Source organism: Leptodactylus fuscus, chromosome 3 (genome assembly GCF_031893055.1).
Source record: "Leptodactylus fuscus isolate aLepFus1 chromosome 3, aLepFus1.hap2, whole genome shotgun sequence".
In the NCBI taxonomy this organism is placed as follows: Eukaryota; Metazoa; Chordata; class Amphibia; order Anura; family Leptodactylidae; genus Leptodactylus; species Leptodactylus fuscus.
Genome location: NC_134267.1, coordinates 189,947,847 through 190,005,867, shown reverse-complemented (window position 1 = coordinate 190,005,867; position 58,021 = coordinate 189,947,847). Strand labels below are relative to the sequence as shown.

The 58,021-nt window shown below is 41.9% G+C and overlaps 3 protein-coding genes across 3 annotated transcripts; all 3 read left to right on the top strand.

Annotated features, from left to right (window-relative positions):
• The first annotated feature begins 986 nt into the window (after positions 1 to 986).
• Positions 987 to 12,762, top strand: LOC142198548 (protein spinster homolog 1-like). The gene is made up of 14 exons (XM_075269581.1): positions 987 to 1,075; positions 2,900 to 2,995; positions 8,427 to 8,683; positions 8,885 to 8,950; positions 9,254 to 9,390; positions 9,518 to 9,669; positions 9,757 to 9,826; positions 9,997 to 10,142; positions 10,232 to 10,384; positions 10,547 to 10,736; positions 10,901 to 10,966; positions 11,177 to 11,275; positions 12,020 to 12,191; positions 12,737 to 12,762. The coding sequence occupies exons 1-14, from the start codon at positions 987 to 989 to the stop codon at positions 12,760 to 12,762; spliced, it is 1,719 nt and encodes a 572-aa protein (XP_075125682.1).
• Positions 12,763 to 33,489: 20,727 nt separating this feature from the next.
• Positions 33,490 to 37,319, top strand: LOC142198547 (protein spinster homolog 1-like). The gene is made up of 12 exons (XM_075269579.1): positions 33,490 to 33,631; positions 33,832 to 33,897; positions 34,200 to 34,336; positions 34,470 to 34,621; positions 34,709 to 34,778; positions 34,949 to 35,094; positions 35,184 to 35,336; positions 35,499 to 35,688; positions 35,853 to 35,918; positions 36,129 to 36,227; positions 36,973 to 37,144; positions 37,231 to 37,319. The coding sequence occupies exons 1-12, from the start codon at positions 33,490 to 33,492 to the stop codon at positions 37,317 to 37,319; spliced, it is 1,482 nt and encodes a 493-aa protein (XP_075125680.1).
• Positions 37,320 to 45,779: 8,460 nt separating this feature from the next.
• On the top strand, positions 45,780 to 57,036 carry LOC142198546 (protein spinster homolog 1-like). Its single transcript, XM_075269578.1, has 13 exons — positions 45,780 to 45,928; positions 53,092 to 53,348; positions 53,550 to 53,615; positions 53,919 to 54,055; positions 54,183 to 54,334; positions 54,422 to 54,491; positions 54,666 to 54,811; positions 54,901 to 55,053; positions 55,216 to 55,405; positions 55,570 to 55,635; positions 55,846 to 55,944; positions 56,690 to 56,861; positions 56,948 to 57,036. The coding sequence occupies exons 1-13, from the start codon at positions 45,780 to 45,782 to the stop codon at positions 57,034 to 57,036; spliced, it is 1,746 nt and encodes a 581-aa protein (XP_075125679.1).
• The last annotated feature ends 985 nt before the right edge of the window (positions 57,037 to 58,021 follow it).

Below are 58,021 nucleotides of genomic sequence, written 5' to 3'. Positions count from 1 at the left end.
TGTACCCAACTTGAATCAGCGGAGACAGAAACTCCAAAAACTGGTAAATGGGTATCCTGGCCATAAACAACTTTTAGAGCGTTCATCTTTGATACAAGCCGGGCACAACATGTTACACACTGAAATTACGTATTCTTGCAAAAATTGTCATTTTCACCTTCCATCATTAGCTGCATATTCATTTCTGGAAAATTAATCAATGCAACACTGAAGAGTTAAAAATGATCACTGTATTCCTGGATAAATTCCTTCAGGGATGTAGTTTCCAAAATGGGGTCACGTGTCAGGGAATTCCAGTTTACTGGCATGTCAGGGTTCTGTAAAAGTGTAAAAAATCTAAGTCTGTGCTCCAAAAAGCAAGATGACGCTCCTTCCCTTCTGTGCCCAAAGAGCCATTTATACCCACATATAACATTAAGTACGTTACCCAGGGTACACCAGTGTAATACATGTGGGCTTAAACTCCATTATGGCCACACAGCAGAGCATAGTAGCGAATGCACGCTATGTGGCTTTTGGAGCACAGATTTAGATGTTTGGTATCAGGTTGCCATGTCACGTTTGCAGAGCCTCTAAAATACCAGTAAAGTAAAATCCCCTAGAGAATGAGCCCATTTCAAAAACTGCACCCCTCAAAGAACTTATCAAAGGGTGTAGTGGGTATTAGTATCCCAGACATGACTGCACAACAGATAGTGAAGATAGTGAGGTGGGGAGGTGGGAATAGACAAGCTGTGCGCAGGGTCGGCATTAGGGGGGGGGGGGGGGGCAAACCGGGCAATTGCCCAGGGCCCCATCTCCTAAGGGGCTCCGGGATCTGCAGCACCAGACGTTTGGTCTGGTGACCTGAATTGGGGCAGCCTTAGTAAGTGTGTTGGTGTGCATAGCATCTACGCCAGTGTAGGAAGCTATAAAGTCCCTGTACCACCACCATTATGGAGAGTGCCGCCCAGTGTGCCATTCAGGGGAAGGATAAATTAGCCAAGATGGGAATAAGAGTGATCCGGCATGATCCAGATGATGGCAAAATCATAACGGTGAAGATGTTGGCTTTGAAGTTGACTGCTTTCATGAGGTATTTTTTTTATAATGTCCAGTTTAAAAACAAAATTGTTAATACCTTCCAAGTATGGACATGTAAATGGCGGTTTGTAGCCAAACTAAGGTGTGCTCCGGATGGTAAGGTAAAGCTGCCTCCGGCCCGTTTTAAGTTGGGTAAGGCAAATGGGGAATTTTTTTTTAATGGGATGCCACACTTCTGTAGGGCCTGTGGCGTTTACGGACACTTAAAAACTTCTTGTAGAGATGTAGCAGAGCTGAGTGTGTGCTGAGCTCTGCTACACACGAGATGTGTGTGACAGGAGGAGTAGCTGGAGGGATGGTTGGGAGTAGTGCAGATACACCAGAGATGTAGCAGAGCTGACCGATGTTAGCAGTCTGATGCAGCAGAGCTGAGTGTGTTAGTCTGCTGCATCAGACTGCTATATCTGCCAGCTCTGCTACATCGGGCCGTGTGCTCAGCTCAACTCCAGAGTAGTTCAGTTGAGTGTGTAGAATCGGATTAACCCCTTTCCCCCCACCGTTGTCCACTTACCTGCAGCTCCCAGCTCCTCTTCTTGGTCCGGTGCGGTCCTCTGTCCGGTCTTCAGAGCGCCCTGCCCCCCTCTCCCCTGACTAGTATTATAGAGAAGGCGGGGCTTAGTACCCACCCACACTCTCCTAAGCCCGCCTTCTCTATAATACTAGTTGGGGAGAGGGGTGGGGCTTATGAGAGTGTGGGGGTGGGATCTGGGAGGGGAGACATGAGTGATGCCCTGCCTACTAAGCCCCGCCTACTCCCTGCATCTCTACAATACTAGTCTAGGGAGGCGGTGCGCAGTGCGCTCTGAAGAGGACAGAGGACCCCGCCTCCCTAGACTAGTATTGTAGAGATGCAGGGAGTAGGCGGGGCTTAGTGCGGCTGCAGAGTGTGGGCGGGGAGACATCAGAAGACTCTGAAGACAAGTGGACAGAGGACTGGACCAAGAAGAGCTGGGAGCTGCAGCTATGCAGGTAAGTGGACAACGGTGGTGGTGGGGGGGGGGTTAATCACTACACAGCTTGGGGTCCAACAAGTTTTGGACTACATGCTGTGTAGTGAATAGGATTGTTTTTAAAATCCAATCTCCGAATGATTGGAAATTGGATTTTAAAAACGATCCTGAAATGTCAAGATCGGCTCAACCCTAAGTGCTGGCGATGTAGCAGTGTCCAATGTAGCAGAGCTGGACCTGCTACACACTCAGCGCTACTGCATCGGATTGCTACATCGTTACAGCTGAGTGTGTAGCAGGTTCAGCTCTGTTTCATCTCGGCATAGGAATGCATGGACCAGCGTTGATTGACCGAATGCCGTACTTCTGTATGGCATTCGGTCAATCAACGCTGGTCAATGCATTCCTAGGGAAAAAGTCAGCTCGTGCATATCGCAAGCTGACAGGGATCCCGACGAGATGGAGCCCCAAAGAGTTGTGTGAGTAACATTTCCCCCCTAAATAAAGATAATCCCTAGCTTACCCTGCCTGTAGATCTGTCCCTGTCTCACAGTCACATACTTCACAGTCCCAAATTAGTCGAATGGTAAATCCACCATTCGTCTAAATTGGATGTTATCTGTTTCCGGCCGCCAATTCCTTTTTCCAATTTTTTTCACTGCCTACGTTGTCGTAGTTCCTGTCCCACCTCCCCTGCGCTGTTATTGGTGCAAAAAACACGCCAGGGAAGGTGGGAGGGGATACAAATTTTTACTTTTAAATGAAGCATTATTGAAGGTCAAAGATAGGAGTAGGGATGAGTTATTATTGACAGAATATAAAAAAGATATGGATGAGACTAAGATTACATTCTCAACGCCTTATAGCCCGGAGTTCAACAAGATTAAGGGTATAATTAAGAAAAATCTCCCGATCCTAGAGCTTGATAGCATTACAAATGAGATTCTTAAGGAAGGAGTGAGGTATGTTCCACGTAGGGGTACAACTTTAGGCAATTTATTGTCGCCAAGCCATATCTTGAAAGAAACGGAAGAAGTAATTATACCTCCTAAAATGAAAGGATCATTTAAATGTGGGTCACCTAAATGCAAAGCATGCAGGTTCACCTCTGACATCTCAGAATTGCAGAGTTGTGTGTCAAAGTGGAAAGTACATTATACATCAACATGTTAATTGCAATGCTAACTTTGTGATCTATTGCGTGCAAGGGATCTGAAGGTACGGATACAGGAGCATGTTAGGGACATTTCTAAGTCCCCAACTGATAATATTTCTGGTGCTGCGAGGCATTTCGCTCAAATACACAGTGGTTCGGTAAAATCATTGCAATTCTGGGGTGTGGAGGAGGTGAAGTTGCACCCGAGGGGGGGCGATAGGAAAAAAACTGCTTCTTAAACGTGAGGCTTTATGGATATTGAGATTTAACGCTAGATATCCAGATGGTCTTCACATCAAATCAGACCTAGCGTTAATCTACTGAAAAGTAAAATTTTCTGAGCCTCATTCTCTGGAATTGATCCTGTATTCTGGCTTTATAATGGTCCGAGGTTAAATCATTGGAATGGTTGTAAGATGTGAACTCATGTTATATCTTCACGAAGCATAAGTATAGTTTAGGAGTGTTTAGTATACAGTAAGATACGTTATACTGGTAGGGAGGATATACTAACTGGTTTGGTTGCATATTTAAAGTAATCTACTAAGTGCAGCGATTGAGAATGGTTTTTGTTAGTAGTGGTTTCTTATTGGTCCCTGCAAGTCATGTGATCATGGAAGAGCGATGTATGGGGTATCTGCCCATTGAGAAATATTATACGAGCCGCTAGAATGGAATGAATCCGATTGGATAAAGCACGCTACGCTTGTTAGGCAGCTGTGGAAGTAATGATAGAATGATAGAATGATAGAATGATAATGATAGTGATGATATGTGGAAGTAATGATAGAATGTATATTGGACTTAATAGCGTTAAGGTATTGTATTTAGAACACACAATTTACCTAATAACCACTAATGATTACTCTAGGAGGTTTTTAAGTTTAGCCGGATCGGTATGGACGTAATAAAATAGGAGATGTTGGTATAGATCTCACCACCTACCAAAGGAACTGCCACATGTTATAATGATAGCTGCATATGTCTCCCACCTCTGCAAAAAAACGTTTTTTGCCTGTTATATCTACATGCTGTGACCCCCTCCTCGTGTCCTCCAACCACGGTCGGGCTGTATTATTAACATCACTTCACACAGAGAACTAAATGATCCTGCAGTGTGTCTGTTTCTTTCTTTTTAGTTGCTATGATTCCTAGGATTTTTCTATCTGCAATGAGCTTGTATGTGTTTTTCTCTCTTGTTATATACTACTGTAACATCTATGAAACTGTATCACTGAAATTTCCCCATTGTGGGACTATTAAAGGATTATCTTATCTTATTCAGCATACTATTAACGCAGGAGAGTTTTTGAACTAAGCTTATCAGGGAAAAGGGAGTATGTGAATAGCACCCTATATTAGAAGTTGTTATATAGATAAAAAGTTATGCAAAAAATGGGAATTTTTGGGAATGTAGGCTTGATTAAGGTTTAGATGTTTTTTGATTTAGTGGGTAACAATTATGTAGGGTTTTACTTGTATTACCCCAATAAAAGGTCGGCTGTTGTTGGTCCTATTTGAAGGTGAGTAGACGTTAGGAAGTGGGTAGAGAGAATTAATGCTAAGTGTTGTCAGGTGCCCCAGGTCTAATGATAGTGGTATATATTGTAGGAATGCCTAGGTATAGTTGTACATCCAATATGCTTTGAAAAAGGGATCGAGCTAACATCCCGAAACGCGTCAGCTATGAGCGACTTTTTTAATCACGTTTTGCTGTTTTTCTGACTTTTTTCTACACTTTGTATCTGTCTGTGTGTATCGTTTTAAACAAACTGGCGGAATAAAAGTTAAGTCTTAAAAATACGAAAGGACTCCGGAGCACAGACCGTATTTTTCCTATTGAGAATTTTTACTGTGTTTGCGGCCTTGTATTCGATTGTAATCGAATATTCCGAACGGCCTGATATTCGATCAAATCTGTATTCGATCGAACGGCGTTCGCTTATCTCTAGTGGTAAGATCTAAGGACAAAGGGGGGAAAGATTTCCCTGACATAAGCAGATTCCTTTTAATCAAATACTTTTGTTATGTTTTTAATGGGCTTTTTAAGAATCACTTCTGGTCATATTTTATACGCTATAATACTGGTGCTTTTATGAGGAAGCTGGGTTGGTTTAGAACTGTTCTTAACTTGCCTTATGCTTTTAACCTCCCACCACACTATATGATCTTAGAAAAGATAGTGAGTCTTTTTAGCCTGAACACTAGGAGCGCCGACGAGCTAAAACAGAGTGGTAGGCTAATAACTAGCCTTAGACAGATGGGAACCATGCTACCTGTTAGGAATTTTAATGAAACGCAAACCAAGCAGATATGGAAAATGGCTAACTGTTTCCCTCATTCTAACCAGCAGATGGACCTGGCCTGGAGCTGTGTACATGAATGCCTTCCATGCCGGGCCTTCCAACATAGAAGAGGGTATGCAACAACCGCCATCTGCCCGAGGGAGGGCTGCCAGGCTGACGAAACTGTACTGCACATATTGTGGGACTGTGACTTTGCTAAAGGACTATGGAGAAAAATACTCCCTCTACTAACGAAGATGGCGGATATAACGGACTTGTCATTTGAAGTGGTTTTATTTGGACTTTTCAACTGCACATCGCAATCCCAGAAGGCCATGGCATGGAAGACTATGAACTGCGTAAAAACTGCACTTTGGAAGGCCAGGAACATCTTGCTTTTTAAGAAAGATGTTTTATCCACTGCTGATGTTTTATGCTTATGTTTTAGTGAAATGTATTTATATTACCTACTTGACAAAAAAAGGAATTCCCCCCTAATAAAGAAGTGGTATGTCAGGGAACTCCAATATATAAGCCACCATGTACCCATTTTATACTGTAATGCTTGATGTTTTTATGTAAAATGTATGAGTTGACTTGTTTTTATTGGTACTTGTAAATCAATGTGCGTTTAATAAATAAAATGTTACCCTTTGAGGTAGACGTCAACTTTGTTTATTTGTGTATTCTGATTCTTGACCTCTGGCTTTCCCTATTGACTACTCTTTTGGCTATCGATTTTGACACTGTATTGCTCGACTGTTACTGGACCCTCGGCTAGCTGACCTCCCTTTGTTGTTATTTGCCTTGTTTGCGTTTTGTGTTTCACGTACATAGGAAGGGATCGTCTCCAAGTTGCCGCCTATTACATAGGATAGGACTAGGCAAGCAGGAAGGGACAGTGGAGGGCTTCAGCTTAGGGCTCACTGTCTCTTGTGCCCCTTCCCAGGGTTTCCAGCAGCTACTGGGGAATTGCTCCTATTGCAATTCCCATACATACAACCTGTGCTTTTTATTAGTACTATTTTGGGTACATGTGATGTATTGATCATTTTTAGAGCACATTTTGTAAGGTTAGATGGCAAAAAATCATTATTTCTGGAGGGTTTCCCCCCCCCCCCCCCCCCGATGTTCACTGTGTAGGTTAAATAATGTTTCGGTTTTATTGTACACATTGTTGCGGAAGCAGACATACCAAATATGTATTGTTTTTGTATTAATTTTTAGGTTTTTGTTTTATATAACTCATTTGATAAAGGGAATTTGGGGGCTTTATTTATTTATTTCACAGACTTTATTAAATTTTTTTGTACCTTTTTTAAAATATTTTTTTAAAAATTTTCCCTTAAGGACACCTGAGTCAGCGATCAGAGCATCGCTGTTTCACTACTATAGTCTGCAATTCAGGTGTATTACAGTCTATGGCAAAAGTCTGCATAGGCTGATTGTCTGCAAGATCAACCAGGCATATCTCGGGGCTACTCGCAGCCTGGGGTCACTGGCCAGACCCCAGGTTGCAGAAGATACAAATGAACACCCCTCGATTTTGCCCAGGGGGACATTAGACATTGTGGAACCCCTTAGATGCTATGATCATGTTTGACCGCGGCATCAAAGGGGTTAAAACCCCTGATCGGAACTTAGTTCTGACCAGAGGTTATGGAGTCGGGTGTTAGCTGTCAGATACAGCTAACACCCACTCCCAATGCTGCCCACGGGTGAGTGGCTGCTGATATGCAATAACAAACTTTCCCTGTTATGATGGCTACATGATCGGAACCTAAATCTATCAGGTCCTGATCATGTCTCTGTGGACACCAGCAGCTATTAGCACTGTCTTCACACAGCCCCAATCCCCAACTTAGTAGGGTCTGTTTATAAATATTGGTGCTGCAAAAAACCCAGCAAGCGCCGACATTTACATACAGTGGACGGTCGGGAGGAGGTTAAACCCATCCGCTTCAACTCTGTTATGGCTTCACAAGGTGTCGATTATCAATCTCAACGGATGTGTCCTGTGATCACAGAGATGTAAGCACTAGATTACAGGATCACACATCTATGTGTGCACAGCGCCAAGGGGTTCACTATTACTAATGTATATATTTATGAACAGGTGCCAATGTATCATTTTAATTTTAACTTCTTTTTTTTTAAGGCCACTTCTAATGAAGAGACAGGTTACACAAGTGGAGCCATGGCATCAATATGCAATGGTTCCATAGAATTAGCCTATTAAGAATTGTCATTCTATTTTGTAACTGCTCTGTTATAAATAGAGAATTGATAAAAAAAATAAAAATAAAAAAAAAGTATTGATGACATCACAACGGCTTAGAACCCGGCTGATGATGTCACAATCAGCTCCTGCCTGTAAAACAGGAGAAGGACCTGACCACATTCTCTTTTCTCTTGTGTATCGTGAATGCTAGTTGTGTTGCAAAACTCTGCTAGAAAGCTACACGCGCGAGAATTCGAACGCCCTTTACTGGAGAACACGGTAAGTTTCAACCTATACTATTGATACGTCACAGTAATCAGAAGACAGTGATGGGATTGGGGGGATCCAAATGCTGAACAACTAAAAGTTTTAGGGTATCTAGCTGGGGTGGGGATACTGGAACCAGTAGTCCAATAGTGACTAAATGGCCACAGATTTCTGAGCGCTGCTGTGTGGTCATCTCCTGCAGCTCAGGGCCATGATGTGAATAATAGCACAGGTACAAATATATCATAAGGTAGTGAAATTCATAGGACCTGGTAGCTTCAGGAATCCTTTGGGAAGACAGCTCCATCAAAAACTGTAACATAAAGCAACGCCTTCTGATTTTCTGATAGCCCAGGTTATGTCGTGGTTCTGCTCTGGACTATCAGAATCTGCATTATGTGAAATAAACTAGATTAATAGGAATGAAATGTCATCTAATCTTTTTCCATGTTGTGTCTCTCTAGTATTTATAGACTCAGGCCTGTAAATATGGCGTCTCTCCATGATGGCGAACCAACAACTCCATTACTGATGGAGAATGTGGATGAGGAAAAACAAATAGGCACTCATTCACATGAAATGGATGAAGAAAAAGGCTATTGCTCTGAACCGCAGGACACTCATGCGCTGACTGGAGTCTCCTACATGCGCTCCGTCATCACCGTAGCGATTATGTCCTTCGTAAGCCTTATACATTACATTGAACGCTTCAGCGCCTCAGGTATGTGGGGGAGGGGTAAACGGTATTATTTCTGGTGGTGAGATTTATCAGGCCCATAGCAATGTGGTGTCTAGAATAGGTCACCCCTGGCCTGGGATTCTTACCAAATGTAATGATCTTTGTGCCTGTTTACTGTGCCCACCTATTAGCACAGATCAGTCATAGTGTATAATGATTGTCCTCTCTCTTTCCATGTGACAGGGGTGCTACCGGACCTTCAAAAAGCCTTCAATATGAGCGACAGTGTATCCGGCTTGTTACATACAGGTATATTTTACCATAGAATTATATTCTGTAAATCCCCTGGAAACCGCCATTGTCAGGACTAAACCAATATTCCAGAGTTGTCGGTCAATCTATTCACGGAATTCTTATGACATCACAGAAGAATAAGAATGTGAATATGGATCCCTATTGGTGTAGTTCAGAAAATGGCTGCCTGAAAATCTTTCTTGTTATCTGGACAGGAGGGATTAAATACAGGAGTTAATGTACTAACAATGTCCTTAAGCAATAACTTGTTCCGCTGACACATTGTCCTGATACTTCTTCTCCTTCTCTCCCCTTTAGTATTCATCGCCAGCTATATGCTGTTTGGTCCGGTCTTTGGCTATATGGGCGACCGCTGGAATAGGAAATACATAATGTGCGCAGGAACCTTATTCTGGTCCATTATGACCCTGAGCATCTCATTCGTTCCCAATCAGGTAAAGATATAAATCTCAGCTACTATATCTCTCTATGACCAGGTACACTTGCCATGCAGGCAAAAAAATAAAAAAATTCACAAAAACTTACAAATTTTTTTTCTGTCCCATTTTCATTTTTTTACAGTATTTCCTGCTCCTCCTGGCAATGAGAGCATTGGTAGGGGTCGGAGAGGCAAGTTTCTCCACCGTTGCCCCCTCCGTTATTGCTGACCTCTTTGTGGCAGACCAGCGTAGTCGCATGTTTTCAATTTTCTACCTGACTATACCTGTAGGCTGGTGAGTATCCTGTGTAAATATACAGACTTTGTGGAGAACTTATGACCAGATGATCTAGAAATTATAACGACTTCATTTCTCTTACAGTGGCCTCGGATATATTATCGGCTCCAAAGTAGTCAGTGCAGCAGGTGGTGACTGGCACTGGGCCTTCCGGGTAAGTAAAAGACTATAATCTATTTCCTAAACTTGTCCCTGGTTACTTCCACTATGTGATGATCCCACTATGTATATCATCTATCTATCTATCTATCTATCTATCTATCTATCTATCTATCTATCTATCTATCTATGTAACATACAATGTCTTCTTCCTCCACCACGCAGGTTACCCCTGGTCTGGGCGTCATTGCTGTCCTGCTACTACTTATCTTTGTGAAAGAACCGCCAAGAGGAGCCGCAGACGGGAAGAACAAAAACAAATCCGTCAGCTCCAATAACTGGATTTCGGATGTGAAGAAACTATTCAAAAAGTAGGTGTTTTCTGTGTAGTGGATGTCGGCAGCGATCCTCCGTGTGTTTTTTATGATTATTAAATCCTTCTTTTTTTCCCTCTCTACAGTCGTAGTTTCTTGTTTTCCACTCTCGGATGTGCGACTGTAGCGTTTGTAGCCGGCGCCATAGGTCTCTGGGCTCCTTCTTTTCTGACACGTGCACGAAGCCTCTTACTAGAGAAGGAGCCTTGTCAGACTGGAACGTGCACCTATAATGACAGGTATGCATTTCTTCTTCCGGCGCTGTGGAATGACTTCTGTTTAGTGTCTTCCTTGAAGATACATTAGATGAAGCTTTCATCATACTGCGCCTTATTAAACAAGGTTGTCTTGCAATTTCTTGAACCTTCTTTACTAACCTCTATAAACACTTCTCTTTGCAGTCTGATATTTGGCGTGCTTACAGTCATCTCCGGCATCCTTGGAGTTCTAGCAGGGGTGGAGATCAGCAAAAAATATAGAAAAACCAATCCCCGTGCAGACCCGTTGGTCTGTGCGTGTGGCCTGCTATGCTCCGCCCCTTTCCTGTTCTTGGCCCTGGTTCTGGCAGACATTAGTCTTGTGGCCACTTATGTAAGTACCTGAGCTATAGATTGTTGTCATCCACTTATTGGATTCTGGATCTATTTATTCCTTTGTACAGTATACTGGCTGTGGACAGGTGTAGTTTTGTACTTACACGTTCCAGCACTTGTATTGTGGCCTATATTAATTCCCCAAATGTTTCACTTCTGCAGGTCTTCATATTCATTGGAGAGACATTCCTCACATTCAACTGGGCCCTTGTGGCAGAAATCCTCCTGGTGAGTTCTAACAAGCCATGAAATGATATTTTAGCCGTTCTTCTGTCTTCCCTCCGTTACCCATCAGATGCTCCTTCCCGGTAGATTGGGAGGTTTAATTTTTATGTTTTTAATATTTTGTCATTATACTATGTGGTCACTTTGTACAATGGCTCTTGTTTTGGTTTCAATGATTCCCTTCGGCCTACTCACAATATTCTTTTATTTCAGTCAGTGGTTCCTCCTACAAGAAGAGCTACAGCAGGGGCTGTGCAAGTTACTGTGGCCCACCTGCTGGGCGATGTCGGGAGCCCCTACCTCATTGGATTTGTAAGTAGTTGTTACATATTATTTCCTGAATGTTGTATATACACATCACTATTACCTCACTGGTTCCCTGTGTAAGTATGAGGCCCAGGTTAGAGAAATGCAGCTTTTTTTGTTGCAGATTTTGCCGCTTTTTTTTGCCAAAGCCAAGACTGGCAATGAAAGGAATTGCAAAAATATAGAAAGTAATTGTACTTTGTACTTTTGCTCAATCCACTCCTGGCTTTGTGTTTCTGTAATGTGCGCCTTATCCTAAAGCTGAATTTTTCTACCTCCCTCCATGTATACAGTGAGCACTCACAAAGTACATATATAGTACATGTACAGCATTGAAACAACAGTATACACACAGCACCTGTACAGCCCACATACAACACCCACACAGAATATACACACATAGAAATTATTGTTGAAACAAACTAGTTGTAACTTGCAAGTCTGACAGTAGAACACCAAAGACAAAACCTTCTGGTGCTATATATTAGATTATCTGCTCCAGGTGGATGCCGCACGTCTCCAGCTCCAGCCATTGTGTAATACTGGGGCTGCTCATAGTCTGTAGGATGGAAGCTCCTCCTCTATATACGGTGCAGCGCTTCTGCTACCACATGTTTGTCTGGCCACCAGAGTTCCTAACAAGCACATAGCAGTTACTGTTGGAAAAATCCTTTATGCTTTTTTGTATTTTTGCTCTTTACTAACTATACATGTATTATTAATCAAATATGTATCACCTCTCATCCTCAGATATCTGACCTAATCCATGGAGCAGCGGCGGAAACAACTCTATCAAGGTACCGCAGCCTGAAATACGCCCTCCTGACATGTGCATTCATGGAAGCTATTGGAGGAGCCTTCTTTTTGGTCAACGCCCACTTTATTGAGAGGGACCGCAAGGAGGCAGAAACGGAGTCTGAAGGTGAGTACAGAATATCTCCATTGTCCTCTCAATTCTCCTGCAGAATTACAATAGAGCCCTGCCTTGGATTCTCATTGGTTCTATAGTCACAAATGTGAAATCCAGCATCTTTGTAATATCTGCAGAGCAGTCTGTGTCTTGCAAGATTTGCATGGCTCACTTCTGCTATGAATAACACACTGCCTCTGTGATAATGTTAATCCTCTTCTCTTCATCCCTTAGACTAGCTCCACCATCATGGCTGCCACTAGAGGTGAAAACTCTCCTGCAAGACATGAAGGCCACCATATGAGGATTTGATCTGCGACATGGGCAAGCACGGTGGCTCAGTGCTTACTGCTTGCTTGCAGAGCTGGAGTCCTGGGTGGGTGAGAATCCATCCAAGGGCAATACCTGCAGTGAGTTTGTATGTTCTCCCCGTGCTTGCGTGGGTTTTCTCCGGGTACTCCGGTTTCCTCCCACAAAAACTTGACTGACGTTAATAAAGAAGTCAGTCAAAAAAAAATAAAAATAGTGTTCCTGAGTCTTTCTATAATTCTTTACAGAACTTAATAGATCAAAGGATGAATAGACAATTTATTATAAGGGTTTTCCTGGATTACAATAACCTGGCTGCTTTCTTTCAGAAATGGCACCACACCTGTCTATAGGAAGGGATGTGGGACAGCAGGTCACTTTCATTGATTGGAAGGGGCTGAGCTGCAATACCACACACATACTGTGAACAGGTGTAACGCTAGAAGCTTAAGGTGTGGTCTTTGACTTTTAGAACGGGACCCCATGTGACGGAAATGCCGCAGCAAATTCACGGCGTTTTACAGTAATGGCAAAGTGAAAGGGATTCTAGCGAATCCCATTCCCACTTTGCGATAAAAACCGTGGTGCGGACGTACCACAATTTCAAAAACCGGCGTGGTTTTGGAAATCACAGCATGTCAATTATACCTACAGACTTCATTATGGTAACTAGAAAATACCATAAAACAGGCTTAAGTGGGTTCCCAGTGATCAGACTTACATTTTATTCAGGGTATCTGACAACATACTTCCCCACCTTGAGTGAAGTTAATATAGATGTCAGTGAATAAAGTAGCATTGTATCAGAAACTCTGGGTCGTGGCCCTTTCCAGCTGAAATAGCTGCTGTTGTTGCGGTATCTCCTGCACTATGAGCGGCACTACCTCTGGACTGCCATACGTTCAGTCGTAGTTCCCGATGCGGCTCCTCACAAGGCTCAGCTAGGCACACCTAGGTATACTGCCCATATACACAGATGGAGCAGAGCGCCAACAACAACTAGCAGACGAAGTCGCGGACAGAAGCTAGTCTCATATAAGGCTGAATAGGGAAAACAATGCTTGGCAGAAGGATTGTGTGTACAGAGCCTACCTGAAGGCAAGGCCCTGCAACCTTGTACTATAAAGTTGTAGACAATCCCTGCACTACTGTGTGCTGCCTCTATAGGGCGCTACATTACATAGTCCTCTCCACTACAAGCAGTGCTTCTCTAAGTAGACTAACAGGTAAAAGTGTATGTTTTTTTTTTCTCTGGGATTCATACTTAATCCAACAAAATAAATGTTGCACACCTAATGAACTAACACTGGTGTGGTCGGGGGGGTTTATATTCTTTATTCACCTTATCTGTAATCATAAGGGACATGCATCAATATGGAGAGTAGGACCTCCCTTCTTCTTGCTATCTGAGGTGCACTACAATAAGTGTCCTTACATACTATCTAGTAGTTATACATTAGCATCAAGTTCTCAGTCATTCCTAACATCAGTGACTGTATCAACATATACTGAACAATACAATATGAGAATATAACAACAACATGGCTGCAGCAATTAATCACTGTACCTGTAATCATAAGGGACATGCATCAATATGGAGAGCAGGACCTCCCTTCTTCTTGCTATCTGAGGTGCACTACAATAAGTGTCCCACCAGAAACACACCTCTGAGATACATGGTCCCACTCTAGTGTCAGATTACAGGACCTGTAAACTGCTAGTCTGACACTAGGTAATATCCAAATTTTTGTGTGGTGGATCTTTCTGTATATATCTCACATTCTTCCCTACTAAATTAATGTCGTCCTCGACATTCCGCATTTCCGCAATTATGTGGATTGTCTTAAGGTACTTTAGTAATTGAGAACAATCAATTGGTGGTGATATCTCCAATAGAGGTCAATGCCTCATTGTGACATATGTTCCTATAAAATGTCACAAGTTACTTCTAGGTCCGTTGCTAGCTAAGAGACCTAGAAGAGCCAATGTTAGCACTGGTTCTAAGTAGTATTGGACCACCATGCATAACAATGCTACTACAATATCTGAACCTCATTTTATGAGGTGGAGATTGGTCAGGTCTAATTTTTGCATTAAATACGACCACATGACCATGTAACCTCACAGTTTCTATCGCTAAACAACTAGAAACATTTCCAAATAAACAAACTAATTGTAAACGTAACAGTGCAATTGCTTTGAAGGTAAATAGTCTTTATATCTGCTCACAGTTCTCCAGAAAATATGCTGGTGGTAGGTACCATTCAGGTTGTTTCTCTTGGCCAATGGTTTTCACTACCTGTTTAGCATGAAAACTTCTTGGTACCCTACTTGGTTCTCCCATGGTATCATAAGTAAGTGTAACCGGCCTTCGCCTTTCTCTCGCAACAGAAGATCTTTTCAAAGTCTGTTGTCCTGAAGTTTCTGTTTCTTCATCTGTTTCTGGGTCTGTTGATTCAGATTTCTCCATCCATACTTCTTCCTCTGGAGTTGTTGCAGATTCCTCTGATGACTTTTCTGACTCTGACAGTAGACCTTCAGGTGATGCCAAGATCTCTGATGAATTTTGTGGTTCAAATTCTGCTGCGTCAGGATTAAGTTTACTGCCTTGTGCTGTATAGTTATCTGTTGTAGGTGAACTTAATGAACACATTTCATCTTCTTCATCAACACTATCAGTTTCATATCCTACATGTGATGTTGGTTTTGGTCGCTTTGCTTTGGAGGATCTCTCTTGGCCTAACAATTCAGCAGTCTGCTGTACATCTGGAAGATAGTCACAAGATAATAACAGATTACGGTGCAAAATCCTTGATCTGTTGCCACCTGACTCTGGTTTTACCTCATACACTGGACTGTTTTCGTGTTTTCTTCTCACGACAACATAAATCTTATCTTCCCAATAGGAGCGAAGTTTTCCTGGTCCTCCTTTCTCATGTAAGTTCTTCACTAGAACTCGACTTCCTGGAGTAAGTTCAGCACCATGACTTTTTTGATCATAGTATTCCTTGCTTTTACATGCTGACTTCTTTGCTGTTTCTGAAGCTATTTTATAAGCTTCTGCCATTCTCTTTTTCCAGACTGTAACATAATCCGCGTAAGTTTTGTATTTCTCTGATACTGGAGTGTCAAACATTATGTCAATTGGAAGTCTTGGTGATCGACCATACAATAGGTAGAAAGGTGAATACCCTGTTGCTTCACTTCTAGTACAATTGTAAGCGTGGACAACTTTTGACAAAGAATTCTTCCAGTCTTGCTTTTCTTCCTCTGTAAGAGTTCTCAACATTGACAACAACGTACGATTAAAACGTTCAACCTGTCCATTACCCTCTGGGTGATATGGAGTTGTATGAGAATTCTGAATTCTGCAGTATTTCCCAAGTCTTGCAAATAACTGATTTTCAAATTCTCTTCCCAGATCATGGTGTAATTTTGTTGGAAAGCCAAACTTTAGAGCAAAATCATTAAATATCTTGTCTGCTGCAGTCTTACCAGACTTGTTTGTGGTAGCATATGCCTGTGCAAACCTTGTAAAATGATCCATTACAACAAGGATGTACTCATATCCTCCTTTGCATTTTTCCAGATGCAGAAAATCAATCGATACCATTTCAAAAGGATAGGTGGAGACAATGTTGTTCAATGGTGCTCTGGTTGGTTTATTGGGACGTTTGTCTTTTAGACACTTGCATTCTCTGGTGACATAATGCTCAATATCCTTCTGCATATATGGCCAGAAAAAGCGTTCTCTAACAAGATTGACAGTTCTTTCTACTCCTAAGTGTCCCATTTGCTCATGGAGTTCTTTGAATACTGTCCTATGGTAGACTTTTGGCAGGACTAATTGTAAGTTATGGCTAGTCTTCCTATAAAGAATACCATCTGAATTGAGGTATAACTTAGACCATTCTCTGAATAAGGCAGTTACAGCTGGTGGTTCTGTTTGTCTCTCCTTCTTAGCCGGAAATCTGTTTTGATGTTTGTAGTGTAGCAGTCTCCCAATGATCTTGTCTTCTTCTTGTGCTTTTCTGATAGTTTCTTTTGGGAGCTGGTTAACGCTTGCTCTGAGGCTTTGTTCAGCTTCTCCAGCTGTACTTTCTACAGTTACAGGGCACCACCATGGCATATGTTCCTCCTCTTGTATCTGAACTGCTTGGACAGTGCTACCAATAGCTTCCATGCTGATTTCTTGGGAACATTCCTTCATATACTGGTCAGGATCTAGTGGCATTCTTGACAATCCATCAGCGTCTGCATTTGCTTTCCCTGGGCGGTATTTAATGCTAAAATTGAAGTCTGCAAGTTCTGACACCCATCTATGGCCAGTTGCATTTAATTTCGCTGTAGTGAGAACATAGGTAAGTGGATTGTTGTCTGTATATACAACAAATGATGGACTATAGTACAAGTAGTCTCTAAAACGGTCACATATTGCCCATTTCATTGCCAAAAACTCAAGTTTCCCCGAGTGCAAATGGTAGTTTTTCTCTGCTGCAGTAAGAGTTCTTGAGCCATAACCAATAACTCTCAACTTGCCATTTTGCCTTTGATATAGGACAGCACCAAGTCCTTCCTGAGACGCATCACAGTGCAGTATGAATGGGATGTTGAAGTCTGGATATCCCATCACTGGTGGCTTAACTAACAAATCAATCAGTCTCTCCAGGATTTCTTGATGATGGGCAGTCCAATTGATGGGCTGATGTGCAGGAAGTTGACTTTTTCCCTTCTGTTTGGATCTATCTCTCTTTGCTTTCTTTTGTGTGGGTGATGGTGAACAAGGCCCTACCGACAGTAGATCATACAGTGGAGCGGCAATCCGGGAGAAATTTTGAATATATGTCCGGTAGTAAGACAGAAAACCTAGTATTTTTCTAAGCTCTCCCACTGTAGATGGAGGTTTGTTTTTCAAAGCCATTACTGGAGCAATTTCTGCTGGATCCATAGTATAGCCATCAGCAGAGACACTCTTACCTAGGAACCGGACTTGTCTTTTGAACAGCTCACATTTCTTCGGTGTTAGCTTGATTCCATGCTGTTGGTAGCGCTGAAGCACAGTCCGTACATGTTCCACATGTTCAGTGAAAGACTTACTGTGAACCAGGTTGTCATCAAGATATGGTTGACAGATACTGTCTCTCAGTCCTTCCAAGCATTCTTCCATGCTTCTCTGAAATTCTGCTGGAGCTGAGCTGAGCCCAAAAGGAATACGGATCCATTCATATAATCCCCAAGGTGTTATAAAGGCTGTCAAAGGCCTACTGGATTCTTCCATAAATCCTTGGTGATAGGCTTTCCCTTGATCAAGCACAGAAAACCATGAACTTCCTGACAAACTATTCAGCATATCTTGGATTCTCGGTATAGGATGACGGTCAGGAACTGACTTCTGGTTTAGTTCTCTATAATCACAGCAGAGTCTCAGGCTACCATCTCGTTTTCTTACACATACTATAGGAGAAGAGTAGGATGATTTTGACTTTCTAATCCATCCTCTATTTATCAGGTCTTGTAGGTACTCCTTCACTTCGTTATGAAGCGGTTTTGGCACCGAAGTATATGTCTTTTTAACGGGGGTGGTGTCTTTTAGATTAATCTTTAATTGGAGTGATGGAATACATCCAACATCAGACTCATCTCTGGAGAAGGCATGACATTCTTCTCTTAACATCTGCCTTACTATGCACTGTTCGTCTGCATCAAGATGATCCGTAGGAACCGGAGGATCCCATTCCTCTTTAACTGAAGACACTTCACCCTCTGCTTTGTCAACATTTTCCACTGTTTGTATGTTTGCAGTCAGAGAAGAAACTTGAACAGGTTTTATGCAAGCTGGGTATACCGCTTTGACTGTTTCCAAGTGACCCAACACGGTTTTTGGATCCAGTACAATATCATGTTTAGTGGGGTTCATTACTGGAATGGTTACCCGAGCATAGTTGTCATAAGGTACAATCACAACTGTCTCATCTGTATATATTCCCTCTGGTAACTGTGCAGTGTTACTTGGCACAAAGAGCTTTTCCTGGTTCTTCTTATGAGGTCCCACATGGACACCACACTTGACACCCATTATAGTACCTGCAGGAATAATGGTACGACGTACTCCAGTTCTTACCTCCTTCACAAATGTTTCTGCTTGGCTCACTTGGACGGCTTTTACCACCATCTCTGCTCTTCTTGTCGGCAGTGAAAATGATGCAGCCAGTGTACTCACCAAAGATGATGAAGGGATTTTTCTCAGGATGACTTCCTCAATCACATTATATCCAATGATTGGCTCTTCAGCTACATTATTGTCACTGGATACTAGAAAAGGCACCAGAAGTTCTATGTTGTCATTACCAGAGGACAGCTGGAAGGTTACTTCTATCCAACCAATGAAAGGAATTTCGGTCTTGTTTACCGCTCTCCCGCATAATGGTTCAGAGCCTAGTAATTCTTCCACTGCCCTTACTTCTGTTTGAGGAAGGTACTGCTGCCGCCAACTTTCATTGATGATACTTGCTTGAGCTCCAGTGTCCCATAATGCCTGAAGAGGAACCCCATTTAGTTTACATAGGACCATACACCTTTTTCCTATTAAATTGATGAGTTTTCTTTGGCCTCTCGACACACTTTCACTCATCTGTAAGTTAGTTGTCGTGCACTTCCTAGAAGTGACTTGCTGTATATTGTTCTGTTGAAGCTCCAGTTGTTGGATACGATCACATACATTTTGGAAATAAGTATGTAGCAGATTTTCTTTGGCTTCCATACCTGAAGATGGTACTTTCTTTGGTTGGGACTGGGGCTTGGCACAGGTTACTGATTGTCCCTCATCAGCAACCTCCTGTCTTTTAACTGTGCAGATCTGGGTGCACAACATCCCCTAGCATAATGTCCTTCTTTACCACATTTGTAGCAGTGGCGGCATGTATGACCTTGATTTGATGTCTTGCAGGCCTCACAAATTGGATTCTGCTTATTTCTGGAAGTTACTTGGGATGAAACCAATCTTGGTTCTTGAGAAGTCTTAAGTAACTTTTTCAATTCTGACATCTCATTCCTCAGTTCTTTCACAGCCTCCTCCCAGTTTGTCACTTCTGTATCTCCTGAAGGTGGAACTTTCTTTGATTTTAGCGTAGGTGGGGCGGTTTGAGTTGTAGATGACTCTACTTTTGTAAGTAATCCTTGTTGTGTGGTACCAGCCTGCATTTCGCCAAGTTTGCTGATTTTGCTGGAAGAGTACTTCTTTAATTTCTGTTCCCTCTCTTGTTCCCAACTGGCAGCTTCATTCATTTTCTTTATTAATACGTCATCAGTGACAGTGGGATCATCCAAATAAGGTTTCAATTGGAATTTAATGTGTTCACTGAGCAGTCCTGTTCCTACTGATCTCAGGAATTTCCTTTGAATCAAATCCGTTTCAAATTTTTCCTCTGCTCCCACTTCTCTAGAGGCAAAGAGAAGTCTGTCCTTTAGTTCTATAGCCCTGAAGAGGAAATTTTGAGGAGATTCTTTGCTGTCTTGCGAGATATTTACCAGCCGGTGGTATAAGTCTGAGTTGCTCTCCTCCTTGTAGTGTCCTTTTAGGATAGTCTTCAGCTGTGGCAGTGTTAGATCACTTTTCATCTCTAACATATTTCTTATACTCAGGCCGGGGCTTATTGCTTTAACTACTGCCTCAATCACTTCTAATTCACTGTAGCCCTTTTGCAGTCCCATGTCTATCTGGTGCATGAGATTTGTGTAAGACAGTTTGTCTTTTTGACCTCTTTCACCAATTTGACCACTAATTTTAAAGTCTTTCCGTATTGTCATTTCTGGCCACATGTTCTGTGGAGAAGTCCTGCAGTACGTCTCTCTCTCTGACACCTCTTGCTTTGTTTGACTTGATGTCTCAGAAACAAGGGCTTTTTCTAACAGTTTGCTAGATTCCTGGAATGCTTTCTGCAAAGTAAGGTACTGTGCCTTTAAATCTTCCAATTGAGTCTGGGTCTTAGTCTCTTTTGCCTGTGCCCCGACCTCTGCCTCTGAATGCAGATCTGTAATGAACTGTTTGCACTTTTGGAGGAACAGACAGGTAACATCTTCATCCTCTGTTTCTCCCACTTCATCAAGCAGTTTATTGATGGCATTCAGCAGGTGCCTGCAGGTTCTGGCTTTGGAGATTTGCTCCCCTGGCACTTTAAGATATTTGCTAACAGCACCCAGTTCATCAAATGTTAGATGCAGCAAGGACTCACTAATGTCATTAATACAGCTCTCCACATCCATTGTCAGTCTGCTGGGCAGGATCTCACTGAGGGGACACTCACAGGATATCACTGAGATGGCTGCACTGTACAATTGGTTCTTTTCTATCTCTTATTGAGTGAATTCTGCTCTGTATCTTCTATGAATTGTCACTACATCCCATCCTCGTCGCCATTTTTGTTGCACACCTAATGAACTAACACTGGTGTGGTTGGGGGGGTTTATATTCTTTATTCACCTTATCTGTAATCATAAGGGACATGCATCAATATGGAGAGTAGGACCTCCCTTCTTCTTGCTATCTGAGGTGCACTATAATAAGTGTCCTTACATACTATCTAGTAGTTATACATTAGCATCAAGTTCTCAGTCATTCCTAACATCAGTGACTGTATCAACATATACTGAACAATACAATATGAGAATATAACAACAACATGGCTGCAGCAATTAATCACTGTACCTGTAATCATAAGGGACATGCATCAATATGGAGAGCAGGACCTCCCTTCTTCTTGCTATCTGAGGTGCACTACAATAAGTGTCCCACCAGAAACACACCTCTGAGATACATGGTCCCACTCTAGTGTCAGATTACAGGACCTGTAAACTGCTAGTCTGACACTAGGTAATATCCAAATTTTTGTGTGGTGGATCTTTCTGTATATATCTCACATAAATACAAAAACTAAAATACATATAAATAAATGTGGAGATACACAGTAAGCCCCACAGACTTTTAAGGGTGGTGTATTACAAGTCTGAGGTTGTATATTGCTGTAATACACTAGTGTAAATGAGAACTTATTTTAAAACAATCAAATATAATATTGTTGTTCTGACAACCAGCACTTTTTTAAAACATCCGACTGTACAAATGAACATATACATTACTTATCATGCAGATTATATAGATGCAATAAAAATCACACTATAGTATATGTACCCCCTTGCCCTTTCCAGCAGCTAATGCTGACCACCTACCATATATATCAACTAAACAGATTGTAAATTCTTCTAGTAATAACAATTTAGACTGAAGCCCCACAGTGCGGAACTGCAGCATTTTTGTTGCAGATTTTGTATGCTACAATGGCTACAAAAGGAATAGGAAATATATAGCAAGTTCTTATACTTCTACCTTCTGCTCAATCCACTACTGAGTTTGGCTCACAAAACTGCAACAAAATAGCTGCATTTCCGCAACGTGGGGCCTTAGCCTTACAGTAATAACTGCAATATATATGTTATTTTAAAAAGGCAAAACCCATTTAAGGCTTAGGCCCCACGTTGCGGAGACGCAGCTTTTTTTGTTGTAGATTTTGCTGTGTTTTTTTTAGCTAAAGCCAGGAGTGGATTGAGCAGAAGGGAGAAGTATAGGAACTTCCTAGATATTTCCTTTTATAGCCATCTTGGCTTTGGTTCATAAATTGAAGTAAAATCTGCAACAAAAAAGCTGAGTGTCCGTAACGTGGGGTCTTAGCCTTACGGGAACTTGCGCAGCATGAAATATAGTCTCTGACATTACAAGGAAATATCTATTATTCTGCAGAATTGTAGAGAACACATAGTTTTACACAAGACACCTGATTGACAGCCCTCTCCCTATACATATATACATGTCAGGCAAGCTTAGCTTGTCATGAATCTGATGTGTCCTCTGCTGGGCTGCGTGTCTGAGCTTGCTTATTGCCAAGAATGGCTACAAAAGGAATGGGAAATATATAGGAAGTAGAGATGAGCGAACACTATTCGGAACAGCCGTTCCGAATAGCACGCTCCCATAGAAATGAATGGAAGCGGCCGGCACGCTGACTTTGCCGGTGGCCAGCCGCTTAACCCCCCCACGTGCTGGCTACGTCCATTCACTTCTATGGGAGCGTGCTATTCGAAACGGCTGTTTCGAATAGTGTTCGCTCATCTCTAATAGGAAGTTCTTATACTTCTCCCTTCTGCTCAATCCACTTCTGGCTTTGGCTTAAAAAACCGCAACAACAATGATCTGTGTTTCTGCAACGTGGGGCTTTAGCCTAAATGGCTAAATAAAACAAATGCAAATAAAACCTCCTTGGTGGAAAAGAGGAGCTTGCTCTATTGCCACCTTTTGGAAGGTAGCTCCCTGTACATCAATACATGGTCTTCAAAAAATCTATTAGCATAATCTAGGAATAATAGCCAAGACAGAATATATGAGAGCCTGTTGGTATTTTATGGTTATGAGAGAATGAATATACTGACAGGTTCCCTTTAAATCACGGAATTAAGAAGTCTATCATTGCAATCTGTTCAGCATGTCGTCATGTATACTTTATTTTTATGACAATATTTTTGCAATATATACATTTTCATTTAGCAAATCATGCACCAACAAAAAGCGATCCTACCATATACAAATCTGTTTTTCCTATAAGTACCAATTTTTCTCCTTATTATAGAGCTTCTTTATCTTACTACAGTTTCTTTGTATATATGTACCATTAAACCTTATATAAGGAGCAATAAACTGAGAGTCCTATAGAACCCAGGTTTCACATGTGTCAAATGTATTCAACATATACTGTGAATTAAACCATGGACTATCCCATAAGTCATGTAAGGAGTAGGATATAATCTCTCATGTGAATATACTGTACTAACGCTATAGGTATAGTATACGTAATGTAGCTGCACCTCACGTAACCTCTACTTCGTAGATACTGGCCTATTCACTACCAACATGCAAAGGCCAAAATGGAATGATTTCTCACAACACAAACACAGTAACAAAAGAAGTCATACAATCTACAGTGTTAAAATATAGTTTTCATTTGCCTATGAAGGTATATATAAATTCCTCCATGATATACTCCAAAGTGCTATCCTTGTCCTCCCCACTATGACGCGTGTCCCCTGAAAAAAAAGCAGGGTTCCTCAGGGACCACAAGTAGCCACTATACATGCAGTGCAGCAAAAATGACTTATACCAAAAAATATACAGCAAGAAGTTTATGTATTCATCGAATAGGATACGTATAAGACTCTTTATATGCACTGTGTGTCCAAATACAAGAGCTGAATATCAGACATACTATAGATAATGTAAAGGTAATGTCGACTATGTCAGAAGATATCAGACTTGCAGTGAGTAATGTACAGAAAATGTCAGGAAATTTACCAATGGTATCAGATTTATATTGGGTAATGTACACAAATATATGCTTACATTGGACAATATACAACAATATCAAATACATGTATGGGAAAATGTGCATTAATAGTATATATTTATATAGATATACTTAAAGATATACAGTCCTATGAAAAAGTTTGGGCACCCCTATTAATCTTAATAATTTTTAGTTCTAAATATTTTGGTGTTTGCAGCAGCCATTTCAGTTTGATATATCTAATACCTGATGGACACAGTAATATTTCAGGATGGAAATGAGGTTTATTGTACTAACAGAAAATGTGCAATATGCATTAAACCAAAATTTGACCAATGCAAAAATTTTGGTACCCTTATCATTTTATTGATTTGAATACTCCTAACTACTTTTCACTGACTTACTGAAGCACAAAATTGGTTTTGTAACCTCAGTGAGCTTTGAACTTCATAGCCAGGTGTATCCAATCATGAGAAAAGGTATTTAAGGTGGCCAATTGCAAGTTGTTCTCCTATTTGAATCTCCTCTGAAGAGTGGCATCATGGGCTACTCAAAACAACTCTCAAATGATCTGAAAACAAAGATTGTTCAACATAGTTGTTCAAGGGAAGGATACAAAAAGTTGTCTCAGAGATTTAACCTGTCAGTTTCCACTATGATGAACATAGTAAGGAAATGGAAGACCACAGGGACAGTTCTTGTTAAGCCCAGAAGTGGAAGGTCAAGAAAAATATCAGAAAGGCAAAGAAGAATTGTGAGAACAGTCAAGGACAATCCACAGACCACCTCCAAAGAGCTGCAGCATCATCTTGCTGCAGATGTTGTCACTGTGCATCGGTCAACAATACAGCGCACTTTGCACAAGGAGAAGCTGTATGGGAGAATGATGAGAAAGAAGCCGTTTCTGCAAGCACACCACAAACAGAGTCGCCTGAGGTATGCAAAAGCACATTTGGACAAGCCAGCTTCATTTTGGAAGAAGGTCTTATGGACTTGTTAGGAGTATTTAGGTTCATTACTTTCTATTTTTCTTACCTGGGGAGTTTTTGGCTGCGCAGTGTCTGGGGTGGCATCCTGGCGCTGCGGGGTTGTCCTGTCGTGGGTATTGGTGCACACCTTCTGACTTGCACGCGCGCACTGCTGGTAGGCAGCTTTATTTCCTGGTTGATTAGTCTGTCCTCCCATTTGCACCTGGGAGGAGTGGTCTCTACTCTGTATTTAAACCCATGCCTCCCATGGTTCTGTGCTGAGTGTCGCTTTTACAGAGCTAGGCCTTAGCAGGAGGAGTAGGTGGTTATCTTGGATAGAGGAAGTTCCGTGGTTGGTTTTTGGGAGGTTTGGGTGAACGAGTTGGTTTGTGTGTTTTCCCTTCTGTGTTCACCAATCCTCCCTCTGTGTATAATTGACTGTGTGAGTGAATTGCCTTATCCTTTGATTTCTACTCAGTTTCCCTGTGTTTGTTTCCTAGTGTAAGGTTCCTTCCCATATTGGTTTGGGGGAATCCTTTCCCACATTTTTCCTGTGTGCTGCTTGTGTTGTTAGTCAGCGCACACCCTTGTCAGTCCCTGTCAGTAGCAGCTTCACTTGTTCGTTAGGGGTGACCCCCTTTAGTCTCCAGTCCCTAGAGATCTTATAGGGCATTCCTTCTCCCACTTCCCTCTAGGCCTACGGTATCAGTGAGAGAGGAGCCGTCGGGGTCAGGCTTAGCCTGAGTACAGCCGACCCACACCCGTGAGGCAGGGACCGGGATAGCTAGTGGGAGTAGTGCAGGGCGAGATTCCCTACTGCTATTCCTTAGCCCCGTTGCAGCTACCTGGACTGACATAACAGGACTGATGAAACAAAGATTGAGTTGTTTGGTCATATAAAAAGGCGTTATGCATGGCATCCAAAAAAAACAGCATTCCAAGAAAACACTTGCTACCCACTGTAAAATTTGGTGGAGGTTCCATCATGCTTTGGGGCTGTGTGGCCAATGCCGGCACTGGGAATCTTGTTAAAGTTGAGGGTCGCATGGATTCCACTCAGTATCAGCAGATTCTTGAGAATAATGTTCAAGAATCAGTGACGAAGTTGAAGTTACGCCGGGGATGGATATTTCAGCATGACAATTATCCAAAATACCGCTCCAAATCGACTCAGGCATTCATGAAGAGGAACAATTACAATGTTCTGGAATGGCCATCCCAGTCCCCAGACCTGAATATCATTGAACATCTGTGGGATGATTTGAAGCGGGCTGTCCATGCTCGGCAACCATCAAACTTAACTGAACTTGAATTATTTTGTAAAGACGATGGTCCCAAAATACCTTCATCCAGGATCCAGGAACTGATTAAAAACTACAGGAGGCGACTAGAGGCTGTTATCTTTGCAAAAGGAGGATCTACTAAATATTAATGTCACTTTTCTGTTGAGGTGCCCATACTTTTGTACCGGTCAAATTTTGGTTTAATGCATATTGCACATTTTCTGTTAGTACAATAAACCTTATTTCAATCCTGAAATATTACTGTGTCCATCAGTTATTAGATATATCAAACTGAAATGGCTGTTGCAAACACCAAAATATTTAGAACTAAAAATGATTAAGATTAATAGGGGTGCCCAAACTTTTTCATAGGACTGTAGATACTTATCCCCTGTTCAGATGAGATAGGAAGAAGAGTGATGTCTCGATCCTACTAATGTAGCTTTACAATAAATGGATAAGGTGGGCTGTTTCATGATGGAGAAAGTGTCCACTGTTGCAATGCTGATTCTGAACTTATCTATATGTATTGGTAGGCTCTCCTATCTTGTGAGACTATCCGTACAACTTGGCCTTATTTTTTTCACCGTATTGTGTCACTTATCTTCCATTAACCCTCAAGTGTATCTGTCACCTGGTGCTACGTGACTGTGGTGCTTGAATTTGCAGAACAACCTGAGAGATTTGTAGATCACCCTATATCTGTGCCCATATAGGTATGGAGAAACACCTTTTGGCAACACTATGAGGACATTACAGATGATCAGTGTGATCTGCATTCCTGTATTTAGATCGATAACCTCATTAATGTACAATAAGGATTCTGCCAAGAGAAGAAGAAGAGGACAGAAGTAGAAGCCTAGTCTGATGTGATGCATCAGGAAAGTGCCGCTCGCCTTGGACGAAACACCTTTCCACAAACCGCTTTCTCTGGTTTTGTAACACAGGAATATATAGCAACACAAAATCATTGAAAAACATAAAATAAAACCATTAATAAAAAGAATATGGCACAGTCTTATGGTCTGTCCACCATGTAATGTCATAAGAAGTATGACCGGAAGAGAACACAGATGATATTGGCATTCGGCCAATCAACTCTGGTCAATGCATTCCTATGGGAAAAAGTCAGCTCGTGCATATCGCAAGCTGACAGGGATCCCGACGAGATGGAGCTCCAAAGAGCTGGGTGAGTAACATTCCCCCCTAAATAAAGGTAATCCCTAGCTTACCCTGCCTGTAGATCTGTCCCTGTCTCAGTCATATACTTCACAGTCCCAAATTAGTCGAATGGTAAATCTACCATTAGTCTAAATTGGAGGTTATCTGTTTCCGGCCGCCAATTCCTTTTTCCAATTTTTTTTCATTGCCTACGTTGTCGTAGTTCCTGTCCAACCTCCCCTGTTATTGTTGCAAAAAACACGCCAGGGAAGGTGGGAGGGGATACGAATTTTTACTGCGTTTGCGGCCTAGCATTCGATTGTAATCGAATATTCCGAACGGCCTGATATTCGATCGATTCTGTATTCGATCAAACGGCGTTCGCTCATCTCTAGTGGTAAGATCTAAGGACAAAGGGGGGAAAGATTTCCCTGACATAAGCAGATTCCTTTTAATCAAATACTTTTGTTATGTTTTTAATGGGCTTTTTAAGAATCACTTCTGGTCATATTTTATACGCTATAATACTGGTGATTTTATGAGGAAGCTGGGGTGGTTCAGAACTGTTCTTATCTCGCCTTAGGCTTTTAACCTCCCACCACACTATATGATCTTAGAAAAGATAGTGAGTCTTTTTAGCCTGAACACTAGGAGCGCCGACGAGCTAAAACAGAGTGCTAGGCTAATAACAAGCCTTAGGGCCCCTTCACACGGAGTAAACGCGCCGCGCATTGTGGCGCGTTTACGGCGCGTGTACGCCGCGTTTTTTTACGGTGCGCGATTATGCCGCGATAACACCGCGTTTACGCGACGTTAACGCAGCGTAATCGCGCACCGTAAAAAAACGCGGCGTACACGCGCCGTAAACGCGCCACAATGCGCGGCGCGTTTACTCCGTGTGAAGGGGCCCTTAGACAGAGGGAAACCATGCTACCTGTTGGGAATTTTAATGAAACGCAAACCAAGCAGATATGGAAAATGACTAACTGTTTCCCTCTTTCTAACCAGCAGATGGACCTGGCCTGGAGCTGTGTACATGAATGCCTTCCATGCCGGGCCTTCCAACATAGAAGAGGGTATGCAACAACCGCCATCTGCCCGAGGGAGGGCTGCCAGGCTGACGAAACTGTACTGCACATATTGTGGGACTGTGACTTTGCTAAAGGACTATGGAGAAAAATACTCCCTCTACTAACGAAGATGGCGGATATAACGGACTTGTCATTTGAAGTGGTTTTATTTGGACTTTTCAACTGCACATCGCAATCCCAGAAGGCCATGGCATGGAAGACTATGAACTGCGTAAAAACTGCACTTTGGAAGGCCAGGAACGTCTTGCTTTTTAAGAAAGATGTTTTACCCACTGCTGATGTTTTACGCTTAGGTTTTAGTGAAATGTATTTATATTACCTACTTGACAAAAAAAGGAACTGCCCCCTAATAAAGAAGTGGTATGTCAGGGAACTCCAATATATAAGCCACCATGTACCCATTTTATACTGTAATGCTTGATGTTTTTATGTAAAATGTATGAGTTGACTTGTTTTTATTGGCACTTGTAAATCTATGTGCGTTTAATAAATAAAATGCTACCCTTTGAGGTAGACGTCAACTTTGTTTATTTGTGTATTCTGATTCTTGACCTCTGGCTTTCCCTATTGACTACTCTTTTGGATATCGATTTTGACACTGTATTGCTCGACTGTTACCGAACCCTGGCTAGCTGACCTCCCTTTGTTGTTATTTGCCTTGTTTGCGTTTTGTGTTTCACGTACATAGGAAGGCATCATCTCCAAGTTGCCGCCTATTACATAGGATAGGACTAGGCAAGCAGGAAGGGACAGTGGGGGGGCTTCAGCTTAGGGCTCACTGTCTCTTGTGCCCCTTCCCAGGGTTTCCAGCAGCTACTGGGGAATTGCTCCTATTGCAATTCCCATATAGACAACCTGTGCTTTTTATTAGTACTATTTTGGGTACATGTGATGTATTGATAATTTTTATAGCACATTTCGTAAGGTTAGATGGCAAAAAATAATTGTTTCTGGAGTTTTTTTTTTTTCCCCCGATGTTCACTGTGTAGGTTAAATGATGTTTCAGTTTTATTGTACACGTTGTTGCGGAAGCAGACATAACAAATATGTATTGTTTTTGTATTAATTTTTAGTTTTTTGTTTTATATAACTCATTTGATAAAGGGAATTTGGGGGCTTTATTTATTTATTTCATAGACTTTATTACATTTTTTTGTACTTTTTTAAAATATTTACCTGGAATGTGCAGGCTTAACAAGGCTTAACAAGTCTCCACACACCTATATGGTGGTCTCTCCCTAAGGAGTGACAATATCCCCCGAACCCTGTCTAAGCCTCTCACCTCTACCAGGTTATAGTCCTCTCTACATCGGGCTGATGAGATCCAACCAGATCGAAACAGCTGTCCTCGATTGAGAGACTATAACCTGGTAATAATCCCAGCGTCATTGCTAAACACAGGCCTCTTGGAAGGTCGGGCATGAGGCTAAAGGAAGCAGCCATTATTGGGTTATTTCACTGGAATCCTGTCTTAAGACAGGCTTGCACATTCCAGTGAGCGTCCTCTATTGGTTTGCAACAATGAGGCAGCAACTGTCTTCCTAATTACATCATGGAAGGCGGATTTGCATATTTTTCCCATAGTTCCTTGCAAAGTGGAGTGCTAAAGGCTTAACAAGTCTCCACACACCTATATGGTGGTCTCTCCCTAAGGAGTGACAATATCCCCCGAACTCTGTCTAAGCCTCTCACCTCTACCAGGTTATAGTCCTCTCTACATCGGGCTGATGAGATCCAACCAGATCGAAACAGCTGTCCTCGATTGAGAGACTATAACCTGGTAATAATCCCAGCGTCATTGCTAAACAAAGGCCTCTTGGACGGTCGGCCATGAGGCTAAAGTGAGCAGCCATTATTGGGTTATTTCACTGGAATCCTGTCTTAAGACAGGCTTGCACATTCCAGTGAGCGCCCTCTATTGGTTTGCAACAATGAGGCAGCAACTGTCTTCCTAATTACTTCATGGAAGGCGGATTTGCATATTCTTCCCATAGTTCCTTGCAAAGTGGAGTGCTAAAGGCTTAACAAGTCTCCACACACCTATATGGTGGTCTCTCCCTAAGGAGTGACAATATCCCCCGAACCCTGTCTAAGCCTCTCACCTCTACCAGGTTATAGTCCTCTCTACATCGGGCTGATGAGATCCAACCAGATCGAAACAGCTGTCCTCGATTGAGAGACTATAACCTGGTAATAATCCCAGCGTCATTGCTAAACAAAGGCCTCTTGGAAGGTCGGGCATGAGGCTAAAGGGAGCAGCCATTATTGGGTTATTTCACTGGAATCCTGTCTTAAGACAGGCTTGCACATTCCAGTGAGCGCCCTCTATTGGTTTGCAACAATGAGGCAGCAACTGTCTTCCTAATTACATCATGGAAGGCGGATTTGCATATTCTTCCCATAGTTCCTTGCAAAGTGGAGTGTTAAAGGCTTAACAAGTCTCCACACACCTATATGGTGGTCTCTCCCTAAGGAGTGACAATATCCCCCGAATAATGTATATACAGTCCTATGAAAAAGTTTGGGCACTCCTATTAATCTTAATAATTTTTAGTTCTAAATATTTTGGTGTTTGCAGCGGCCATTTCAGTTTGATATCTCTAATAACTGATGGACATAGTAATATTTCAGGATTGAAATGAGGTTTATTGTACTAACAGAAAATGTGCAATATGCATTAAACCAAAATTTGACCGGTGCAAAAGTATGGGCACCTCAACAGAAAAGTGACATTAATATTTAGTAGATCCTCCTTTTGCAAAGATAACAGCCTCTAGTCGCTTCCTGTAGCTTTTAATCAGTTCCTGGATCCTGGATGAAGGGATTTTGGACCATTCCTCTTTGCAAAACAATTCAAGTTCAGTTAAGTTTGATGGTCGCCGAGCATGGACAGCCCGCTTCAAATCATCCCACAAATGTTCAATGATATTCAGGTCTGGGGACTGGGATGGCCATTCCAGAACATTGTAATTGTTCCTCTGCATGAATGCCTGAGTCGATTTGGAGCGGTGTTTTGGATCATTGTCTTGCTGAAATATCCATCCCCGGCGTAACTTCAACTTCGTCACTGATTCTTGAACATTATTCTCAAGAATCTGCTGATACTGAGTGGAATCCATGCGACCCTCAACTTTAACAAGATTCCCGGTGCCGGCATTGGCCACACAGCCCCAAAGCATGATGGAACCTCCACCAAATTTTACAGTGGATAGCAGTGTTTTTCTTGGAATGCTGTTTTTTTGGATGCCATGCATAACACCTTTTTGTATGACCAAACAACTCAATCTTTGTTTCATCAGTCCACAGGACCTTCTTCCGAAATGAAGCTGGCTTGTCCAAATGTGCTTTTGCATACCTCAGGCGACTCTGTTTGTGGCGTGCTTGCAGAAACGGCTTCTTTCTCATCACTCTCCCATACAGCTTCTCCTTGTGCAAAGTGCGCTCTATTGTTGACCGATGCACAGTGACACCATCTGCAGCAAGATAATGCTGCAGCTCTTTGGAGGTGGTCTCTGGATTGTCCTTGACTGTTCTCACCATTCTTCTTCTCTGCCTTTCTGATATTTTTCTTGGCCTGCCACTTCTGGGCTTAACAAGAACTGTCCCTGTGGTCTTCCATTTCCTTACTATGTTCCTCACAGTGGAAACTGACAGGTTAAATCTCTGAGACAACTTTGTGTATCCTTCCCCTGAACAACTATGTTGAATGATCTGTTTTCAGATAATTTGAGAGTTGCTTTGAGTAGCCCATGATGCCACTCTTCAGAGGAGATTCAAATAGGGGAACAACTTGCAATTGGCCACCTTAAATACCTTTTCTCATGATTGGATAGATCTGGCTATGAAGTTCAAAGCTCAGTGAGGTTACAAAACCAATTTTGTGCTTCAGTAAGTCAGTAAAAAGTAGTTAGGAGCATTCAAATCAATAAAATGATAAGGGTGCCCATACTTTTGCACCGGTCAAATTTTGGTTTAATGCATATTGCACATTTTCTGTTAGTACAATAAACCTCATTTCAATCCTGAAATATTACTGTGTCCATCAGTTATTAGAGATATCAAACTGAAATGGCCGCTGCAAACACCAAAATATTTAGAACTAAAAATGATTAAGATTAATAGGGGTGCCCAAACTTTTTCATAGGACTGTATTTATGAACAGGTGCCAATGTATCATTTTAATTTTAACTCTTTTTTTTTTCTTAAGGCCACTTCTAATGAAGAGACAGGTTACACAAGTGGAGCCATCACATCAATATGCAATGGTTCCATAGAATTAGACTATAAAGAATTGTCACTGTATTTTGTAATTGCTCTGTTATAAATAAAGAATTGATAAAAAAAAAAATAAAACAAAATTGATGACATCACAACGGCTTAGAACCCGGCTGATGATGTCACAATCAGCTCCTGCCTGTAAAACAGGAGAAGGACCTGACCACATTCTCTTTTCTCTTGTGTATCGTGAATGCTAGTTGTGTTGCAAAACTCTGCTAGAAAGCTACACGTGCGAGAATTCGAACGCCCTTTACTGGAGAACACGGTAAGTTTCAACTTATACGATTGATACGTCACAGTGATCAGAAGACAGTGATGGGATTGGGGGGGATCCAAATACTGAACAACTAAAAGTTTTAGGGTATCTAGCTGGGGTGGGGATACTGGAACCAGTAGTCCAATAGTGACTAAATGGCCACAGATTTCTGAGCACTGCTGTGTGGTCATCTCCTGCAGCTCAGGGCCATGATGTGAATGATGGCACAGGTACAAATATATCATAAGGTAGTGAAATTCATAGGACCTGGTAGCTTCAGGAATCCTTTGGGAAGACAGCTCCATCAAAAACTGTAACATAAAGCAACGCCTTCTGATTTTCTGATAGCCCAGGTTATGTCGTGGTTCTGCTCTGGACCATCAGAATCTGCATTATGTGAAATAAACTAGATTAATAGGAATGAAATGTCGTCTAATCTTTTTCCATGTTGTGTCTCTCTAGTATCTATAGACTCAGGCCTGTAAATATGGCGTCTCTCCATGATGGCGAACCAACAACTCCATTACTGATGGAGAATGTGGATGAGGAAAAACAAATCGGCACTCATTCACCTCAAATGGATGAAGAAAAAGGCTATTGCTCTGAACCGCAGGACACTCATGCGCTGACTGGAGTCTCCTACATGCGCTCCGTCATCACCGTAGCGATTATGTCCTTCGTAAGCCTTATACATTACATTGAACGCTTCAGCGCCTCAGGTATGTGGGGGAGGGGTAAACGGTATTACTTCTAGTGGTGAGATTTATCAGGCCCATAGCAATGTGGTGTCTAGAATAGGTCACCCCTGGCCTGGGATTCTTACCAAATGTAATGATCTTTGTGCCTGTTACTGTGCCCACCTATTAGCACAGATCAGTCATAGTGTATAATGATTGTCCTCTCTCTTTCCATGTGACAGGGGTGCTACCGGACCTTCAAAAAGCCTTCAATATGAGCGACAGTGTATCCGGCTTGTTACATACAGGTATATTTTACCATAGAATTATATTCTGTAAATCCCCTGGAAACCGCCATTGTCAGGACTAAACCAATATTCCAGAGTTGTCGGTCAATCTATTCACGGAATTCTTATGACATCACAGAAGAATAAGAATGTGAATATGGATCCCTATTGGTGTAGTTCAGAAAATGGCTGCCTGAAAATCTTTCTTGTTATCTGGACAGGAGGGATTAAATAAGGAGTTAATGTACTAACAATGTCCTTAAGCAATAACTTGTTCCGCTGACACATTGTCCTGACACTTCTTCTCCTTCTCTCCCCTTTAGTATTCATCGCCAGCTATATGCTGTTTGGTCCGGTCTTTGGCTATATGGGCGACCGCTGGAATAGGAAATACATAATGTGCGCAGGAACCTTATTCTGGTCCATTATGACCCTGAGCATCTCATTCGTTCCCAATCAGGTAAAGATATAAATCTCAGCTACTATATCTCTCTATGACCAGGTATACTTGCCATGCAGGCAAAAAAAAAAAAAATTTCACAAAAACTTACTAATTTTTTTTCTGTCCCATTTTCATTTTCATTTTTTTACAGTATTTCCTGCTCCTCCTGGCAATGAGAGCATTGGTAGGGGTCGGAGAGGCAAGTTTCTCCACCGTCGCCCCCTCCGTTATTGCTGACCTCTTTGTGGCAGACCAGCGTAGTCGCATGTTTTCAATTTTCTACCTGACTATACCTGTAGGCTGGTGAGTATCCTGTGTAAATATACAGACTTTGTGGAGAACTTATGACCAGATGATCTAGAAATTATAACCACTTCATTTCTCTTACAGTGGCCTCGGATATATTATCGGCTCCAAAGTAGTCAGTGCAGCAGGTGGTGACTGGCACTGGGCCTTCCGGGTAAGTAAAAGGCCGTAATCTATTTCCTAAACTTGTCCCTGGTTACTTCCACTATGTGATGATCCCACTATGTATATCATCTATCTATCTATCTATCTATCTATCTATCTATCTATCTATCTATCTATCTATCTATGTAACATACAATGTCTTCTTCCTCCACCACGCAGGTTACCCCTGGTCTGGGCGTCATTGCTGTCCTGCTACTACTTATCTTTGTGAAAGAACCGCCAAGAGGAGCCGCAGACGGGAAGAACAAAAACAAATCCGTCAGCTCCAATAACTGGATTTCGGATGTGAAGAAACTATTCAAAAAGTAGGTGTTTTCTGTGTAGTGGATGTCGGCAGCGATCCTCCGTGTGTTTTTTATGATTATTAAATCCTTCTTTTTTTCCCTCTCTACAGTCGTAGTTTCTTGTTTTCCACTCTCGGATGTGCGACTGTAGCGTTTGTAGCCGGCGCCATAGGTCTCTGGGCTCCTTCTTTTCTGACACGTGCACGAAGCCTCTTACTAGAGAAGGAGCCTTGTCAGACTGGAACGTGCACCTATAATGACAGGTATGCATTTCTTCTTCCGGTGCTGTGGAATGACTTCTGTTTAGTGTCTTCCTTGAAGATACATTAGATGAAGCTTTCATCATACTGCGCCTTATTAAACAAGGTTGTCTTGCAATTTCTTGAACCTTCTTTACTAACCTCTATAAACACTTCTCTTTGCAGTCTGATATTTGGCGTGCTTACAGTCATCTCCGGCATCCTTGGAGTTCTAGCAGGGGTGGAGATCAGCAAAAAATATAGAAAAACCAATCCCCGTGCAGACCCGTTGGTCTGTGCGTGTGGCCTGCTATGCTCCGCCCCTTTCCTGTTCTTGGCCCTGGTTCTGGCAGACATTAGTCTTGTGGCCACTTATGTAAGTACCTGAGCTATAGATTGTTGTCATCCACTTATTGGATTCTGGATCTATTTATTCCTTTGTACAGTATACTGGCTGTGGACAGGTGTAGTTTTGTACTTACACGTTCCAGCACTTGTATTGTGGCCTATATTAATTCCCCAAATGTTTCACTTCTGCAGGTCTTCATATTCATTGGAGAGACATTCCTCACATTCAACTGGGCCCTTGTGGCAGAAATCCTCCTGGTGAGTTCTAACAAGCCATGAAATGATATTTTAGCCGTTCTTCTGTCTTCCCTCCGTTACCCATCAGATGCTCCTTCCCGGTAGATTGGGAGGTTTAATTTTTATGTTTTTAATATTTTGTCATTATACTATGTGGTCACTTTGTACAATGGCTCTTGTTTTGGTTTCAATGATTCCCTTCGGCCTACTCACAATATTCTTTTATTTCAGTCAGTGGTTCCTCCTACAAGAAGAGCTACAGCAGGGGCTGTGCAAGTTACTGTGGCCCACCTGCTGGGCGATGTCGGGAGCCCCTACCTCATTGGATTTGTAAGTAGTTGTTACATATTATTTCCTGAATGTTGTATATACACATCACTATTACCTCACTGGTTCCCTGTGTAAGTATGAGGCCCAGGTTGCAGAAATGCAGCTTTTTTTGTTGCAGATTTTGCCGCTTTTTTTTTGCCAAAGCCAAGACTGGCAATGAAAGGAATTGCAAAAATATAGAAAGTAATTGTACTTTGTACTTTTGCTCAATCCACTCCTGGCTTTGTGTTTCTGTAATGTGCGCCTTATCCTAAAGCTGAATTTTTCTACCTCCCTCCATGTATACAGTGAGCACTCACAAAGTACATATATAGTACATGTACAGCATTGAAACAACAGTATACACACAGCACCTGTACAGCCCACATACAACACCCACACAGAATATACACACATAGAAATTATTGTTGAAACAAACTAGTTGTAACTTGCAAGTCTGACAGTAGAACACCAAAGACAAAACCTTCTGGTGCTATATATTAGATTATCTGCTCCAGGTGGATGCCGCACGTCTCCAGCTCCAGCCATTGTGTAATACTGGGGCTGCTCATAGTCTGTAGGATGGAAGCTCCTCCTCTATATACGGTGCAGCGCTTCTGCTACCACATATTTGTCTGGCCACCAGAGTTCCTAACAAGCACATAGCAGTTACTGTTGGAAAAATCCTTTATGCTTTTTTGTATTTTTGCTCTTTACTAACTATACATGTATTATTAATCAAATATGTATCACCTCTCATCCTCAGATATCTGACCTAATCCATGGAGCAGCGGCGGAAACAACTCTATCAAGGTACCGCAGCCTGAAATACGCCCTCCTGACATGTGCATTCATGGAAGCTATTGGAGGAGCCTTCTTTTTGGTCAACGCCCACTTTATTGAGAGGGACCGCAAGGAGGCAGAAACGGAGTCTGAAGGTGAGTACAGAATATCTCCATTGTCCTCTCAATTCTCCTGCAGAATTACTATAGAGCCCTGCCTTGGATTCTCATTGGTTCTATAGTCACAAATGTGAAATCCAGCATCTTTGTAATATCTGCAGAGCAGTCTGTGTCTTGCAAGATTTGCATGGCTCACTTCTGCTATGAATAACACACTGCCTCTGTGATAATGTTAATCCTCTTCTCTTCATCCCTTAGACTAGCTCCACCATCATGGCTGCCACTAGAGGTGAAAACTCTCCTGCAAGACATGAAGGCCACCATATGAGGATTTGATCTGCGACATGGGCAAGCACGGTGGCTCAGTGCTTACTGCTTGCTTGCAGAGCTGGAGTCCTGGGTGGGTGAGAATCCATCCAAGGGCAATACCTGCAGTGAGTTTGTATGTTCTCCCCGTGCTTGCGTGGGTTTTCTCCGGGTACTCCGGTTTCCTCCCACAAAAACTTGACTGACGTTAATAAAGAAGTCAGTCAAAAAAAAAAAAATAGTGTTCCTGAGTCTTTCTATAATTCTTTACAGAACTTAATAGATCAAAGGATGAATAGACAATTTATTATAAGGGTTTTCCTGGATTACAATAACCTGGCTGCTTTCTTTCAGAAATGGCACCACACCTGTCTATAGGAAGGGATGTGGGACAGCAGGTCACTTTCATTGATTGGATGGGGCTGAGCTGCAATACCACACACATACTGTGAACAGGAGTAACGCTAGAAGCTTAAGGTGTGGTCTTTGACTTTTAGAACGGGACCCCATGTGACGGAAATGCCGCAGGAAATTCACGGCGTTTTACAGTAATGGCAAAGTGAAAGGGATTCTAGCGAATCCCATTCCCACTTTGCGATAAAAACCGTGGTGCGGACGTACCACAATTTCAAAAACCGGCGTGGTTTTGGAAATCACAGCATGTCAATTATACCTACAGACTTCATTATGGTAACTAGAAAATACCATAAAACAGGCTTAAGTGGGTTCCCAGTGATCAGACTTACATTTTATTCAGGGTATCTGACAACATACTTCCCCACCTTGAGTGAAGTTAATATAGATGTCAGTGAATAAAGTAGCATTGTATCAGAAACTCTGGGTCGTGGCCCTTTCCAGCTGAAATAGCTGCTGTTGTTGCGGTATCTCCTGCACTATGAGCGGCACTACCTCTGGACTGCCATACGTTCAGTCGTAGTTCCCGATGCGGCTCCTCACAAGGCTCAGCTAGGCACACCTAGGTATACTGCCCATATACACAGATGGAGCAGAGCGCCAACAACAACTAGCAGACGAAGTCGCGGACAGAAGCTAGTCTCATATAAGGCTGAATAGGGAAAACAATGCTTGGCAGAAGGATTGTGTGTACAGAGCCTACCTGAAGGCAAGGCCCTGCAACCTTGTACTATAAAGTTGTAGACAATCCCTGCACTACTGTGTGCTGCCTCTATAGGGCGCTACATTACATAGTCCTCTCCACTACAAGCAGTGCTTCTCTAAGTAGACTAACAGGTAAAATTGTATGTTTTTTTTTCTCTGGGATTCATACTTAATCCAACAAAATAAATACAAAAACTAAAATACATATAAATAAATGTGGAGATACACAGTAAGCCCCACAGACTTTTAAGGGTGGTGTATTACAAGTCTGAGGTTGTATATTGCTGTAATACACTAGTGTAAATGAGAACTTATTTTAAAACAATCAAATATAATATTGTTGTTCTGACAACCAGCACTTTTTTAAAACATCCGACTGTACAAATGAACATATACATTACTTATCATGCAGATTATATAGATGCAATAAAAATCACACTATAGTATATGTACCCCCTTGCCCTTTCCAGCAGCTAATGCTGACCACCTACCATATATATCAACTAAACAGATTGTAAATTCTTCTAGTAATAACAATTTAGACTGAAGCCCCACAGTGCGGAACTGCAGCATTTTTGTTGCAGATTTTGTATGCTACAATGGCTACAAAAGGAATAGGAAATATATAGCAAGTTCTTATACTTCTACCTTCTGCTCAATCCACTACTGAGTTTGGCTCACAAAACTGCAACAAAATAGCTGCATTTCCGCAACGTGGGGCCTTAGCCTTACAGTAATAACTGCAATATATATGTTATTTTAAAAAGGCAAAACCCATTTAAGGCTTAGGCCCCACGTTGCGGAGACGCAGCTTTTTTTGTTGTAGATTTTGCTGTGTTTTTTTTAGCTAAAGCCAGGAGTGGATTGAGCAGAAGGGAGAAGTATAGGAACTTCCTAGATATTTCCTTTTATAGCCATCTTGGCTTTGGTTCATAAATTGAAGTAAAATCTGCAACAAAAAAGCTGAGTGTCCGTAACGTGGGGTCTTAGCCTTACGGGAACTTGCGCAGCATGAAATATAGTCTCTGACATTACAAGGAAATATCTATTATTCTGCAGAATTGTAGAGAACACATAGTTTTACACAAGACACCTGATTGACAGCCCTCTCCCTATACATATATACATGTCAGGCAAGCTTAGCTTGTCATGAATCTGATGTGTCCTCTGCTGGGCTGCGTGTCTGAGCTTGCTTATTGCCAAGAATGGCTACAAAAGGAATGGGAAATATATAGGAAGTAGAGATGAGCGAACACTATTCGGAACAGCCGTTCCGAATAGCACGCTCCCATAGAAATGAATGGAAGCGGCCGGCACGCTGACTTTGCCGGTGGCCAGCCGCTTAACCCCCCCACGTGCTGGCTATGTCCATTCACTTCTATGGGAGCGTGCTATTCGAAACGGCTGTTTCGAATAGTGTTCGCTCATCTCTAATAGGAAGTTCTTATACTTCTCCCTTCTGCTCAATCCACTTCTGGCTTTGGCTTAAAAAACCGCAACAACAATGATCTGTGTTTCTGCAACATGGGGCTTTAGCCTAAATGGCTAAATAAAACAAATGCAAATAAAACCTCCTTGGTGGAAAAGAGGAGCTTGCTCTATTGCCACCTTTTGGAAGGTAGCTCCCTGTACATCAATACATGGTCTTCAAAAAATCTATTAGCATAATCTAGGAATAATAGCCAAGACAGAATATATGAGAGCCTGTTGGTATTTTATGGTTATGAGAGAATGAATATACTGACAGGTTCCCTTTAAATCACGGAATTAAAAAGTCTATCATTGCAATCTGTTCAGCATGTCGTCATGTATACTTTATTTTTATGACAATATTTTTGCAATATATACATTTTCATTTAGCAAATCATGCACCAACAAAAAGCGATCCTACCATATACAAATCTGTTTTTCCTATAAGTACCAATTTTTCTCCTTATTATAGAGCTTCTTTATCTTACTACAGTTTCTTTGTATATATGTACCATTAAACCTTATATAAGGAGCAATAAACTGAGAGTCCTATAGAACCCAGGTTTCACATGTGTCAAATGTATTCAACATATACTGTGAATTAAACCATGGACTATCCCATAAGTCATGTAAGGAGTAGGATATAATCTCTCATGTGAATATACTGTACTAACGCTATAGGTATAGTATACGTAATGTAGCTGCACCTCACGTAACCTCTACTTCGTAGATACTGGCCTATTCACTACCAACATGCAAAGGCCAAAATGGAATGATTTCTCACAACACAAACACAGTAAGAAAAGAAGTCATACAATCTACAGTGTTAAAATATAGTTTTCATTTGCCTATGAAGGTATATATAAATTCCTCCATGATATACTCCAAAGTGCTATCCTTGTCCTCCCCACTATGACGCGTGTCCCCTGAAAAAAAAGCAGGGTTCCTCAGGGACCACAAGTAGCCACTATACATGCAGTGCAGCAAAAATGACTTATACCAAAAAATATACAGCAAGAAGTTTATGTATTCATCGAATAGGATACGTATAAGACTCTTTATATGCACTGTGTGTCCAAATACAAGAGCTGAATATCAGACATACTATAGATAATGTAAAGGTAATGTCGACTATGTCAGAAGATATCAGACTTGCAGTGAGTAATGTACAGAAAATGTCAGGAAATTTACCAATGGTATCAGATTTATATTGGGTAATGTACACAAATATATGCTTACATTGGACAATATACAACAATATCAAATACATGTATGGGAAAATGTGCATTAATAGTATATATTTATATAGATATACTTAAAGATATACAGTCCTATGAAAAAGTTTGGGCACCCCTATTAATCTTAATAATTTTTAGTTCTAAATATTTTGGTGTTTGCAGCAGCCATTTCAGTTTGATATATCTAATACCTGATGGACACAGTAATATTTCAGGATGGAAATGAGGTTTATTGTACTAACAGAAAATGTGCAATATGCATTAAACCAAAATTTGACCAATGCAAAAATTTTGGTACCCTTATCATTTTATTGATTTGAATACTCCTAACTACTTTTCACTGACTTACTGAAGCACAAAATTGGTTTTGTAACCTCAGTGAGCTTTGAACTTCATAGCCAGGTGTATCCAATCATGAGAAAAGGTATTTAAGGTGGCCAATTGCAAGTTGTTCTCCTATTTGAATCTCCTCTGAAGAGTGGCATCATGGGCTACTCAAAACAACTCTCAAATGATCTGAAAACAAAGATTGTTCAACATAGTTGTTCAAGGGAAGGATACAAAAAGTTGTCTCAGAGATTTAACCTGTCAGTTTCCACTATGATGAACATAGTAAGGAAATGGAAGACCACAGGGACAGTTCTTGTTAAGCCCAGAAGTGGAAGGTCAAGAAAAATATCAGAAAGGCAAAGAAGAATTGTGAGAACAGTCAAGGACAATCCACAGACCACCTCCAAAGAGCTGCAGCATCATCTTGCTGCAGATGTTGTCACTGTGCATCGGTCAACAATACAGCGCACTTTGCACAAGGAGAAGCTGTATGGGAGAATGATGAGAAAGAAGCCGTTTCTGCAAGCACACCACAAACAGAGTCGCCTGAGGTATGCAAAAGCACATTTGGACAAGCCAGCTTCATTTTGGAAGAAGGTCTTATGGACTTGTTAGGAGTATTTAGGTTCATTACTTTCTATTTTTTTTACCTGGGGAGTTTTTGGCTGCGCAGTGTCTGGGGTGGCATCCTGGCGCTGCGGGGTTGTCCTGTCGTGGGTATTGGTGCACACCTTCTGACTTGCACGCGCGCACTGCTGGTAGGCAGCTTTATTTCCTGGTTGATTAGTCTGTCCTCCCATTTGCACCTGGGAGGAGTGGTCTCTACTCTGTATTTAAACCCATGCCTCCCATGGTTCTGTGCTGAGTGTCGCTTTTACAGAGCTAGGCCTTAGCAGGAGGAGTAGGTGGTTATCTTGGATAGAGGAAGTTCCGTGGTTGGTTTTTGGGAGGTTTGGGTGAACGAGTTGGTTTGTGTTTTTTCCCTTCTGTGTTCACCAATCCTCCCTCTGTGTATAATTGACTGTGTGAGTGAATTGCCTTATCCTTTGATTTCTACTCAGTTTCCCTGTGTTTGTTTCCTAGTGTAAGGTTCCTTCCCATATTGGTTGGGGGAATCCTTTCCCACATTTTTCCTGTGTGCTGCTTGTGTTGTTAGTCAGCGCACACCCTTGTCAGTCCCTGTCAGTAGCAGCTTCACTTGTTCGTTAGGGGTGACCCCCTTTAGTCTCCAGTCCCTAGAGATCTTATAGGGCATTCCTTCTCCCACTTCCCTCTAGGCCTACGGTATCAGTGAGAGAGGAGCCGTCGGGGTCAGGCTTAGCCTGAGTACAGCCGACCCACACCCGTGAGGCAGGGACCGGGATAGGGCGAGATTCCCTACTGCTATTCCTTAGCCCCGTTGCAGCTACCTGGACTGACATAACAGGACTGATGAAACAAAGATTGAGTTGTTTGGTCATATAAAAAGGCGTTATGCATGGCATCCAAAAAAAACAGCATTCCAAGAAAACACTTGCTACCCACTGTAAAATTTGGTGGAGGTTCCATCATGCTTTGGGGCTGTGTGGCCAATGCCGGCACTGGGAATCTTGTTAAAGTTTAGGGTCGCATGGATTCCACTCAGTATCAGCAGATTCTTGAGAATAATGTTCAAGAATCAGTGACGAAGTTGAAGTTACGCCGGGGATGGATATTTCAGCATGACAATTATCCAAAATACCGCTCCAAATCGACTCAGGCATTCATGAAGAGGAACAATTACAATGTTCTGGAATGGCCATCCCAGTCCCCAGACCTTAATATCATTGAACATCTGTGGGATGATTTGAAGCGGGCTGTCCATGCTCGGCAACCATCAAACTTAACTGAACTTGAATTATTTTGTAAAGACGATGGTCCCAAAATACCTTCATCCAGGATCCAGGAACTGATTAAAAACTACAGGAGGCGACTAGAGGCTGTTATCTTTGCAAAAGGAGGATCTACTAAATATTAATGTCACTTTTCTGTTGAGGTGCCCATACTTTTGTACCGGTCAAATTTTGGTTTAATGCATATTGCACATTTTCTGTTAGTACAATAAACCTTATTTCAATCCTGAAATATTACTGTGTCCATCAGTTATTAGATATATCAAACTGAAATGGCTGTTGCAAACACCAAAATATTTAGAACTAAAAATGATTAAGATTAATAGGGGTGCCCAAACTTTTTCATAGGGCTGTAGATACTTATCCCCTGTTCAGATGAGATAGGAAGAAGAGTGATGTCTCGATCCTACTAATGTAGCTTTACAATAAATGGATAAGGTGGGCTGTTTCATGATGGAGAAAGTGTCCACTGTTGCAATGCTGATTCTGAACTTATCTATATGTATTGGTAGGCTCTCCTATCTTGTGAGACTATCCGTACAACTTGGCCTTATTTTTTTCACCGTATTGTGTCACTTATCTTCCATTAACCCTCAAGTGTATCTGTCAGCTGGTGCTACGTGACTGTGGTGCTTGAATTTGCAGAACAACCTGAGAGATTTGTAGATCACCCTATATCTGTGCCCATATAGGTATGGAGAAACACCTTTTGGCAACACTATGAGGACATTACAGATGATCAGTGTGATCTGCATTCCTGTATTTAGATCGATAACCTCATTAATGTACAATAAGGATTCTGCCAAGAGAAGAAGAAGAGGACAGAAGTAGAAGCCTAGTCTGATGTGATGCATCAGGAAAGTGCCGCTCGCCTTGGACGAAACACCATACCACAAACCGCTTTCTCTGGTTTTGTAACACAGGAATATATAGCAACACAAAATCATTGAAAAACATAAAATAAAACCATTAATAAAAAGAATATGGCACAGTCTTATGGCCTGTCCACCATGTAATGTCATAAGAAGTATGACCGGAAGAGAACACAGATGATATTGGCATTCGGCCAATCAACTCTGGTCAATGCATTCCTATGGGAAAAAGTCAGCTCGTGCATATCGCAAGCTGACAGGGATCCCGACGAGATGGAGCCCCAAAGAGCTGGGTGAGTAACATTCCCCCCTAAATAAAGGTAATCCCTAGCTTACCCTGCCTGTAGATCTGTCCCTGTCTCAGTCATATACTTCACAGTCCCAAATTAGTCGAATGGTAAATCTACCATTAGTCTAAATTGGAGGTTATCTGTTTCCGGCCGCCAATTCCTTTTTCCAATTTTTTTTCATTGCCTACGTTGTCGTAGTTCCTGTCCAACCTCCCCTGTTATTGTTGCAAAAAACACGCCAGGGAAGGTGGGAGGGGATACGAATTTTTACTGCGTTTGCGGCCTAGTATTCGATTGTAATCGAATATTCCGAACGGCCTGATATTCGATCGAATCTGTATTCGATCAAACGGCGTTCGCTCATCTCTAGTGGTAAGATCTAAGGACAAAGGGGGGAAAGATTTCCCTGACATAAGCAGATTCCTTTTAATCAAATACTTTTGTTATGTTTTTAATGGGCTTTTTAAGAATCACTTCTGGTCATATTTTATACGCTATAATACTGGTGATTTTATGAGGAAGCTGGGGTGGTTCAGAACTGTTCTTATCTCGCCTTAGGCTTTTAACCTCCCACCACACTATATGATCTTAGAAAAGATAGTGAGTCTTTTTAGCCTGAACACTAGGAGCGCCGACGAGCTAAAACAGAGTGCTAGGCTAATAACAAGCCTTAGGGCCCCTTCACACGGAGTAAACGCGCCGCGCATTGTGGCGCGTTTACGGCGCGTGTACGCCGCGTTTTTTTACGGTGCGCGATTATGCCGCGATAACGCCGCGTTTACGCGGCGTTAACGCAGCATAATCGCGCACCGTAAAAAAACGCGGCGTACACGCGCCGTAAACGCGCCACAATGCGCGGCGCGTTTACTCCGTGTGAAGGGGCCCTTAGACAGAGGGAAACCATGCTACCTGTTGGGAATTTTAATGAAACGCAAACCAAGCAGATATGGAAAATGACTAACTGTTTCCCTCTTTCTAACCAGCAGATGGACCTGGCCTGGAGCTGTGTACATGAATGCCTTCCATGCCGGGCCTTCCAACATAGAAGAGGGTATGCAACAACCGCCATCTGCCCGAGGGAGGGCTGCCAGGCTGACAAAACTGTACTGCACATATTGTGGGACTGTGACTTTGCTAAAGGACTATGGAGAAAAATACTCCCTCTACTAACGAAGATGGCGGATATAACGGACTTGTCATTTGAAGTGGTTTTATTTGGACTTTTCAACTGCACATCGCAATCCCAGAAGGCCATGGCATGGAAGACTATGAACTGCGTAAAAACTGCACTTTGGAAGGCCAGGAACGTCTTGCTTTTTAACCGGTTAAGGACCGCTGGCCGTAAATTTACGGCCAGCAGTCCTGGTCTCTAAGACCAGCCGATAGTAAATTTACGGCCGGTCTTCAGAGACTCACTAGGCAGGGGGTGGGGCGGGGGGGAGGGCAAGGGTTAGGTGTTACTGACACCTAACCACCCCCTCAACAACGTTCAGTCGGACTCAGTTCCGACTGAACGTTTTAACCCTTTCGATCGTGCCGTGAAACATCACGGCGCGATCGAAAGGGATCCGCCGAAGATTGAAGCTGATCGGCACCCCCCGCGGCGAGATCGGGGGGTGCCGATGTCAGTAGAAGGTAGTCTGGGGTCTGGCCAGTGACCCCAGACTACCGGAGCCCCACATACCTGGTTGATCCTGCCGACCGATGGAGGAAGTGAGCGATGCAGCTCACTTCCTCTGCAGCTTGCAGGACACGAGCAGGCTCGTGTCCTGCTCGTGTCCTGTCTGCTATTGTGCAGATTCAGTTGATGCTTTCATCAAAGCATCAACTGATTGAAGTGTCCTAAATGGACACATGAAAAAGTTAAAAAAAAAAAAAGTTAAAAAAAAATAAAGTGTATGAAAAAAGTAATAAAGTTATAAAGCCCAAAAATCCCTTTTTCTCTATACAAAATGAATTATATAAAAAAAGTACTAAAAATTAATAAAAACAATGCAAATTTGGTATCGCCGCGTCCGTAACAACCTGTACAATAAAACTGAAATTATATTTAATGTATATGGTGTACAGCTGAAAAAAAAAACGGAAAAAACCCGCCAGAAGTAATGATTTTTCACCATATCACCTTACAAAATATGCTATAAAAAGTGATCAAAAAATCATATGCACCCCACAACAGTACCAATAAAAAGCGCAGGTTGTCCCGCAAAAAATAAGCCCTCAACCAACACTGTCAACCGAAAAATAAAAATGTTACGCCTCTCAGAAGATGGCGATGCAAAAATCACTGATTTATGTCCCCAAATGTGTTTTTGTTCTGCAGAATTAGTATCGCATAAAAAAATACTATAAATGAGGTATCGCCGTAACCGTACCGACCCGCAGAATAAAGGCTACATGTTACTTATACTGTACGCTGCATGGCGCAAAATTTAAAGGGTACAACTCAATGCCAGGATTGATTTTTTATTTTTTTTTTAAATCCAGCAAGAAAGAGTTAATAAAATGTATTCAGTATGTTGTAGGCACCCAAAAATGGTGTCATTACAAAATACATCACATCCCGCAAACAACAAGCCCTTATATGGCCACGTCACCAAAAGAATAAAGAAAATATAGCATCTAGTAATGTGAAGACAAAAAAAACCAAAATCGCCAAATTATTAGAACACAACTGGCGGCGTCAGGAAGGGAATGTATAAGCAGTGTGAGCGAATATCAGTGGACACCCCAGATTTACAGCTTATGAGGGAACAGACACCAGAAGTGACCCCCAAAGTGACCCCCAGAGTGACTCCCCCAATCATAGGAGCTACTGGGACATAGTAGGGAATTTGGTGTCTGCAATGTTCTCCGCACCGCTTATATATTCCCTCTTCGCCATCCGCTGTGCAGTCACGTCCGGATACTAATACTCACTACACCCCCTGATAAATTCTTTGAGGGGTGCAGTTTTCAAAATGGGGTCACTCCTTTGGGGAATCCACTTTTCTGGTACCTTACAGGCTCTACAAACATGACATGGCGTCCAGATACCAAACATCTGAATCTGTACTCCAAAAGCCTCATCGCGCTCCTTCCCTTCTGCGCCCTGCTGTGCGCCCAAACTGCAGTTTATGCCACATGTATGACACTGGTGTACCCGGGATAACGGACGTAATGTCATATGTGGGTATAAACTGATATTGGGGCACAGCCAGACACAGAAGGGAAGAAGGGTTATTGGGTTTTTGGAGCGCAGACGGTTTGGTTTTTGGATGCCATGACACTTTTGCACAGCTGAAACGCCAGTAAAGTGGAATCCCCTGATATGAGACCCTATTTTGGAAACTACACCCCTGAAGGATTTATCCAGGGGTACAGAGAGCATTTTTAGCCCCCAAGTTTTGCTATAACTTATTATCCATAAATGAATACGAAGCTGATTGTGAGAGGTGAAAATGACCATTTTTCCAGGAATACATCATTTCTGTGCGTAATATATTGTGCCTGACTTGTATCAGAGATGAACGCTCTGAAAGCTGTTGTGCCCGGGATACCCGCTTACCAGTTTTTGGAGTGTCTCTGATGACATAAGTTGGGCACAACATATCGGGCACTGAAATGGCGAATCTCTGGAAATTTTTCATTTTTAACTTCTCATTATCAGTTGCGATTTCATTTCTGGAAACTAAATAAATGCAACACTCAAGGGTTAAAAATTCTCGCTACGCCACTTGATAAATCCCATCAGTGGGCTAGTGTCCAAAATAGGGTGACATGTCTGCGGATTCCACTTTATTGACAATTCAGGGGCTTTGCAAAAGTGACGTCCAAAAACCAAACTGTGCTCCAGAAACCAAAATAGCGCTCCTTCCCTTCTGCGCCCTGCTGTGTGCCCAAACTACAGTTTATGCCACATGTATGACACTGGTGTACCCGGGATAACGGACGTAATGTCATATGTGGGTATAAACTGATATTAGGGCACATGTATGACACTGGTGTACCCGGGATAACGTACGTAATGTCATAAGTGGTTATAAACTGATATTAGGGCACAGACGGACACAGAAGGGTTATTGGGTTTATGGAGCACAGATGGTTTGGTTTTTGGATGCCATGACACTTTTGCAGAGACCCTAAACTTGCCCCTACAAAATGGGGTTTACAGTTACCTCCAGGTCTCTCCAAAAGGAACATGGCCCCCAGAAAGTCCCTCTAAATCTGTACCCCAAAAGCTAAAAAGCGCAGTGCTCCTTCCCTTCTGAGCCCTGCTGTGTGCCCAAGCAGCAGTTTACACCCACATATATCATTTTTTGCCCCTCGGGATGGCCCCTTAATAGTTTTAGGAGTGCAGGTCTCTGACAACACAAAGTGGGTGCAACGTATTGGGCACCGAAATGGCATATTTCTTTCAAAATTTCAATTTTCATTTTGGACATTCATTTTTTGGAAGCATTTTAGGCACAAAATGATAATACCCCTTGAATCATTCCATGACAGGTGTAGTTTATAAAATGGGGTCACTTTTGAGGGGTTTCCATTGTATTGGTACTTTAGGGGCTCAGCAAATGTGACATGGCCCCTGAAAACTATTCCAGCCACATCTGCCCTCCAAAATCCAAATACCTCTCTTTCCATTCTGAGCCTCACCATGTACCCATACAGCAGATTATGGCCACATATGGGGTATTGCCGTGTTCAGGAGAAATTTTGTAACAAACTGTGGGGGGCTTTTAATTTTTTAACTACTTGCAAAATTAAAAATATGGCGCTAAATGGACGATACATTGTGAAAAAAAAGTAATTTTTCATTTTTACGCCCCAATGTTAATAAAATCTGTGAAACAGCTGTGAGGCCAAAATGCTCACTCTACCCCTAGATAAATTCTATGAGTGGTGTAGTTTCCAAAATGGGGTCACTTATAGGGGGTTTCCACTGTATTGATACTTTAGGGGCTCTGCAAATGTGACATGGGACTTGAAAAATATTCCAGCAAAATCTGTCCTTCAAAATTAAAATAGCGCTTTCCATTCTGAGCCCCACCATGTTCCCATACAGCAGATTATGGCCACATATGGGGCATTTCTGTGTTCAGGAGAAATTGTTTAACGAACTTTATGGAGCTTTTTCCCCTTTATCCTCTTGTGAAAATGAAAAATTTGGGGCTAAATTGACAGTTTATTGGAAAAAAAGTAATTTTTCATTTTCATGCCCCAATGTTAATAAAATCTGTGAAACAGCTGTAGGGTCAAAATGCTCACTATACCCTTTCATATGTTCTTTGGGGGGTGTAGTTTCCAAAATGGGGTCACTTTTAGGGGGTTTCCACTGTATTGGTTCTCTAGGGGCTCTGCTAATGCGACATGGCACCTAAAATTATTCCAGCAAAATCTGCCATCCAAAAGCCAAATAGCGCTCCTTCCATTCTGAGCCCCGCCATGTACCCATACAGCAGAATATGGCCACACATGGGGTATTGCCGTGTTCAGGAGAAATTTTTTAACAAACTGTGGGGGGCTTTTACTCCTTTATCCCCTTGTGAAAATTAAAACTTTGGGGATAAAGTGACATTTTAGTAATTTTTCATTTACACATCCCAATGTTAGTAAAATCTGTGGAATAACTGTAGGGTCAAAATGCTGACTATACCCCTTGATGAATTCTGTGAGGGGTGTAGATTCTAAAATGGGGTCACTTTTGGAGGGTTTCCATTGTTTTGGTACTCTAGGGTCTCTGCAAATGAGGCATGGTGCCTGAAAATTATTCCAGCAAAATCTGCTGTTCACACACCCAGTGTCGCTCCTTCCCTTCCATGCACTGCTGTGTACCCAAAAATCAGTTTACGCCCACATGTGGGGTATTTCTGTGTACGGGAGAAATTGCATAACAAAATGTGAGATGCATTTTCTCCTTTAACCCTTTGTGAATGTGTTAATTTTAGGTCTAAATGAATGTATTAATGAAAAAAAATGAAATGTCTAAATTTCACTTCCATATTATGTTTATTCTTATGAAAAACTTAAAGGGTTAACAAACATCCCAAATGCTGTTTTGAATAATTTGAGGGGTGTAGTTTTGAAAATGGGGTGATTTATGGGGGTTTCTATTATATAGGCCTTTATAATTCCTTACAGAACTGAAGCGGTCCCTAAAAAATTGGTTTGGAGAATTTTCTTGCAAATCTAGAAAATCGCTGTTACACTTGTAAGCCTTGTAACGTCCAAAATAAATTAAAAGACAATCAAAAGATGATGCCGATATAAAGCAGAGATATGGGAGATAATATTTATTCATGTATTTGGATGGTATGACTATCTGCCTGAAAAGCAGAGAATTTCACATTTTGAAAATTGCAATTTTTTCAAAATTTCCATCAAATTTCCTAGTTTTTTTATAAATAAATACAAAAATATTGATTAATATTTACCACTAACATGAAGTATAATGTGTTACGAAAAAAACAATCTCAAAATCATTTGTGTAAGTTACACCGTCTCAAAGTTATTGCCATTTAAAGTGACACATGTCAGTTTTGAAAAAAAAGGCCTGGTCTTTAACATACTTTTGGGCCTGGTCCTTAACCGGTTAAGAAAGATGTTTTACCCACTGCTGATGTTTTACGCTTAGGTTTTAGTGAAATGTATTTATATTACCTACTTGACAAAAAAAGGAACTGCCCCCTAATAAAGAAGTGGTATGTCAGGGAACTCCAATATATAAGCCACCATGTACCCATTTTATACTGTAATGCTTGATGTTTTTATGTAAAATGTATGAGTTGACTTGTTTTTATTGGCACTTGTAAATCTATGTGCAGACATAGCAGACATAACAAATATGTATTGTTTTTGTATTAATTTTTAGGTTTTTGTTTTATATAACTCATTTGATAAAGGGAATTTGGGGGCTTTATTTATTTATTTATTTCACAGACTTTATTAAATTTTTTTGTACTTTTTTAAAATATTTTTTTAAAATTTTTCCCTTAAGGACACCTGAGTCAGCGATCAGAGCATCGCTGTTTCACTACTATAGACTGCAATTCAGGTGTATTACAGTCTATGGTAAAAGTCTGCATAGGCTGATTGTCTGCAGGGTCAACCAGGCATATCTCGGGGCTACTCGCAGCCTGGGGTCACTGGCCGTGGCATCCAAGGGGTTAAAACCCCTGATTGGAACTTAGTTCCGACCAGAGGTTATGGAGTCGGGTGTTAGCTGTCAGATACAGTTAACACCCACTCCAAATGCTGCCCGCGGGTGAGTGGTTGCTGATATGCAATAACAAACTTTCCCTGATATGATGGCTACATGATCGGAACCTAAATCTATCAGGTCCTGATCATGTCTCTGTGGACACCAGCAGCTATTAGCACTGTGTTCACACAGCCCCAATCCCCAACTTAGTAGGGTCTGTTTATAAATATTGGTGCTGCAAATAACCCAGCAAGCGGCGACATTTACATACAGTGGACGGTCGGGAGGAGGTTAAACCCATCCGCTTCAACTCTGTTATGGCTTCACAAGGGTGAAATGGTTATATAGGTGTCGATTATCAATCTCAACAGATGTGCCCTGTGATCACAGAGATGTAAACTCTAGATTACAGGATCACACATCTATGTGTGCACAGCGCCAAGGGGTTCACTATTACTAATGTATATATTTATGAACAGGTGCCAATGTATCATTTTAATTTTAACTCTTTTTTTTTTTTCTTAAGGCCACTTCTAATGAAGAGACAGGTTACACAAGTGGAGCCATCGCATCAATATGCAATGGTTCCATAGAATTAGCCTATTAAGAATTGTCACTCTATTTTGTAATTGCTCTGTTATAAATAAAGAATTGATAAAAAAAAAAAAAATTGATGACATCACAACGGCTTAGAACCCGGCTGATGATGTCACAATCAGCTCCTGCCTGTAAAACAGGAGAAGGACCTGACCACATTCTCTATTCTCTTGTGTATCGTGAATGCTAGTTGTGTTGCAAAACTCTGCTAGAAAGCTACACGTGCGAGAATTCAAACGCCCTTTACTGGAGAACACGGTAAGTTTCAACCTATACTATTGATACGTCACAGTGATCAGAAGACAGTGATGGGATTGGGGGGATCCAAATGCTGAACAACTAAAAGTTTTAGGGTATCTAGCTGGGGTGGGGATACTGGAACCAGTAGTCCAATAGTGACTAAATGGCCACAGATTTCTGAGCACTGCTGTGTGGTCATCTCCTGCAGCTCAGGGCCATGATGTGAATAATAGCACAGGTACAAATATATCATAAGGTAGTGAAATTCATAGGACCTGGTAGCTTCAGGAATCCTTTGGGAAGACAGCTCCATCAAAAACTGTAACATAAAGCAACGCCTTCTGATTTTCTGATAGCCCAGGTTATGTCGTGGTTCTGCTCTGGACTATCAGAATCTGCATTATGTGAAATAAACTAGATTAATAGGAATGAAATGTCGTCTAATCTTTTTCCATGTTGTGTCTCTCTAGTATTTATAGACTCAGGCCTGTAAATATGGCGTCTCTCCATGATGGCGAACCCACAACTCCATTACTGATGGAGAATGTGGATGAGGAAAAACAAATAGGCACTCATTCACATGAAATGGATGAAGAAAAAGGCTATTGCTCTGAACCGCAGGACACTCATGCGCTGACTGGAGTCTCCTACATGCGCTCCGTCATCACCGTAGTGATTATGTCCTTCGTAAGCCTTATACATTACATTGAACGCTTCAGCGCCTCAGGTAAGTGGGGGAGGGGATAAACGGTATTACTTCTGGTGGTGAGATTTATCAGGCCCATAGCAATGTGGTGTCTAGAATAGGTCACCCCTGGCCTGGGATTCTTACCAAATGTAATGATCTTTGTGCCTGTTACTGTGCCCACCTATTAGCACAGATCAGTCATAGTGTATAATGATTGTCCTCTCTCTTTCCATGTGACAGGGGTGCTACCGGACCTTCAAAAAGCCTTCAATATGAGCGACAGTGTATCCGGCTTGTTACATACAGGTATATTTTACCATAGAATTATATTCTGTAAATCCCCTGGAAACCGCCATTGTCAGGACTAAACCAATATTCCAGAGTTGTCGGTCAATCTATTCACGGAATTCTTATGACATCACAGAAGAATAAGAATGTGAATATGGATCCCTATTGGTGTAGTTCAGAAAATGGCTGCCTGAAAATCTTTCTTGTTATCTGGACAGGAGGGATTAAATACAGGAGTTAATGTACTAACAATGTCCTTAAGCAATAACTTGTTCCGCTGACACATTGTCCTGATACTTCTTCTCCTTCTCTCCCCTTTAGTATTCATCGCCAGCTATATGCTGTTTGGTCCGGTCTTTGGCTATATGGGCGACCGCTGGAATAGGAAATACATAATGTGCGCAGGAACCTTATTCTGGTCCATTATGACCCTGAGCATCTCATTCGTTCCCAATCAGGTAAAGATATAAATCTCAGCTACTATATCTCTCTATGACCAGGTACACTTGCCATGCAGGCAAAAAAATAAAAAATTTCACAAAAACTTACAAATTTTTTTTCTGTCCCATTTTCATTTTTTTACAGTATTTCCTGCTCCTCCTGGCAATGAGAGCATTGGTAGGGGTCGGAGAGGCAAGTTTCTCCACCGTTGCCCCCTCTGTTATTGCTGACCTCTTTGTGGCAGACCAGCGTAGTCGCATGTTTTCAATTTTCTACCTGACTATACCTGTAGGCTGGTGAGTATCCTGTGTAAATATACAGACTTTGTGGAGAACTTATGACCAGATGATCTAGAAATTATAACCACTTCATTTCTCTTACAGTGGCCTCGGATATATTATCGGCTCCAAAGTAGTCAGTGCAGCAGGTGGTGACTGGCACTGGGCCTTCCGGGTAAGTAAAAGGCCGTAATCTATTTCCTAAACTTGTCCCTGGTTGCTTCCACTTTGTGATGATCCCACTATATATATCCCGTATCTATCTATCTATCTATCTATCTATCTATCTATCTATCTATCTATCTATCTATCTATGTAACATACAATGTCTTCTTCCTCCACCACGCAGGTTACCCCTGGTCTGGGCGTCATTGCTGTGCTGCTTCTACTTATCTTTATGAAAGAACCGCCAAGAGGAGCCGCAGACGGGAAGAACAAAAACAAATCCGTCAGCTCCAATAACTGGATTTCGGATGTGAAGAAACTATTCAAAAAGTAGGTGTTTTCTGTGTAGTGGATGTCGGCAGCGATCCTCCGTGTGTTTTTTATGATTATTAAATCCTTCTTTTTTTCCCTCTCTACAGTCGTAGTTTCTTGTTTTCCACTCTCGGATGTGCGACTGTAGCGTTTGTAGCCGGCGCCATAGGTCTCTGGGCTCCTTCTTTTCTGACACGTGCACGAAGCCTCTTACTAGAGAAGGAGCCTTGTCAGACTGGAACGTGCACCTATAATGACAGGTATGCATTTCTTCTTCCGGCGCTGTGGAATGACTTCTGTTTAGTGTCTTCCTTGAAGATACATTAGATGAAGCTTTCATCATACTGCGCCTTATTAAACAAGGTTGTCTTGCAATTTCTTGAATTTTCTTTACTAACCTCTATAAACACTCTTCTTTGCAGTCTGATATTTGGCGTGCTTACAGTCATCTCCGGCATCCTTGGAGTTCTAGCAGGGGTGGAGATCAGCAAAAAATATAGAAAAACCAATCCCCGTGCAGACCCGTTGGTCTGTGCGTGTGGCCTGCTATGCTCCGCCCCTTTCCTGTTCTTGGCCCTGGTTCTGGCAGACATTAGTCTTGTGGCCACTTATGTAAGTACCTGAGCTATAGATTGTTGTCATCCACTTATTGGATTCTGGATCTATTTATTCCTTTGTACAGTATACTGGCTGTGGACAGGTGTAGTTTTGTACTTACACGTTCCAGCACTTGTATTGTGGCCTATATTAATTCCCCAAATGTTTCACTTCTGCAGGTCTTCATATTCATTGGAGAGACATTCCTCACATTCAACTGGGCCCTTGTAGCAGAAATCCTCCTGGTGAGTTCTAACAAGCCATGAAATGATATTTTAGCCGTTCTTCTGTCTTCCCTCCGTTACCCATCAGATGCTCCTTCCCGGTAGATTGGGAGGTTTAATTTTTATGTTTTTAATATTTTGTCATTATACTATGTGGTCACTTTGTACAATGGCTCTTGTTTTGGTTTCAATGATTCCCTTCGGCCTACTCACAATATTCTTTTATTTCAGTCAGTGGTTCCTCCTACAAGAAGAGCTACAGCAGGGGCTGTGCAAGTTACTGTGGCCCACCTGCTGGGCGATGTCGGGAGCCCCTACCTCATTGGATTTGTAAGTAGTTGTTACATATTATTTCCTGAATGTTGTATATACACATCACTATTACCTCACTGGTTCCCTGTGTAAGTATGAGGCCCAGGTTAGAGAAATGCAGCTTTTTTTGTTGCAGATTTTGCCGCTTTTTTTTTGCCAAAGCCAAGACTGGCAATGAAAGGAATTGCAAAAATATAGAAAGTAATTGTACTTTGTACTTTTGCTCAATCCACTCCTGGCTTTGTGTTTCTGTAATGTGCGCCTTATCCTAAAGCTGAATTTTTCTACCTCCCTCCATGTATACAGTGAGCACTCACAAAGTACATATATAGTACATGTACAGCATTGAAACAACAGTATACACACAGCACCTGTACAGCCCACATACAACACCCACACAGAATATACACACATAGAAATTATTGTTGAAACAAACTAGTTGTAACTTGCAAGTCTGACAGTAGAACACCAAAGACAAAACCTTCTGGTGCTATATATTAGATTATCTGCTCCAGGTGGATGCCGCACGTCTCCAGCTCCAGCCATTGTGTAATACTGGGGCTGCTCATAGTCTGTAGGATGGAAGCTCCTCCTCTATATACGGTGCAGCTCTTCTGCTACCACATGTTTGTCTGGCCACCAGAGTTCCTAACAAGCACATAGCAGTTACTGTTGGAAAAATCCTTTATGCTTTTTTGTATTTTTGCTCTTTACTAACTATACATGTATTATTAATCAAATATGTATCACCTCTCATCCTCAGATATCTGACCTAATCCATGGAGCAGCGGCAGAAACAACTCTATCAAGGTACCGCAGCCTGAAATACGCCCTCCTGACATGTGCATTCATGGAAGCTATTGGAGGAGCCTTCTTTTTGGTCAACGCCCACTTTATTGAGAGGGACCGCAAGGAGGCAGAAACGGAGTCTGAAGGTGAGTACAGAATATCTCCATTGTCCTCTCAATTCTCCTGCAGAATTACAATAGAGCCCTGCCTTGGATTCTCATTGGTTCTATAGTCACAAATGTGAAATCCAGCATCTTTGTAATATCTGCAGAGCAGCCTGTGTCTTGCAAGATTTGCATGGCTCACTTCTGCTATGAATAACACACTGCCTCTGTGATAATGTTAATCCTCTTCTCTTCATCCCTTAGACTAGCTCCACCATCATGGCTGCCACTAGAGGTGAAAACTCTCCTGCAAGACATGAAGGCCACCATATGAGGATTTGATCTGCGACATGGGCAAGCACGGTGGCTCAGTGCTTACTGCTTGCTTGCAGAGCTGGAGTCCTGGGTGGGTGAGAATCCATCCAAGGGCAATACCTGCAGTGAGTTTGTATGTTCTCCCCGTGCTTGCGTGGGTTTTCTCCGGGTACTCCGGTTTCCTCCCACAAAAACTTGACTGACGTTAATAAAGAAGTCAGTCAAAAAAAAAAAAAAATAGTGTTCCTGAGTCTTTCTATAATTCTTTACAGAACTTAATAGATCAAAGGATGAATAGACAATTTATTATAAGGGTTTTCCTGGATTACAATAACCTGGCTGCTTTCTTTCAGAAATGGCACCACAGCTGTCTATAGGAAGGGATGTGGGACAGCAGGTCACTTTCATTGATTGGAAGGGGCTGAGCTGCAATACCACACACATACTGTGAACAGGTGTAACGCTAGAAGCTTAAGGTGTGGTCTTTGACTTTTAGACCGGGACCCCATGTGACGGAAATGCCGCAGGAAATTCACGGCGTTTTACAGTAATGGCAAAGTGAAAGGGATTCTAGCGAATCCCATTCCCACTTTGCGATAAAAACCGTGGTGCGGACGTACCACAATTTCAAAAACCGGCGTGGTTTTGGAAATCACAGCATGTCAATTATACCTACAGACTTCATTATGGTAACTAGAAAATACCATAAAACAGGCTTAAGTGGGTTCCCAGTGATCAGACTTACATTTTATTCAGGGTATCTGACAACATACTTCCCCACCTTGAGTGAAGTTAATATAGATGTCAGTGAATAAAGTAGCATTGTATCAGAAACTCTGGGTCGTGGCCCTTTCCAGCTGAAATAGCTGCTGTTGTTGCGGTATCTC

What these genes read in the sequence shown, in the direction of transcription:
- LOC142198548 (XM_075269581.1), top strand. Translation starts at nt 987, where the DNA reads ATGGGAATAAGAGTGATCCGGCATGATCCAGATGATGGCAAAATCATA. An exon ending in TGAACGCTTCAGCGCCTCAG is followed by an intron (nt 8,684 to 8,884) that starts GTATGTGGGGGA and finishes TCCATGTGACAG; the next exon opens with GGGTGCTACCGGACCTTCAA. An exon ending in GCCCCTACCTCATTGGATTT is followed by an intron (nt 11,276 to 12,019) that starts GTAAGTAGTTGT and finishes TCTCATCCTCAG; the next exon opens with ATATCTGACCTAATCCATGG.
- LOC142198547 (XM_075269579.1), top strand. Translation starts at nt 33,490, where the DNA reads ATGGATGAAGAAAAAGGCTATTGCTCTGAACCGCAGGACACTCATGCG. An exon ending in GCCCCTACCTCATTGGATTT is followed by an intron (nt 36,228 to 36,972) that starts GTAAGTAGTTGT and finishes TCTCATCCTCAG; the next exon opens with ATATCTGACCTAATCCATGG. An exon ending in GGCAGAAACGGAGTCTGAAG is followed by an intron (nt 37,145 to 37,230) that starts GTGAGTACAGAA and finishes TTGGTTCTATAG; the next exon opens with TCACAAATGTGAAATCCAGC.
- LOC142198546 (XM_075269578.1), top strand. Translation starts at nt 45,780, where the DNA reads ATGGCGGATATAACGGACTTGTCATTTGAAGTGGTTTTATTTGGACTT. An exon ending in ACGTGCACCTATAATGACAG is followed by an intron (nt 55,054 to 55,215) that starts GTATGCATTTCT and finishes TCTTCTTTGCAG; the next exon opens with TCTGATATTTGGCGTGCTTA. An exon ending in TTAGTCTTGTGGCCACTTAT is followed by an intron (nt 55,406 to 55,569) that starts GTAAGTACCTGA and finishes TCACTTCTGCAG; the next exon opens with GTCTTCATATTCATTGGAGA.